Source organism: Myxocyprinus asiaticus, chromosome 48, assembly GCF_019703515.2.
Source record: "Myxocyprinus asiaticus isolate MX2 ecotype Aquarium Trade chromosome 48, UBuf_Myxa_2, whole genome shotgun sequence".
NCBI lineage: Eukaryota > Metazoa > Chordata > Actinopteri > Cypriniformes > Catostomidae > Myxocyprinus > Myxocyprinus asiaticus.
Window position 1 is genome coordinate 1,467,809 of NC_059391.1, and position 60,564 is coordinate 1,528,372.

The 60,564-nt window shown below is 39.8% G+C and overlaps 2 protein-coding genes across 2 annotated transcripts; both read left to right on the forward strand.

The window, feature by feature from the left end:
- The first annotated feature begins 4,490 nt into the window (after positions 1–4,490).
- Positions 4,491–46,182, forward strand: sntb2 (syntrophin, beta 2). The gene is made up of 7 exons (XM_051692059.1): positions 4,491–5,248; positions 24,393–24,597; positions 30,396–30,597; positions 32,608–32,750; positions 39,669–39,865; positions 41,016–41,194; positions 43,716–46,182. Exons 1-7 carry the CDS (start codon positions 4,720–4,722, stop codon positions 43,806–43,808), a joined length of 1,548 nt encoding a protein of 515 aa, XP_051548019.1. The 5' UTR covers positions 4,491–4,719; the 3' UTR covers positions 43,809–46,182.
- On the forward strand, positions 34,098–39,589 carry LOC127437253 (zinc finger BED domain-containing protein 4-like). The gene is made up of 2 exons (XM_051692074.1): positions 34,098–36,947; positions 37,211–39,589. Exons 1-2 carry the CDS (start codon positions 36,364–36,366, stop codon positions 37,401–37,403), a joined length of 777 nt encoding a protein of 258 aa, XP_051548034.1. The 5' UTR covers positions 34,098–36,363; the 3' UTR covers positions 37,404–39,589.
- Positions 46,183–60,564: the final 14,382 nt, after the last annotated feature.

Genomic DNA, 60,564 nt, shown 5'->3' on the forward strand with positions numbered 1-60,564 from the left:
AATCCCCTCTCTTCCACCACCGAGGCCAATGCATGCTGGAAAAGCATGAGTAATCTGTTTAATGGGAGCGAGATGCGACTGTAGCATCTTCCCATCATACAAATCCCTTTTGGTGCCCTGTTCCATCTGTTGAAATGGCCAGTCAATAGACAGTTTGGCTGCTGCCCAATGGTACATCTCGATCAGGCAGAAAATCACTTTCTCTTATTTATTGTAACTAAATATGATAAACAACACCTCAATGGAGTAGTAATAATACCAACTATGACCGTCGGTAACGTGGAGAGAGACGGGAAAGAGAATACCTACCATAACGTGCTAGTAAATTCTCTGACAGTTACAGTTCTTGAAAAATATAACCTCGACGGCTCGTCATTGCAAACAGTTAAACGTCAATAATCACAAAAACTCTGCTGAAGGATAGCTTCCAACTCGATCTTCACAGGGATGAGCTCAGGTGCATCCTTTTATCAGGCAAGTGACAGTGGCTTTTATCAGGAAGGCGGGGCTTCCTGGTCACTGCTGTGACTTGTCTGTCATTTGACAGATGTGGTGCTATAAAATTGCTTCCATGATTTCACGCACGAGGCGTTTCCCTTAGTGAGATACCGAACAAATGTTTGAAAGAGAACCACATTTTCCATGCTTATTAAAAGAGCATATCATAGAAATATATCTGACATTCAGCAAGGATGCAGTTATTGCACAAAAGAACACAAGTCCATATTTCTATTCTTCTAATTCATGCATACAGTCCATTTACACTACCAACAAGACGCAGATTGTGCTGGAGAAGAACCTCCAAATTAAATTGCACTTGACCCAGCCCATTAGTAGGGGTGGAAAGAGTATTGAAAAATCATACTCAAGTAAAAGTACTGTTACCTCCCAAACAATGTAGTGTAAGTAAAAGTCCCTGTCCTAAAAACTACTCAAGTAAGCGTAAAAGAGTAGCTCATTTAAAAGTACTCATGAGTCTTGAGTACTGGGTTACGAATGCAATAATCCCTTATAATAAACACTGTATGCTGCAATTTCAAAATGTAGCATACAGTACATACCGTAATGTAGCATACTGTACATACAATATGTACCGTTTGTCAGAAAGAATGAAAAATATAGGTATTTTATAGGTATTTTTGACTGCCAACTTAAATATAATAAACACTACATGAATCTGATTCCAAAAAATAAAAGGGAGACATGATTACAGAGATGAAAAGATGAAAATGTTATTTTCAATACACTGATCACCATTTTAATTCAATGTAATGTATGAAAAATTACATTAAAATCAGTTTGTGTTGGGTCTATATTTAGACTGATGCCGACAGAGCGAGTTATTGTTGCACATAAAACATCACATTCAAAACAATGCAAAGAATGCAAAAACAACTAAAACAGCAGAAAAAGACTGTCACTTAGCAGTTGGCATGTCACGTCCTGCACAATACAGGGGGGTATAGAGCAGGGGTGGGCAAAGGTTTTTGGTAACTTTGCCAGAAATAGTTGTTTTCTCATCAGGGCCATAGCAAGAAATTCTGGGCCCCCTGACAAGATATTGCTCTGGGGCCCATACCTATTAAGAAATACAGTTTCGTATTTGTTGTGGGCCCCCCTGGACCTTTGGGCCCATAGAATAGTTACCACATTTCACCCCACTAGCTACGGCCCTGGTTCTCATTCTAATGCATGTTGCACAGTTTCCTGAAGTGTATTTGTGACGATGGGACTATTCTGCATTAAGTATTTCTCTACAAAGGGTTATACTTTTCTATCAGGCATTAGAAAAACTTGATAAAGGCTGAGTATAATTATAAATTATTTCATCATCTCTACTTCCCTGGTAATTTATTATTCATATTAACACTCTCATCCATATGACTCCAGTGGTTACATCTATGTCTTCAGAAGCAACATGATAGGTGTGGGTGAGAAACAGATCAAATTGTAAGTCCTTTTTGGAGTCTTGTGGATTACTTTTATGCTGCCTTTATGTTTTCTGGAGCTTCAGCGTTCTGGTCACTATTCACTTTCATTGGGTTTGGGCGTTAAGTGGGGGCGTCACGTCGAATCTCGCCTACAACAAGCATATCCGCTTAGCACTCTCGGAACACACACACATATTTAAAGCACACATACATAAACCGCCTGTTAGTCAAACAGCGTGCGGCTACAGAAGCGATGAAAAAAAGATTTTATCAAGATCAACCAGTGGTTGTCTTGCTTTAGCGATCGATGTAATGAGCACCCCTGGTCTAAATATAGAAAATTACTCAAAAGTTTATCATCGATAGAGGATTATTTTTTCCAGATATATATCGAGATTGATTTATCCCTCAGCCCTATAACTAGCTAACATTGTATAAATCTCTCACAGCAGCGCAATAATCTCAGATAGCTAACGCAGAAGAAATATTTACCTCAATATATTTCTTCAAATTATACGTAGAATTAATGCTGATATCTCGACTGACTTGAGCAAGCTCAACTCAGATGACACGATCAAGCAATCGGCCTTCATTGAAAAAAGATGTTTCGGGTTCGGCCGCTTATGTTCAGTTGTCGATTTAACTGCAGTTTGAGGCATCTCTACTCTACATCCATGATTAATAGCAGTTGGCGCCACTCAACCGGTCTACAGCTGCCGTTCAAGTTTTCTAAGCATAATTTGATTTGACGGGAGTCATGAGACCCTCTGTGGCAAACGGGCTGGCGCGTATGGTCGTGTCGAAGTATTATGGCATATAGAACCCTGGTTGCAAGTAGGCCTAATTCGTGAAGGAAGGATGTCTGGATGGGAAGGCAAGGATGAGAGGCATTGGAGGGGATCCGGTGAACAGCTGCGGGGGGTGGCAGGGATACTCCCTGATTAATGGGGCGAAACATTGAAGATAGGTGTCTCCCGGCTGATGACCCCGCAGCTGGCTGAAGGCACTGGTGGAGGCAATAATGCACGGTAGGTTATTACAGCTACCTGTGCATCTGTTTATAGGACAAGTATAGGCTTTACTTATTACAAAAGTAAGGTGACCCATCTAGAGTGTAAGTAACACTTTTAAAGAATGAGAACAGTAAACATATTTGTGAATCAACATTATTTAGAGTCAGTACATTTGACAGAGATAACACTGCTACCATGAGACTGAAACAAGCATTCCACTAAGCTTTATTCGCTTAAACATTAATAATAATAATAATAATAATAATAATAATAATAATAATAATAACGTTTTAATGCTACATCTTCAATTCATTATATCGTTAATTCAACCTGATTATATGATAATGATAATAAAAGATAGTGACCATCATTTGGTTTCATAAGTAGGCTTAAGTGTCTCTATCCTTTGGCTTAAGTGTGGGGAGAAAAGACACTTTGAATTCACTGCCTCCCTCATGATTTATTAATTTCATCTAATGTAAAGAAAAAATATAATGTCTAAAATCTAAATCTAATGGCACATTTTTTCGATCTACCTCTACTTATAAAACAGCTCCAGTGATAAAATCTAAATGGATGAACCGCATTTGAAGACGTCAAAATCTGATATTATCTTAGTCCTCATTTTTATGGTTATGCTACTTATAACCATATTGTTATGCATACTTATAACTTATTAGATTTAGGCTACTTATGAATAATCTTATTATTGAACATTGGTGTCTCTTTTCATATGCTGTTGTCGCCATATTATCAAAACAATAAGCCACGAGAAAATAAGACCCCTTAATCACTACTGTAACGAGGGTCGATAGGCTTTCAGTCTTTTCCGTTGGCTTTAGAGAAGGAGGGTGACTTCTAGTAAATCCCCGCCTCTCTCATTAATAATTGGATGATAATAATCAGATACGAACGTTATAGTTATCACTGCCGTTTTTAAGTTCTTAACCTGCTCACATGTTCACAAAGGAAACATATGAGATTAGGCCAATATTTATTTTAATGGAAATAAAATCAGTTTTTCTTACTTTGGGGAAAAATGCGTGTAAGTGGGTGTGACTGTGTAAAGTGAGTTTATTGCAAGGTGTCTTTTTCCATTGGCATTCCACAGACCTTTTTCACACTCCAGGATTTGGAACACGGAAGTAAACGATTGCAGGGTAAATTTCGACAACGGTGAATGGGAGACTACAGCAAATATTATTTTCACTTACCCATTTGCTCCAAAGAAAAAGTAAACTATTACATTTGAATGAACTTCCAGAAGATAAAAAATAGAAACAGATGGGAGAAGATGCCAAATTTACGGTCACTCTCTCAGCAGCTGTAATCGAAACCCCCTTGCAGCCATGATAATTTATTTTTTTAAACTAATTCCAGGGTAATATAACACAAAGCATAAAGTTATAAACTTACACTCAATATAAAAAAAAAAAATGCTAATATAAAAAAAGTCTATTGTGGGAGAAATGTGTTTTCCCCCGCCTCTCTCGTGAATATTAATGTCGATACTCAAGAACCAGCCTCTTCATGAATAATGAATTAGATACAAAACTAGTGGTTATTTCCGCCGTCCGATCTAAAGATGTTTTATATTTTTTAGTTTCTCCATGACGTGTTCACGTATTCACGCAGCGGCAGTAGAAAGAGGATGATATTTTTCTTTTATTGAATGTAATAAATAAACTCTGCTGCTCTTCCTTCCTCTGGGGAAAAGTGCGTGTAAGTGGGTGTGTCGAGTGAGTTTAAACTTTATGATGAGTTAAAGTTTGATAATGGCCGTGTGGACCCGCGCGGAGAAACAGGGTCATCTGGACCTGCTGCTAAGCGACCGATGGGTTCGGGTCTCCGCCGAACTCACCCGGGACACCCTCACACTAACGGTGGAGAGCGAAGCGAGCGGGCCCGCGGTCTATCCGGAGCACAAATCGCACTTGAGAAATGGCCTTTCCAATGGCAATGAACAGAACCGAGAGCTTTATCAGAGCCCGAGTCGGGTCAACGGGACCGGCTCAGACTCTGAGTCCAGCGTGTACTGTGACCCGGTGGGACCGGAGGGCGTCCGGAGGGTTCGGATTGTCAAACAGGAGTCCGGCGGGCTTGGGATCAGTATTAAAGGTGGACGGGAGAACCGCATGCCCATCCTCATCTCGAAGATCTTCCCCGGTTTAGCGGCCGATCAGAGTCGAGCTCTGCGTGTCGGCGACGCGATCCTGTCCGTCAACGGCAGTGACCTCCGCGACGCCACGCACGACGCGGCGGTGCAGGCGCTGAAGAAGGCCGGGAAGGAGGTGACTCTGGAGGGTAAGACGATCACTCGATCCGCGGGGATTCACTCAGGCCCGCACTGCGCTCTGAACTTGTGCGACTTTATTATTTATTCAAAGTGAACGATTCTCAGTGTTTTTAATAATTAATCATAACATAAAGATCATCAAGTTTGCATGTCGAGCATAATACAGCTAGATGAAGTTTTAAAATGTAGCTTGAGTCTGTTTCATGTTTACTGCATGAACTTCATTTGGCATTTACACTACTGATTTTATGCTCAGATTCACGACAGTAGTGAATTATATTAACATAAACAATGCACAAGATGAAGTTTACAGTAGTTTTAATTGTATCATGAGGTCATCTGTTTTGCTCTTATACTGGTAAAAGTTAAATGCATTCAGCACTGCTAGAGTTTACACACTGCAGCTGACTACAAACTTTCATAGGCTCGATGTCTTTAGTTGGGCTCCCAAAATTTGAGAGTTAGTTTCAGAGAAATCTATTTCTTGTCTCTCAAAAGTAGGTTGTCACAGTTCTTGATATTTTTGTTCTTTTGAGTGTGCTTTTTATCTAATTCACGATAGTTCAACACACTGTTCTCAGCTCAGAGGAAGATGAAAACAAGCATACATGCATTCATCACTAGTAGGTGTGTGTTGTGTGTATTTTTGCAACGCACTGGGCACTTTACATGAATAGGACACAAAACAGGATTGAAACTTTTAAGAAGTTTTTTTTTTTTTTTTTTTTTTCTTTTTTCTCAAGTGGTCAGTGAAAGGAGGTGCTTAAACTTAAGAAAAACCTTAAAGGGATAGTTCACCCAAAAATGAAAATTTTCTAATAAGGGCCTTTCCCACTGACGGTACTGAAGCCCGAATTAGGTACTTTCCCCGGGTCTAGTGCTTTTCATCGCTTTCACACCTAAGGACATTTTTAGCTCCTACTCAGTGGTATTTACTTTTAAGGCATATAGGGTCTGTGGGAGGTGCTGCAGACAAAACCACCATTGGTCAAAAACCTGCATTGAGAAAGAAGAGCTCCATAGCCATTGTTAGTAAATAGACTGCTAGCCAGCTACTCAGAGGATTGTGCTAATTTTACAGTTCGTTTAACAGAAATAACATATAACAAACAAATTATCTAAAGAGAATCACCTGTTTCACATGTGTGTGTGACTTCATCGGGAGAGTTTTCATTGCATCTGTACTGTGTGACTGTAACAAAAATAAAGTGATTTCTGGATTACTACATCAAATTTTTCCTGGGATGACGGATATAAATAAACGGATGTTTATCGAGAGTGGGTAATTGAACTTTACTAGTGTTGTCAAAAGTACCGGTACTTCGGTACTGAAGTCGATACTAAAATATAAAAGATGTAATGATACCAGTGTATCTGCAATACTGGTAGTACTGAGCACTGAGGCTTATTTTGAACATGTGCTCTGTTACTCCATGTACACTGAAATGGACAATTAATCAAATTAAAATCGTGACATGTCCTAGTGTGATTTATTAAACTGCTAAAGGCTGCAATCTTACTGTGGAAGAGCTGCGTACTTTAAATCCGACCGCTCAAACACTAGAAACTCCACAGACATTGAGAATCATTCACGTTGTATGATTTGACAAAGCAGAGCACTTATCCGTTGTGAACCACGCAGCACATGTAAACTATATAAATCATTAAATAACAGCATTTGCACTTTAATCTCAACTCAACTTTATATCGCATTTAAAACAACAGTGTTGACCAAAACGCTTCACAGTAATAGCATTTAAAACATAACATTTCAAAATTTCCACATACACAAACACCAGTAATCTAAATATCTAAAATACAAACACTCCAAAATTGTGTCCTACATTTCATTTGTCAGACTCACAGGCCAGTGTAAAGATATGAGATTTCAGACGTGACTTAAAAGTCTACACTGGACCATGAAGCGAACTGTTTATCAGAAAAAGTGAAGCTTCTGGCAAAAAACACTCATCATAAGAAAAGCATGATTAAAAAAAAAAAATCTAGATTTCTGAAATTGAAGAAATGGAATAAAAATATATTACAACTGTATAGTAAAATGTAATATTCACTGTAGTAATAATAATAATAATAATAGTAATATAATAATGTTGCAGTTCGGGAAAAGATACGGGAACCGGAGTAACAAACAACAAAACTTTAATCAAACAGAACATCAAACTGAAAACACAACAACATAAACGCACAGACAGAGAGTCCGCGTGTCACGCTCTCTCTCTCTCTCTCTCTTTCTCTCTCTGGTGTCCCCGGCTCTTCCATTATCTCCCTCCCACTGATTAGGCAACTAAGTGCCGGGCATGTATCCTCACGGCCCGGCCACACCCTCCTCCTCGTCACACTCCTCCACCGCTCGATTCAGGCTGGGGCGCCATCCGGACTGGCTTACTCCACCCCCATCTCTTGAGGGGAGGCTGTTCCGCCACCTGATGGTCCTCCCCACCTCCTGAGAATCTGAGAGAGACTAGGGGAGGGAGGGGGAGAGAGAAAGAGCAAACAGAGTGACAGAGAGAGAAGAGACGCTCTTCTTCAGCTCCCACGGGCACGCAGCCCACCTGCTCCTCAGCCACTTCTCCGGCTGCTGGCGGACGGCAGCGGTTCCTCCGGCTGCTGGCGGACGGCAGCGACTGCTCCGTCCCCTGGTGGACGGCAATGGCTCCTCCTCCTCCTGGCGGATGGCAGCGGCTCCTCTGCTTCCTGGTGGACGGCAGTGGCAAGTTCTCACGGACAGCGTGCCCTTCCTCCTTTCCCAGGTTTCGGCACCAGTGTAACAGTCGGGAAAGGAGGATGCGGGAACCGGAGTGACAAACAACAAACTTCAATCAAACAGAACATCAAACTGAAAACACAACAACATAAACGCACAGACAGAGCGGAGCACGCCTCGTGAGCCCAGTTTAAATTAACCTGAATAAATCTGGTAAAGCTGCCTTCGGAGGCTGTATAAGGATGGATGAAGGTAGGATGAAATAAAGTGCTTTTTAAACTGTTCAGATAGTTCCATTCATCCAAAAACACTGTTGTTTAAACTATTAACTGATAAGGCAGCTGCCTACGTTTTCCAGTGCTGCCAAAGTTCGTATATACAGCCCTAAATAAACAAAAGCGTAGCTCTGATCCTGGCGTCCTCCGTCGGTATTATTGATTTGTTGTTGTTGCTATTGAAACGCGCGTGCAAATAACGTCAGAAAAAATGGTAGATACTAGATATTTTTAATCCAGTTAATTAAAGAAAGAATCAAAGATTAGTCGATCATCAAAAGAATCGTCAGTTGCAGCCCTACTATGATGGTATTGTAGAGCATAACAACTGAATATGCAGCTAGCAGCAAAAATAATAAATGCACACAAATATACAGTACATTTAAGGTATGAAACTTGAGATATGGCTAATTTGAGTTTAATGGAAGACCCTTAATTAATTTTAGATTAAAATTTTCTGGTTGGCGCTTCTTGGAACATGCAATAATAAATTTGTATTCTTTCTGATTCTCATATTAATGAGGAAAAACCAGCGTAACAGACGTGACAGTTGAAGCGGCACTTTGCTATAGACTTCATTATGAGGGGAAACCATCCAAAATGCTTTGAAACCAGTAGACTTTGAAATAGCAATATGGCTTTGCATGATTACTCAACCTTAAAAGGCTGCATCTAAAAATCTGCATTCAGACCAGTGACCTATGTAACAAAGCAGGATTAAGCAGCTAGCTAGGTAAGTTAAAACTTAGTTTGAGTGAACTATGAATTCAAGTGAGGTGGATAGGTTTTCATTGAGGTTCATCACCATAGTAACATACACTTAACAGCTAACCTGCTCCAGGACAGGTAATGTTCCCGATCAGAGATTTCATACAGATACTGGACCAATCAACTTTGATCAAAGTGACACTCCTCCCGTATCTCTCACTCCAATTTAAAGCACACTTCAAAGAAACAATTTTAGAAATCCACCAAATCAGCTCTTTATAATAATTATTTGTTTGCAAGAAATATTTTTTTGGCAGTCTTGCATTTTAGCTAAAGACACTTTTTTTCCAGATCATTTTCCCACACTGGCCACAAAAAAACCTAAAAAATGACATAATTTCAAGTAAAATGTATAAATACAGTGCATATCTATAATGATTGATCAGTTTTAAAATATAAAAAAAGCTTAATCACTCCCCAATATAGATATATCAGATATATAAGTGTGAATGCCACCCAGACCCCTTCCTTTCATGGATTTGCTGGCAGAGATGCCATGAACACACAGGATTTTACTTAGTTAAAAAAAAAAAAAAAAAAAAAAAGCACACTGGCACATCAAATACATCTTTATTGTGTGTCATGTTGCTAGAAAGAAAGAACAAATAAGTCTTATTAGTGCATATCATTTACTTATTTTTCAATTGCTTAAGTTTTATTATTCAATATTGAATTCATTTCTAATAGTATTAAATTATGTGTATATTTTAAATTGATACTAAAGCTCTTTGGGTCAGTCCATCTGAAGTGGTCCAATAATTGTAAAGTTGGTTGCTTGACCATTTTTAATTTTCCTAATTTTTTTTTTGTGATTACCTCTATGTATTGGTATTGCAAAACCACCAGTTTTTTATTTTTATTTTACTTGGTTTAACCTCGGCGGCCATCTTTGTGTTATGACGCACTACAAATTTTGGTTATACAGATGTTTACGGAAACCTCAATATCTCGGCTCAGAATGGTCCAAGCTCCTTGGAACAAAAACTGATCTCTAGAGCACATTACTAGGTACATGTACATAGCACATTCTTGATCCCAAGACTTAGACCTTAAGTCCTAATGTAATGATCAAGATCGCTGAAACTTCCACTTTTAGGGTCAATTTATAACGGGAAGGGTTTGAGTCTCAGTCCTAAATTGTACCTAGGTAAAAATAGTGTGCATGCAGTACATTTCAAGTTTGAGACTTCTCTTTTTTTGAACATTTCCCCTCACTTTTGGGTTGATTATCTCTGGTGGGGGACTAGATAGGAACCTGAAATTTTCACAGATATAAGTCCTCCTGCTGGAACTTCTAGTCTGTGGCATAAACTGTTATGACTGCATGCTCAACAAGTGTGACCAGTGTCCAGGTATAGAGGCCTTACTGCAGATGCTTGAATAGTCAGACAAAGATGTCACACTTCCTGATAACATCACCTTTAAGCAGTAGGTTATGACTGACAGAGCAGATATGATTATTGTCATTCTCCCTAGGGTTGAATTCTCTGCTCTGGCTGAGAAACTCAATGCGTTAAAGACACACCATTTCATTGCTAAGGCTCAGTCTCCATTCCTTAAAGACAGAAAGGCAAACCTTACTCAGTCTGAGTGTATTGTTCTCTGTGACTTTTTTGAAAATGATTCAATCATCACTCAGGATGAAGTCCAGAGTCATCACTGGGTGAACCAACAGTCCACACTTGGAACTTCTTCGCAACGTCCCATGGCAAAAATGCGTGTGAGGGGGTTGGAAAAAACAAAAGCCTGTTTGCAGAGGACAACAGAGGGTCAAATCCTCACCTGTGAAGATATGTTCCTCTTTTGCAATGAGAAGATTAAGGGAGTTACATACATCTACATCAAAAGCAAGGAAGTAACTGAACTCCATGAACTGAAACTCAAGGGCAGGTTCGATAAGTGTGAGAGAATTCTGGGTACAAGAAATTTTCACAATTTTGAGGCGGTATCAGAGTACATCTGCATTGCAAGAGTTTGAAAAACATGCAGCTATGAAATCTGTCCCCCTGATCCTACGGAATAATGACTGTGTTGCTTGCGTTTATGATGACCAGTGTTGGTTAGGCTTAGTTGATATCAGCATGGAATACTGAGATGTTTTTGTAAAATTCTTCCACCCACCTGGACCAAGAACATCATTCAAGATATCTGCTGAGGACAAAGCATGGGTTCCCATAAACAGTGTTCTCAGAAAACTGACACCTGCCGAGTTGACTATTGCCACCGGATGCTCCCACAACTTTAATGAGAGACTGAGTGAGGAAATCTCATAGCTTCAAATCAAACATGTAGCTTGAAATTGTGGTATGTCAATCATAAATATAATTACTGTAAAATACTGTTCATTTTTTTTTATTTGTAATACTTATTACATCTGTTCATTTCTCAATGCATGAATAAAGTAGGCTTTTCCCCAGATTTCTACTAGCACTAGCTCAACCAGTGGAATCTCAAACTCAATGTTTACAGCAGAATGCTGCCATAGAGGACTTATGTCTGTGAAAATTTCAGATTCCTATCTAGTCCCCCACCAGAGATAATAAACCCGAACGTGAGGAGAAATGCTCAAAAATTGCACTTACTCGCCCTCATAAAAAGAAAAAAAAGAGAAATCTCAAATCTGAAATGTTCTGCATGCACACTACACTTACCTAGGTACCCCTTAAAAAAATAAGGACTGAGACTCGAACCCTTCCCATTATAAATTGACCCTAAAAGTGGAAGTTTCAGAAATCTTGATCTTGATCATTACATTAGGACTAGAGCCCGACCGATATGGGATTTTTGAGACTGATACCTATTTTAGAGAAGGAAAATTCACCGATTACCGATATGGTGGCCGATGTAGTTAATTTTTGAGCTGGAATGAAAACAGACCTTTTCTATTTGGATTGTTCACTGATTTTGCACAGATATGACTATGCAAAGGTACTCAGAAGGCTGCTTTCTTAAATATTTTTATCATGAATATTTTACATTATTATTATACATTGTCAACAAATTCTAGAAATGAACACTGAGGAAAATAAAGAATAAATAAAAATACAATAAATAGCTCAAACATCAGTACTGTATGTTCAGTATCAGTCAGTTGCTGACCATTTAAAGAATAAATAAAAATAAAATAAATTGCTAAATAAACATCATTACTGTTTAGTATCAGTCAAATGCTGACCATTAAAATAAAGAATAAATAAAATAAATAGCTAAATAAACATCAGTACTGTTTAGTATCAGTCAAATGCTGACTATTTTAATACTGCCAGTCAATTATTGTCAGGTTGTAAAACAAGAAGCATTTACACCTGCCGAGACAGTTTGGTGAATACATGTTTACTCATTAGCTTCTGCTCAGCTGACAAGCAATGAAAGTAGCTACATGGTTAGCTAGTTAGCTATAAGCACGTTGTCACGGAGAGTAAAAGATGGACCAGCATTGCGCCTCGCCAACTAGGTAACAGCGTAGCGTGAAATCAACACTCATCATACACAATCCACCACTGCAACATTGTCTGCTGAGCTGCAAAAAGATGCTCTGATGTTTACCTTTCAATCTGCTACATTACTGACTGCACTGACAAACTATAGCTGGCTAACAGCAAACAGACATGAGTGACATGGTTGTCAGGGACAGGGTTAACGTTATATTAGTTATATTGAAAAGGGAAAATGATGGGGTCATTGTTTATTAACTTTCCAGTATGTATTTCACAAACTAGTTAGCAACTTACGCTTAACACCGCACTGCTTAACTCCGCCCTTTCTGCAGAGCCACCGTCAGTTCAGAGTCAGCTCTGTAAACAATGGAGTCGGAGTGCGCTCTGTAGGACATACTGATATATCGGTCGGGCACTAATTAGGACTAGGTTTAAGTCTTGGGAACAAGAATGTGCTAAATGTTTACATATGTACATGTACCTAGTAATGTGCTCGAGATCAGTTTTTGTTCCAAGGAGCTAGGACCATCCTGAGCCGAGATATTGAGGTTTCCGTAAACATCTGTGTAACCAAAATTTGTCGTGCACCATGACACAAAGATGGCCACCGAGGTTAAACCAAGTAAAATAAAAAGAAAAAAATGGTGTTTTTGCAATACCAATACATAGAGGTAATCACCACTTGAGATCAACCCCTTTTTTTATTATTTCAAATCAAGATATTAAACTTTTAAAATTGATAAGCCTGAATGTTCTTGTTGTGGACCTATATAAAGTAACTTTCACATCGAAATATCAGCTATTTTTATTAGTGGTCAACCAATATATTGCAGAGGCCGATAAATCTGCGATAATTAGAATTTTTTTAATTATCTGCCGATAAATTATCCTGCTTGGCTGATTTTGTTTCTTGAGGGCGCCGAGAATCGCCTGCTTGCATGTGACGTGTGTGAAACATGTAAACGACCAGTCACAGTTTGTTTTGTTACGTGCATCGTGTTCCTACAGTAGTAGGCCGGTGTGCAACACAGTGTCATTTAAACAGTCCGCATATCAGAGCCACGGCAGACGTATTTGAGCTCATAATGTTAAAGTGCTTGCCTGTTTCATTCTCCCTCTCTCCTCAACAGTTCCCTGTAACTTTTAACTGTCTTGTCTAATGATAAAAAGGCAAATATCAAAACTAATATCATACACCGTCTGCAAATATGCAGATATCTCGTTTAAACAAATGTAATTCACGAACTTCATGAAAATCCAGCGTTTTCTTCCCGTCGAGTGCTTATCTAATGTCTTCCTCTGACGCGTGTATTCTATCAGCCAGAATCAAAACTTCAGGAACAGGATCAAAAGTTGCTCTCATTCACAAATCATGACGGTCACTCTGTGACAATCCAAGCAAGCGATCCAGGCCGTTCAAACAGTCAGGCGATTGCTGCTCGCGCTGGATCCGCACAAGCACGTGAGTGCAACTTAAAAGTGCTTCACGTGTGCTATAAGTAAACGTCTTATTCACTGTGAACTGTATGTACAATTAGTTTGATTTGCTGTTTTTGAGAAAATGCGATTGCTAACATGGAGATGACATCCATGGTTGCTGGACTACTGTGTGTACTGTTATTTCCTTCCTAATATATTAACAATTTCTTCATGTGCAAATTAATTAAATTTGATGACTAAACTGCTATCTACCATTTAAAATACAATATAATGTGACTTGAGTGACTACCTTTCCTAGTCGGACAGATATTTAGAGAGCATGTTGGTCGATTTACTGCTGTTACAAATGTATGATGTAATTCAATTTAATAATGATTCAAAGTAAAAGAGAAACAAAATTGCTGAAATTTAACAAACACGTAATTTTACAATATTTACTCACCTTCACATTATAATATTATAATGCTTGTTTATAAAATCTTATGTGCTTCAATGAAAGGTAATCTATGTTCACTTTTTCACATTTCAACATTATGCCACAAATGCTTTTGATTGCGCTTAACTTGTATTGTACCCAGAATATTCATTTAATTTGTTTAGAATTATTGGTAGACTAATACGGTTTGGCCTAAAAAAATCTATATAACATCAGAGTCGATAAATGTCTCCAACCAATTTCTAGTTCAATAAGTACACTGTCCAGGGAGTCAGTTGTTTCTAGGGCTGTGTCCTTTTGTCAAAACCATTGCAGTGCACTAAAACACTTTCTCCTAGAAATTCCCAGAATGCACCAGTGAGCATGGACTGCTCACTAGGGATGTGTATGAGTAGGGACTATAACTAACTGAATGTATTGGTGGTGCTGTAGATATGTGACTGTGGGGTGCTGAGAGATGATATCTTTTACTTTCAGATGCATCCATACAGCATGTTAAATATGCATAATATTAACGTGTACTTTTCTATCATATTATGTAAAATGTGAGTATTATTGTGTAGAACTGCAAAAAAAGTGCAGTCATATCGGTCATATCGGTGCATCCCAATTCTTTTTTTTTATTTTATTTTATTTTTTTATTAACTTTTTTTTTTATTGATTCAACCATTAAATATATACATAGCAGAACACACATATACAGAATCAATATACAACACCCCAGTGGTCACACAACCATAGACACACAACAAAAATAAATAAATTAATTAATATAAAAATAAAATAAATAAAACAAATCACACACATAAAACCCCTACACCTCTCTCTCCACTGTCCCTCCCCGAGAGCCCTCCAAGAAAGACAGATATCTGCCCCACTTCTTCTCAAACATGTCCAGACTCCCCAGTCTTCTGGATACCCCCTCCTCAAGAGCTGCCACTCTGGCCATCTCTGAACACCACTCCTGGAAAGGGGGTGCTCCAGCCGACTTCCAACTCCTCAAAGTGATCTGTCTGGCGATCGTAACACTAGACAGGACCCAGTTTTTCAAGTGCTTATTCTCCAAATTAATGACTGCCCCATCTCCAAAGATACAGAGTCTGCGGCAAAATAAAATTTGAGAGGCCAAAACCTCGCATATAAAACTCTGAATCCTCATCCAAAATTCCTGCATCTTAACACATCCCCAAAAGACATGGGTTGTGTCTCCATCTTCTATTTGACATCGCCAGCAGGTGGGTGTGTCTTTAAGACCAAGCCTATGCAATCTAGAGGGGGTCCAGTAGACTCTATGTAAAATCTTAAATTGCATGAGGCGAACCCTTGCGTCTCTGGATGCAGATTTGACATTTTTTAGAATCCCAGCCCACTGTCCCTCCTCCAATACCAAATTTAGATCTTTCTCCCATAATCTCTTAAGAGAAGTTAAAGTTCCGTCTCCCATACTCTGAATTAGTAGGGAGTAATACACGGATGCCTCGTGACCTTTTCCAAAAGCAGTAATCACCTCTCCCAGAGTATCTGCCGCTTTAGGAGGGTGTAAACCACTCCCAAAAACAGTACAGAGCAGGTGACGCAGCTGTAAATACTTATAGAACTGAGATCTAGGAATCCCGAAAAGTTGAACCAAATTTTGAAAGGATCTCAACACCCCATTCTCATACAGGTCACCGAGTGTAGTAACCCCCCTCCCAATCCACTCTGACCAGCAAAAAAGGGGACTAGTTGATGCATAGTTTGGGGTTCAGCCATATGCTCGAGGCAACATTTAAAAAAATGTCAGAATTAAACAGTCTGGACACTTTAGTCCATACCGAGTTTAAGTGCGAGATAACGGGATGTACTTTAGCTTCTCCGATTAATTTGATAGGCTCTGCAGTGGCGAAATAGGGGCAAGAACTTCCTGTTCTATACAGAACCAGGGAGGGGCTCTCTCAGGTGGAAGCGACCAATGTGCCAAATGTCTGAGACCGAATGCATAATAATAAAATAAAATCTTGGGTAGGCCTAGCCCACCTTTGTCAATCGGCCTATGTAACTTATTGAAATGAAATTTGGGACGCTTGCCATTCCAAATGAAAGACTTTGCTATGCTATCAAATTGCTTGAAATAAGAGAGGGGACATCTACAGGGAGAGACTGCAGTAAGTAATTGAATTTTGGAATACAATTCATTTTAATAACATTAACCTTCCCAATCATAGATAAATGTAATGAAGCCCACCTTTCCACATCACTCGAAAACCGTTTTATTAATTAAAAATTAACTCTAACTAAATCACACAAATTTGCTGGAAATAAGATACCCAAATACTTGATGCTCTGTTTGGGCCACTGGAAAGCGCCCAGCTGGAAAGCCGTTTCTGGGCAGTACGCTGTCAGAGCCAAAGCTTCGGATTTAGACCAATTGACTCTATATCCTGAAAACTTAGAAAAGGAATTAATAATTCTGTGGAGGCAAGGCATAGATCTACTGGGGTCAGATACAATTAATAGAATATCATCTGTGTAAAGCAAGAGTTTATGCGCTATACCTCCCGCCACCACCCCTGGAAAATCATCCTCCTCTCTTATCGCGGCTGCTAATGGTTCCAGGGCAAGACAGAACAATAATGGGGAAAGAGGGCAACCCTGCTGGGTGCCCCTATCCAAAGTAAAATAATCTGAAATTAGTCCATTTGTTTGTACCGCCGCTACTGGGTGTCTATAAAGTAACTTAATCCATCCAATAAATATACTCCCAAACCCGTTTATTTCCAAAACCGTAAAAAGATAATCCCATTCTACCATGTCAAACGCCTTTTTGGCGTCAAGTGAGATGCCAGCGACCGGAGATTGATCATTCGCTACTGACCACCATGATATTGATGAGACGCCTGATGTTATCAGAAGAGCTACGGCCCCGAATAAACCCCACCTGATCTATATGTATAAGTGAAGTCATAACTTTACTTAATCGATTAACCAAAATTTTTGACAAAATGTTTACATCTAACTGGATCAGGGAAATTGGACGGTAACTTTTACACTTGCTTGGATCTTTGTCCTTTTTAAGAATCAGACTGATCCAGGCTTGTGTCATGGTTGGAGGAAGCTTTCCATTCTTTAATGATTCAGTATAAACTTCTAACAAAAGTGGAGTCAGTTCTGTAGCATAGGATCTAAAAAATTCAGCAGCAAAACCATCTGGCCCCAGAGCTTTGCCAGTAGGTAAAGCCTTAATTACCTCGTCAAGCTCCTCCAAGGTTATCTCAGAATCAAGAGAATTTCTTTGCTCAGTCGTCAGTTTAGGAAGTTTTAATGGTTCCACAAAGTTTCTAATATCTTCATCAGTAGACGAAGACGTGGAACTATAAAGGTCAATATAGAATTCTTTAAAAGCATTATTAATATCAGTGGCCAAGGTAAATATTTCACCACCAGCAGATTTCACTGAGGGAATCGTAGAAAAAGACTCTCTCTGCTTTATATATCTAGCCAAAAGTTTTCCTGCTTTGTCCCCTGACTCAAAGTATGACTGTCTTGCCCTGAATAACCACAACTTCACTTTCCGTGACAAAATAGCATTATATCTGTATTTCAATCTAGTCAATTCTCTGAGGCCATCAGATGACATTCTGCGCTTCAGCTCTGCCACTGCACTTTTAATATTCTCTTCCAACTCCACGAGTTCTCGTGCTTTGGATTTTTTGGTGAATGAGGCATACTGTATGATCCGACCCCTAAGAACTGCCTTAAGTGCCTCCCAAGCCACGCCCACAGAGGATACTGAGGAGCAGTTGGTCTCTATATAAACATTGATTTTGGTCTTTAACATTTCAAATCAAATCAAATCACTTTTTTGGACTCAAGATGGCGCCGAGTATGGCTGCTGCGTTGCGAGCTCCGACACAACATAGCAATGTTTTGTTTGTTTTGTTTACAATTCTTATGTTTTTTGTCTTGGATGTTGTCTGCCTTATTGTCTACGACAGACAAACACTTTTGGACATTGGTTCAGCGATCTCACACCGAAAACCGGACTTCACATTCCTCAATGCCGACCCGCTGTTTACAAACACGCAAGCGGAGCCCTTTGTCTGGGCAGCACGGCCGCGGAAACGCAGAAGGAAAAGGGGAAACAGAGCCGGCGTTCTCATCAGAGTAAGACGCCGTGCAAATCGACCCCCGCTACCCACTATTCTACTGGCAAATATTCAGTCTCTGGATAACAAGCTCTGCGAGCTGAAAGCACGGATCTCTTTCCAACGAGAGACGAGGGACTGCTGCATTATCTGCCTAACAGAAACTTGGATGTCTGCGGAGATTCCAGACTCAGCCATTGAACCCGCGGGGTTCTCCATGCTCCGAGCGGACGGAGCGAAAGACCTCTCAGGTAAAACTAGAGGAGGTGGTGTATGTTTTATGATCAACAAATCCTGGTGTGATCAGAGGAACGTACATTCCATCAAGTCTTTCTGTTCTCCTGATCTGGAATTTCTTATGCTTCTGTGTCGACCATTCTGGCTACCGAGGGAATTCACAGCGGTCATTATCACTGCTGTGTACATTCCCCCACAAGCCGACACAGACCGGGCACTCAAGGAACTGTATGGGAGTATAAGTGAGCAGGAAACCGCGCACCCTGAGGCCGCGTTCATTGTGACCGGGGACTTTAATAAAGCCAGTTTAAAATCAGTCGCACCAAAATATCACCAGCACATTAGTTTCAACACACGAGGGGACCGGGTTTTGGACCATTGCTACTCTCCGTTCCGGGATGGCTACAAATCCCTCCCCCGCCCACCATTTGGCAAATCGGACCACTCTTCCATTCTGCTTCTGCCCGCTTACAGGCAGAAATTGAAACAGGAAGCACCCACCCTCAGAACGATCCAGTGCTGGTCGGACCAATCAGACTCTACGCTACAGGACTGTTTTGATCACACGGACTGGGAGATGTTCCGGTCCGCCTCTGATGACGACATCGAGCTTTACGCTGATAGCGTAATGTGTTTCATTAGAACGTGCGTAGAGGAAGTGATTCCGACCAGAACTGTACGAATCTATCCGAATCAGAAGCCGTGGATCAATAGCGATGTTCGCACGGCACTTAATGTGCGGACCTCCGCTTTTAATTCTGGGAACGCGGAGGAGCATAAACAAGCCAGTTATGCCCTCCGAAAAACTATCAAAACAGCAAAACGCCAGTACAGGAGCAAGATTGAAGGACAGCTTAACACCACCAACTCTAGAAGCATGTGGCAGGGAATTAACATCATCACGGACTTTAAAGGGAATAAAAACTCCGCCATGAACACCGCTGCCTCTCTACCGGATGAGCTAAATACTTTTTATGCTCGTTTCGAGGGAAATAACACCGCCCTCGCGGAGAGAGCTCTCACGGCCGAAGCTACAGAGGTTAGTTCACTCTCCGACTCTGTAGCGGATGTAACCCGATCCTTCCGACGGGTGAATATCCGCAAAGCCGCGGGTCCAGATGGCATTCCAGGCCGCGTCATCAAAGCGTGCGCGAACCAGCTGGCTGGTGTTTTTACGGACATTTTCAACCTTTCCCTCTCTTTGTCTGTAGTCCCCACATGCTTTAAAACATCCACCATTGTGCCTGTTCCAAAACAATCAAAAATAACTTGTTTAAATGACTGGCGTCCTGTTGCTCTGACCCCTATGATCAGCAAATGCTTTGAGAGACTAATCAGAGATTACATCTGCTCTGTCTTGCCACTCAATCTTGACCCGCTGCAGTTTGCTTACCGCAACAACCGCTCCACTGATGATGCCATTGCATCTACAATACACACTGCTCTCTCCCACCTGGAAAAAAAGAACACTTATGTGAGAATGTTGTTTGTAGACTACAGCTCAGCATTCAACACCATAGTGCCCTCCAAGCTAGATGAGAAACTCCAGGCTCTGGGCTTAAACAGCTCGCTGTGCAGCTGGATCCTGGACTTCCTGTCAAGCAGACGCCAGGTGGTTAGAATAGGCAGCAACATCTCCTCATCACTAACCCTCAACACTGGAGCCCCGCAGGGCTGTGTTCTCAGCCCACTACTGTATTCCCTGTACACACATGACTGTTGTGGCAACACATTGCTCCAATGCCATCATTAAGTTTGCTGATGACACGACGGTGGTAGGTCTGATCACTGACAATGATGAAACAGCCTACAGAGAGGAGGTGCACACTCTGACACACTGGTGTCAGGAGCACAACCTCTCCCTCAACGTCAGTAAGACAAAGGAGCTTGTGGTGGACTTCAGAAGAAAAGACAGAGAACACAGTCCCATCACCATCAATGGAGCACCAGTGGAGAGAGTCAGCAGCTTCAAGTTCCTGGGTGTCCACATCACTGAGGAACTCACATGGTCCGTCCACACTGAAGTCGTTGTGAAGAAGGCTCATCAGCGCCTCTTCTTCGTGAGACGGCTGAGGAAGTTTGGAATGAACCGCCACATCCTCACACGGTTCTACACCTGCACTGTGGAGAGCATCCTGACTGGCTGTATCTCCGCCTGGTACGGCAATAGCACCGCCCACAACCGCAAAGCACTGCAAAGGGTGGTGCGAACTGCCAGACACATCATCGGAGGTGAGCTTCCCTCCCTCCAGGAAATATATACAAGGCGATGTGTGAAAAAAGCTCGGAGGATCATCAGAGACTCCAGCCACCCGAGCCATGGGCTGTTCTCACTGCTACCATCAGGTAGGCGGTATCGCAGCATCAGGACCCGCACCAGCCGACTCCATGATAGCTTCTTCCCCCAAGCAATCAGACTTTTGAACTTTTGATCTCCCACGATCAAAATACATCAGCCCTGCACTTTATTACTCTTTTATCTCACACCGGACTGTCATAAATTATATTACTATTTTTATATTATGTCTCTCTTAACAACTGACTATCAACCGACAGCCTGAATGTCAATACAGTACAATACTGTACATTCTATATATATATATATATATATATATATATATATATTAATTTTTAATTTTTACTGAATAATGTGTATCTATATAGTAAAAAAACAAAAACAGCATATTGTATACTGTACAGTGTATGTTATTATTTGTATATTGTTGAGTGTAATTATGTGTATAACAGATGTTTAAATTGTGTTGTGTTAATTTGATGTTTTAAGTTGAGTGTAATTATGTATAACAGATGTTTAAATTGTGTTGTGTTAATTTGATGTTATTGTAAATTGGTATATGTCTCATCACTGTCACGACTGCTGTGTTGATCGGAACTGCACCCATTTGTTGGAATTCAGGATTTTGCAACAGGGACACATTAAAGCGCCAACTATATGATTTCTTTTTCTCTGTATATGGCAACATCTCCAAACTCACCAGGGCGTGATCTGAGACTAAGATGTTTCCAATTGAGCAATCAACAACAGATGAAATGAGGGACTTATATATAAAAAATAAATCTATTCTAGAATAAATCTTATTGACTGATGAAAAAAAATGTATATTCCCTACCAGATGGGTTCAAAAGTTGCCAAATATCCGGAAAACCAAGATTTTTACACATCCTGTGAAGCGTCATTGTTGCTCTAGGGGGCTTACACACTTTTGCTTCACTGTGATCAAGGACTGAGTCCATCAAAAGATTAAAGTCTCCTCCCAATATTATATCATGAGGGGTGCCAGCAGCTTGCAACATCCCTTCAAGATCTATAAAAAGCCTTGATCATCAGCGTTAGGCGCATAAATATTAGCCAAAAGCAACCTTTGCCCCTGAATTTCAGCTAAAACAATAATGACTCTTCCTAATTTATCTTTAATCTGTTTGAGGCATTTGAATTGTAGATGTTTATTTACCAATATAATGACTCCTCTGCTCTTACTTGAGCCAGCACTAAAAAAAAACATGTCCACCCCATATCTTCCCAAATTTTTCAGCTTCCTGCGGGGAAAAATGTGTTTCTTGAAGAAACACTATATCATATTTCTTACGTTTAAGAAAAGAAATAACCTTCCTTCTTTTTATGGGGTGCCCCAACCCATTCACATTCCATGTGGAGAGAGAGTACACTCATTAACATTTGACATATTGATATAATAAAAATAAATAAATTGTGTGTCAAAAACATTATACAGACCACATTCCCCATTAATGCAACAATCAAACCCTGAACTTCCCCCTGAACAAAACAAACAGAAAAAAGAAAAACGTGCGCATTAACCCCGCGCACGACAGCGCCAACCGGCGTCAATCCCTTAAAACTCAGAGTCCACGTATGCCTACGAGAGCCCCCGCGACAACTTTGCCATCAGATTGCTCAAGTCCGGTGCTTCTATACAAATTTTGTAAGGCAAAATTACATAACAGAAAATACTTTGTATAACAGACCCCAGCCAACAGGCAGAATAACAGAAAAAACATGTAGATTCATTCACAGAACCATCTCGAAGGTGTGTTCCTCCACAAAATAAACTCCAGCTGATATTAAGCCATTCAGTTTTCTCGGACAGACAAACAACTGTTCAGTGAGCCAGCTGTTATGAGTTCAGCGGATGACATAATCATTCCAATGTCACACAAAAATATTCAACAAAACAGACTCCAGCCAGCAGGAGGAATAAGCACAAAGAACAAACAGATTTATCCACAGCTGTTCCAAAGGAGTGATATTGAACAGAACAAGCTCCAGCCGCTAGGCGGAGCCAGCACGAAAAACAAAACCGGCATCCCGGTTCCTCGGATGATCAAGAGCCATACTAACTGGGATGCCGCAAAAAAAATAAAAAATAAAATACACCATAACTTACTCAGCCCATCAACTTTATAAAAGACATCCTTTATGTGAGCATGTCGATATTTTGCGGTCATCCATAGTGTCCACTCTCAATCTGGCCAGAAACTTCAGTGTAGAAAAGATCTTCCGTCAATGCAAAAGTTTCTTGGAGTCATGCCATAAAACAAACTCCAGCCGCTAGGCGGAGCCAGCGCAAAAAAAAACAAAAATGGCACCCAGCTTCCTCAGATAATAGAGTCCCTGAACCGCGAGTCAGTCCACTAATATAAGAAACATCAAATGGCTTACTCCAATGTATTTATGAAGGAGAGTGCCAGATTTGGACAAGTAAATACTTTGCGACCATTCTTCTTTTCTATTCTCAGTTTGGCCGGAAACATCAGAGCAAACGAGATCTTTTTCTGATGTAAAAGTCTGGGAACAAGAAAATATTGTGATTCTTCCAAGAAAGCTTCCCTTTGCTCCTCGCCTGGCGCAACACGAGATCTTTATCGGATGATCTCAGAAATTTGGCCAGAATGCATCTCCCTGTTTTGGACGCGGGCGGATTAGTGGTTAATTCCCTTTCCGATGACTCAAGATAATCGATTCGTTTTTCAACTTCTGTCACTCTTGTAAACAACTCGGAGAATTTTGTTTCCATCGCCGTAATCGATCGACGTATTACAGCGAGATCCTCCAAGTCAGCAAGAACCTTCGTCAGCATCACCGACATGTTGGACAACTGATGCTGAATATCTGCTCCCGACGTGCCGTCCAAATCGAGTCTCTGGTCCGCAGTCCCGTCAGAAGCCTCAGCTTGAACACACAAGTGTCTTTTAATGTCTCCAGAGTCTGAGGATTTTGACTTTCTTGCCATATTTACCTCAAAGAGCAAGTATGTAATTGGGTGTATCGAATCTCACCGGATCACAACATGAAAATAATTAAAAAAACTAGCAAAGTTCGCAGAGCTCGTGTCTCACGCGTCTGCTTCTCGCATGGCGTCCCCGGAAACCCACCGGTGCATCCCAATTCTTATTATCAAAGTGTTTATAAATGCATATTCCTCATTTATTTTTTCAAAGGATTGACACCATACAGTGATTTTCTAATTCGGAACTTCATCGCACTATTGTATCTCAAAACAGCAATCGCAACAAAAAACACAAAAGCGCATGATCACGATACATGGACAATTAATCTTAGACATTGTGAATAAAACACAATATCAATTTCACACTGGGGTCATTTTAATTTAATTTTAATGAAAAAATAAATTGAGGAATCATTTAGTGTGTGTGCATGTTTTGTGTGCAGTGAAGTACATCAGGGAGGTGTCTCCTCTCTTTAAGAAGTCCTCCATGAGTGCAGAGCTGTCGTGGGATGGCCGTCTTCAGTCTCCAAATGTCAGCTGCAGCAGCGACGAGTCGCACAAGAGCTGCACGACCCGCGACAGGAAGATCATCCCGCTGAAAATGAGCTTCATCAGCCGCAACCTCACTATGCCTGACCTCGAGAACAGGTGTGTGATTTCAGAAATTAACTTTAGAAACTTTAGGTCATACTTTGAGTTTGTCATTTTGTTTTGTTTTCACTGATCACATGATGACAGCAGCTGTATTTGGGTGAATGTCATGAAACCATGTATGAATCAAATTTAAATGAAGCCTACTTTTAGGATCATTAAGGCATTTTGGATTAGTTTCATGGTAATTAGGCTTATTTTCCCCCAAATTCAAATTACTGTAATGACGTTTACTTTTGAGATTTTGGAAACACTTTACAATAAGGTTCTCATCCTGAACATTAGTTAATGATGGACTAATGAACAATTTTCTTTTTCACAACATTTATTAATCTTGTTTCATGTTAAATGATCAAGTTACATTTGTTCATTATAGTTCATGTTAGTTCATAATGTATTAAATAATGTTAACATACAACTTTTAATGTAAAACATGTACAAGTTTTGATCACAATATTGAAATTAACATTAACCAAGATTAAGTGCTGTAAAAATTGTTATTGTTAGTTTAACTATTGTAGTTAACAAATGTTAATGAATACAACCTTATTGTACACTGTTAAAGTGTTTGTAATACTCCGTATTCTCAGTGGTGATTCTCATTTGATTCTTATTACTGTATTACCTTTTTTGTTTTAGAGGAAATCATTTCTGCAATATTATTATTATTATTATTATTATTTATTTATTTTTTTTATTATTTTTTTTTTTTTTTTAAAGTTTAGTAGTTGCCATATATTATTTTAGATGGTACATGGTAGATGCTAAAAAAAAGGCTTCCATGATGTAGATCCTTTACAATTGAAGTTAACTTCTTTCCCCATGACAGAAACAAGAGTGAAATTTGAAATTAATGTAGGGAATTTGCTTAATTGTCAGAAAAATAACCATGGTTGTGAATCGATACAGATTTCCCAATTCAGTTGTGATTTATATGCTTTCAAAACAGTTTCAATTAGATTTCAGTTTCAATTAATTTTTTATTAATTTCAGTTATAATGTCCATTTTGCTTACACATAAAAGCAATTTTACAGTTCTCAATACCAATTTTGATTCCACAACAAAATACAAACTAATTTGAGTAAACATCGTTTCAAATTATCAAGTATGCTGAATTATTCAAGACAAGTGAACCATTAGTAATGTTTTTTTCTTATTATGCAACAACACTGAGGCAAAAAAGTATATATCTCAGTTGAATGTGTTAGTTGACACTAGGGGTTTATTTTTTTATGTACAGTAATTTCAAATCAGATGATTGCAATATGCTCAAAGTTGAGACAGGGGCAATTTAAGACTAATAACAATTTGAAGAGTTAAAATAAGGTGATGTTAAACAGGTGAGGCAGTCGTTTCATAGTATATAAGGAGCCTCCAAAAACAGCCTAGTCCTTCAAGAGCAAGGATCCTTCAAGACTTGTCAATTTGCCAACAGATGCTTCAGCAAATAATCCAGCACTTTAAAAGATTCAAGGAATATGGTAAAATATCTGTGCATAAAGGGCAACGTGAAAACCACTTCTGAATGCATGTGATCACTGATCCCTCAGACATCACTGTCTTAAAAAACATTATTCATCTGTAATGGATTTCATAAACATGGGCTTGGGATTACTTCAGTAAACATTTAGTAGTCATTAGTCAACACCACTCGCCGCTGCATCCACAGATGCTAGTTAAGGCTTTACTATGCAAAGCAGAAGCCATACATCAACACTGTCCAGAAGTGCTGCCAAGTTCTCTGGTCTTGGTCTCATCTTAGTTGGAAAGTAGAACAGTGGAACCGTGTGTTTTGGTCTGATGAGTCCACATTTCACAGCCATTGTGTTCTCCAGGCCAAAGAGGAAAAGGACCATCCAAGATGTTATCAGCATCAGGTCCAAAAGCCAGTGTCTGTATGGGCCAGGGGTGTGTCAGTGCCCATGGCATGGGTAACTCATACATCTGTGAGGGCACCATTAATGCAGACAGATATGTACAAATTTTGAAGCAGCATATACTGCCATCCAGCACCGTCTTTTCCAGGGACATCCCGGCATTTTCAGCAGGGCAACTTCAAACCACATACTGGCAGAATAAGCAGAGAGTGCTGGTGCTAGATTGGCCTACCTGCAGTCCTGACCATCTCCAATTGAGAATTTGTGGTGCATTATGAAGCGCAAAAATACAGCAACGAAGACCCCATACAATTGTGCAGCTGAAGACCTGCGTAAAGGATGAATGGGGAAAATTCCACTTTTTAAACTTAACAAACTTGTGTCTTCAGTGTGTGGCAGGGTGAGCAAGAGACAGACACAGTGGGTGTGGCGTCAAGCCTCGGAGAGGCATTTATTGGAAATAATAATCAAAATAAGTCCATAAAGGGGGATAATAAAGTGTCCAAGGGGAATAGTGTTCATAACAAAGGGGGGATCTGGCATCCTCGCGGTGAGACGGGGCTCCGTGAAAGGCAGGGTAGTGTCTTTGGAATGGCCCAGGCATGAGCTGGGTCCGTCGGCCACACACGCTCCCCTCCAGGGTCCACGGCGCGAGGGGCGGCGGCGTCCTTGGCGGCCTGTCTTCCCAGGCCCGTGGCAGGTGAGAGGGGAAGGCGGCCCGGCCTCTAGCCCATCGGCCGCGACGTGTGCAGTTCTCCCCCGGCGACTCATCTAGTGTGTGCACACATGGAGATTTGAAGCTGGCTTCCCGAGAAGAGGTGCGCTCTGCGTTTTAAAGACAGCGGTGATGAAGCATTATTCACATCAGGTGTGCTTCATTCACCACTGTCACTACGAGGCTTATTAATTTTCCACCTCTTCTCGCTCTCCTGCCCAACTCCTGTCGTGAGTATGGCTGAAGGGCAGCCCTAAGAGGCGGGGCGACGATGACGAGCTGGAGGGACAGATCATTCCGCCACAAGTGCCTAAATACATGAGTGTTATTAGAAGAAATGGTGATGTTTCACAGTGGTAAACACTTTTTTGGAGTGTTGCAATCATCTGATTTGAAATTACTGTACGTAAAACAAAAACAATGAAATTCACAAGGTAAAACATCATATAATGTTTCGTTGTAGTGCTTTCAATATAGCAAAGGTTGAATATAATTTACAAATCACTCCTTTTTGTTTTTATTAGCATTTTTCATACTGTCCCAACTTTTTCGGAATTGGGGTTGTATTATTTATAATTAAATCACAGCAGTTGCGCTTTAATGATCACACTGGCCATGTAGTGAACAGTGAAGCTTCCATCAAAACTACACGTCAAAATAAAAGCATGATTCAAAATAAAAGCTAGACGCCTGAAATTGAAGACACTGCAACAGAAATACTGTATATTACAACTGTATAGTAAAATGTTATATTCCCTGTAGTAATTTGAATAATAAATTATGTAATAATAAGCAATATATCACAAGCAAGAGTGCTGTTGTGTTGAATAAAAGTTTAAACAAAATGCAGTGGTAGGTTGAAAAGTAATTTTTCTATTTTTTACTTGTTAAAAGTTTTAAGAATTAATTTGATTAGACTCCATTTTAGATGACATTTAAATTAAACTTTAAAACATAAAATTCTGGAAAAAAGAAGGAAAACAGGATTTGGGAAAAAATAAAACAGATTTCAGTAGGGCCCTATTTAAAAACACTTCAGAAATGCATATTTAATTGAGAAACACATGCATTTCTTTTTATTTATTATTTATATTGAAATTTAACTTTAAATAGGCTAAAGGAGTGTGTTCAGTAGACCATTTCAAGGATTATTCGTCAGTTTAAGTAATTGATGTCTTTGTTCCTTGAACACTTACTACTAGTTGTCGAACTCATTCAAAACAACAGTGGGAGGCACTTCATTCATAGTGACTTTAACACGATTATTGTTATTAACGTTAACACGATGCCACCATCCTGATTTCTTCTGTTTTTGTGTATTTTTCATACTAAATTGTTTCAAAAAACAAAATCTAACACAAAACAAAGACAATTTGAGTAAACACAAAATACAGTTTTTAAATGATAAAGTTATTTATTGAAGCAAAAAAGTTATCCAATACCAACTGGGCCTGTGTGAAAAAGTATTTGCCCCCTTAGTTACTAAATTCCCAAATCTATGAAACTGCATTCATAATGGGGTTCAGCTGGAATAGATACACCCAGACCTGAATACTGCCAGCCCTGCTCAATCAAATTAACTCCTAAATAGAACTTTTTCAGCAGCATGAAGTTGGCTAAAAGGTCTCACCCAGTAGCACACTATGCCAAGGTAGAAATCATGAGGAAAAAGGTGATTGAAATACAACAGTCTGGGAAGGGTTTCAAATCTATTTCAAAGGCTCTGGAACTCCAAAGAACCACAGTGAGAGCCATTATTTCCAAATGGAGAAAACTTGGCACAGTAGTGAACCTTCCCAGAAGTGGCCGACCTTCCAAAATTCCTCATAGAGCACAGCAAAGACACATCCAGGAAGTCACAAAATAGCCAAGGACAACATCCAAGCAACTTCCGGCCTCTCTCTCATCAATAAAGGTCACTGTTCATGACTCCACTATCAGAAAGACACTGGTCAAAAATGCCATCCATGGAAGAGTGGCGAGACAAAAACCACTGTTAACCCAGAAGAACATTAAGGCCCATCTGAATTTTTCCAAAACACACCTTGATGATCCTCAAATCTTTTGGGAGAATGTACTATGGACTGATGAATCGAAAGTGGAACTGTTTGGAAGACAGGGGTCCTGTTACATCTGGCGTAAATCAAACACTGAATTCCACAAAAAGAACATCATACCTACGGTCAAGCATGGTGGTGGTAGTGTGATGGTGTGGGGATGCTTTGCTGCTTCAGGGTCAGGGCGACTTGCCACTAACATGTCATGAGGTAAACATGAATTCTGCTCTCTACTAAAAAATCCTAAAGGAGAACGTCCGGTCATCAGTCCGTGAGTTGAAGCTCAAGCGCAACCGGATTATGGAATAAGGCAGTGATCCAAAGCATAGGAGTAAGTCCACCTCTGAATGGCTCAAAAGAAGCAAAATTAAAGCCCTAGTCAAAGTCCTGACTTGAAACTGATTGAGATGCTGTGGCAGGACCTTAAACGGGCAGTTCATTTAAAAATATTTTTATTTTAAGATTATATTCAACATTCTCATATAACAATTTGTTCTTCCGCAGTGTAACTGGTAAAGAAAATGTACGTTGTTTTAAAGGAGTTTTAGATACTTATTGTAAAACAAGCCAAAACAAAAACAAATCTAAAACGTATTTTGTTGCAGTGTGTAATGGGGTGAAGACTACCCTCTCTCACCTTTCTGTTCATTTTAATCCATCTTTAACTCACAAAAAACTCTCTCTTATTAATAAAGCTGCATATTGCCAATTTTCTTCATAATAAGAAATACACAGTGACACATATATTATGATTCAATAAGTCGCGAGCCATCACGTTATAATCTAGCTGCGGCAAGCGCGCTCAAGGGATGAGCATCCCCGCGACAGAGTGTGCCTCAGCCGGGTGCAGTTTCAATCTCTCCTCCTTAGATCAGGACATTCGCGCAGCTAATTGAAGAGGTGCTGACCACATAGAGAAATTACAGTTTCGGAGTTTGTATTTATTTACATGATCTGCTTTCTTATTATTTGAACTTAAATAAAGCTTTTTTAAATAAAAGTTTTTGTCGAAATTGTTTGTCTACGTTGTCGAGAACGTCGACTAATCGTTTCAGCCCTAATTTAATGCGCTTTTTTTTTTGTGGGTGGAAATGAGTCTGGTAGGTTGAATGCCTGTGTAGTAATATAGTCATGTTGTGGTTCAGGTTGTTGGAGCTTCACTCTCCGGATGGTCAGCACACTGTGGTGTTGCGATGTAGAGACGGAGCGAACGCTCACTCCTGGTTCACAGCCATTCACACCAACATCACCGCCTTGCTGCCTCAAACACTCAGCCACATCAACACCTACCTGAACAACACCAACACACACTGCACGCTGAAACACATCGGCTGGCTGGCAGAGCAGGTAACAGACACTCACACTTACACACACACACACACACACATACACATACAAAATGTACTCTTGTTTGTGTGTACTGTTGAGTGGGCACTAGAATGGGGGGTTTGACAGGAAGTGCTTTCAAACAGGAAATCATTGTACAAAGACTTCTTGTAATGAGTCACATCACACACAACCAAAACAGCAAGTAAACAACCCATTTCACAAAACAGGGACAAAGATGTCAACTTCTACTCTTTGTTATTGAACTCCAGTGACACATTTACTCGTAGGTTGACAAAGTGTTATTAAAAATGTATTATTAATGTATTATTAAGAAGACTTGAAGTTGTGTCTCCAGGTTATGCGTCAACCCTGTTACCATCATATTATTTATTTTATAAAGTGCTAATCTAACCCATAAATCAATCTGACCATTTTTTAAGTAAACATTTCAAGGACAAGCAAATGACTCTTCTTAACCACTTTATCTCATGTTTTGCTCATCAGTCGAGAGCACTCTTCAAGTGTCAACCCTGTTATGATAATTTTGTATAGGCTAAACTCTGCATAATCTTTTTTTTCTTTTAACTTTTGCACATAACTTCTATGTTGATACTACAGATGTTGAGAGAATTTAGTTCGGAAACACTTTTTGTCTTGAAAAATGGCATCGATGCAAAAAATAAAGTGTCATGACAGAATTGACAAAATTTAGTTAGGCTTACCTGTACAGATCTGACGCTGCAAACACGGTTGCATCATGGGCACTTCCAGGAGTGCCAACACAAATATATCTGGTATCATGCACTTGTCATCAAAAAGTGCCTGGAGAACAATGGATGGGCCACCTTTTGCGAGTAATGTAATTGCGGTAGCCGTCTGTTGGAGCTCTGTGTGCCACCCAGAGCACCGTACCTGTGGCACAAGGTGCGCCAAGGAATTATGGTGTGCAATTTCATTGGTCTCTGCTACATTTGGCAGCCTGATATAATGTTGCATCAGTGTTTCTAGAATTGCTGTACACACAGCATATACATATCAGTTGACGGTTGTTTTACTAACCCCGAAGGTTTCTCCCACTACTCTGTACTTGGCACAGGTTGCCAGCCTTAACATGACATTGGTGATCCGCTTCTGGGTCGGAACAGGTGGCAACCTGTGATGGGCATAACATCAGGACCAATGAATTGGCATAGCACCTGAAACGTCGGCCATGACATTTTAAAATGTTGCAGCCAGAGACTTTCTGTGAAGTGTCTCCCTACCACAACCTCCCAGAACTTTCTACTGCATGGTCTCTCCCAGACCCATGGGCTTCACGGCATATCAGTCGAGCAACTACTGCATTTCGACATCATCATCTGATATTTCCTTCTATTGCAATTCATTATGAAATTAAAATGACAGTAAGCTGGTCCATTTTACAAAGATTTGGGGACAAAATTTGGGCACATCTGGGATGCGAAAGGTACACAATTTGCAACATACACAATTCTGTATGGAAACCAAAAACCAAAACTTATGCGACAATGTGTCTTTTATTTCTTTTATTTTTTAAGGATGACGTCATCATGCACATAATTTTATTGGTAAAAGGCCAGTTGGTTGGAAATGAGCAGCAGACAGCAAATTTCTTAAACATACTTTTACGCATTTTCACTTTGTCGAAAACGGAACAGTACAAAAAGTTAATGGAACATGGCACTCAAGATGCTCTTCACAAATCAACAGGTTTTGTTCATTCCAGCTCCAGTGCATGCTTCCATTAAAGCCAAACGGGGCATACCAACTACTAAGACATTCTGAAATGTATTATTTGTCAAAGTTTAGTCATTCATTCATTTTTATAATTCATTATTTTTTTCAAATCAACTTTAAATCAAATTAAGGTGATGACATAATTGGTAATGTTAAAATTAAAATCAAGCTAAATTAATGCAATTTATTAAGAGACAGCAGTTGTTTCATAGATTGACCCAAACAAACATTGCATATGTACACTCGTTATGTGTTTTGTGTGTTCATGTTTAGCTGGAGTTGGACGGCGGGCGACATCAATACAGACGTGTCGTCATGGCGCTAACAGAGAAAGACATCCTGCTCTTCCAGTCAGTGCCGTGGATGTATGAGAGCTGGACATCCCCTCTCCTCACACATCCCATACTTGCTACACGGTAAAACTCATTGTACACTTTTTTGTAATATATTTTTTTACTTATACTTTAAACTCTGAACTCCACTAATATTGTTGGTCAAGGTTACTCGCAACAAAATAAGTCAAGACCATTTTCTGGACCTTATTCCGCCCTCTCTCTGACTATTACAATTAGGCCTGTCACGATAACTACTTTATCGGCATACTGGCTTGTTCACGTTAATGGACTCTCCTCTCTCATTTGGCTTAAAGCTAAGATGTTCCCACACCGGAGCTGTGGAATGCGGCTTTGAAACCAAGTCCATTTGGACTTATTCTTCCAAACTTTCTGGCTGGAATTATGCAGTCGTCGGGAAAATACCTATTACAGGGCTCGACATTAAGCATCGTCATGTGCTTGTCCTTTGGACAAGTAAATTGGTCATTCACTTGTCCGAGTAAAAAAATTAAAGGACGTAAGAGAATAAAAGAAAAGCCTCCATCATCATCATATACACCTGATAGGGATTAAGAACATAGTGCAGAAAGACGGTAAATCATTACTAACCCTCAAGCCTGTATGAATATCTCTTCTGAGGAACACAGAATTAGATTTGTGGCAGATTGTAAGTCACAGTCACTGTTCACTGTTACTGCATCTTTTTTTTTTTTTTTTTTTTGCTTCCATAAAATAAAAGTGGATTGAGACTGAAACTAACATTCTCCCTAACATCTCCTTTTGAGTTCCACGGAAGATAGAAAGTCAGACCGGTTTGGAACAACATGAAGGCGAGTAATGATTACATAATTTTTGCTAACACTTTACAATAAGGTTCATTAACATTAGATAATGCATTAGATATCATGAACTAATAATGAGCAATATTTTACAGCATTTATCAATCTTAGTTAATTTAGTTACAAAAAATAAATAAATACAACTGTTCATTGTTAATTCATAGTGCATGAACTAATTTGAACATATACAACTTTTTTATTTTAATGTAAGAAAATGTATTAATATACTGTATGTTGGAATTAACATTAACCAAGACGAATAAATCATATAAAAGTGGTGTTTATTGTTAGTTCATGTTAACTGATGTAGTTAACTAACATTAATAAATGGAACATTTTGTAAAGTGTTACCCAATTTTCATTTTTGGGTAAATCATCTCTTTGAGAGTACAAGTCAGTACTCACCAGTTGCATAAAAACGGCTGTTTAATATTGACAAAAAGCATTTAAAATGTTAGATAAAATCCTGAGAGAACCTTGCTGCTAAAACAGATATGCATATTAAAGATAGATATGTTTTCATTGTGTGTAATTTATTAATGATACAGTGTTATTATTATTATAATATATATTGTTATATACTTGATTCACATGGCAGAGAAAATACCTTGGATACATTAGATGGAGTTCTAGAAAGATGAGAGATGTAACGGTGCATAAGTCTGTTTTAAGCGTTTCTCTTCACTCTATAGATGATATTATTACACAAAGCATTTTTGCATTTTCTGCCTTTCTTGCTGTTTTATGAGGGAGCGCCACGATGTGACGAGGAAATTCGATTTCTCCAACGTTGCACGCTTGCGATGAAGACCGCTTTGTTGATATAAACAGGAGCAATAGTTTTATCACATCGCTCGCTAATAGAGACATGGTATAACACAATTCGCATGTTCAATTAACAGGTTTATGGACATGACCACGATAATTTTTCTGACCTCGATATTGCCCATTGTGTTTACATGTGTGTTTGTTTACATAAGAATTAATGTAAACAAATGAACCCATTTATAAATGTAAAATCTAAAGTTCAGTAAATATGCGCTCTGCTCGCACTCACAAGCTGCTGAACGCTGCACCAAGAGTGAGGGGAGAGGGCGACGCAGTGGAGGGAATTCCCTGCATTTTGAAAGTGAAATATGCGGGAATGATTAAAACTGTGCTCAATCCCCACTATCCCACACTATTGAGCTAACATTCGTTATTCAGATTTAATTAGGCTACTTGTCTGGTCGGGCAAGTCAATTTCTCTTTAACTTGCCCATTCAAAATTACCACTTGTCCCGGACAAACTTTAATGTCGAGCCCTGTATTAAAACACCTATTAGCCTCGAGTAACACGTAATCTTCACCTGTCGCTGACCGCTCTGTGTGTGTGTGGAGGAGCTGCCTGAGCCCCACCTCTGACAAAAAAAAAAGCAGATGAGAGCACAGAAGCTGCGCCACTGGCTAAAATGTTGGTGACATTCATTCTTATGTAAACAAACATGCATGTAAACACAATGGGCAATATCGAGGTCAGCAAAAATGATCGCAGTCATGTCCATATATTGTACGATAAGTCGATAACGTAATTACTGTGACAGGCCTAATTACAATTCAAAAGGCTCTTTTTGCAACTGTACCTGTAAGACTTCTATATGTAAATGACCATTATGATTCACAGACCATTTTTTTGCATGTGTAAACTACTGGTGTTGTGTGTCAGGGCATGTCAAGTTACTAAATACTGAATAGGTGTCGATATATGGGCAATCATCTTGATGAGCTCTTGATTTATGAATGAGTCATATATTTTTATAAATGGTCTGGGTTAATTGGGGAGGAAGTTTGAGGTTTGAAAGTATGTTCTCACTAGGGATGTCCCTCTCCGATCCACGTCATCAATATCGGGCTGATACTGGCCCAGAACGCTAGATCGGAGGGGAGAAAAAAATATGATCCGATACCTATCCAACACAAATCATGGGAAAATCTTGCTTAAACCATCACCTAAATGCTTGTATATTAGCATTTGCCGTGCTGCGACATCCAGTCAAGCGGCACAGCCTGTCACGTGATAACAGTAGTAGCCAATTATAGTCGCATGAGTATAATAGTTAGCTAACTTACAGAATAGTCATGTCAGCGGTGTGGAAGTATTATAACCTTAAAGAGGAAAAAAGTCCAACGGTCGAAAGCAAAATTTGCAACGCAAATGTTTCGAGGTGTGGCAGTGCTGTTGGTCGGTTTAACACCACAAACTTAATTGAGCATTTGGAAAAACACCACATGGAAAAACACCTGGAATTTCTGCAAGCAACAGCTGCAAAGAAGAGTAAAACGCCCCAACAGCAGACATTGCTGGAATCAATAAAAAGTCGAGAGAAACTCCCCCCATGCAGCAACAAGGCGAAATTGATAATGGAGAAACTAGTTCAGTTTATTTTCCTGGAGGACCAACCCCTTTCGGTGGTAGAAAATTTGGGGTTTCGACGCTTAATTGAGCATCTCGAGCCTCGCTATACTTTGCCCAGTCGCCATTATATAACGGAAAAGGTCATCCCTCATATGCACAATGAAGTTTGCGATTTCCTCTCCAAACTCTTGGAGAATGTAGGTGCGGTTAGTCTCACAACAGACATCTGGAGCTCAGACGTGAGTCCAATGTCCTTGTTGAGTCTGACCGTGCAAGGGATAGACTCTGATTTTACCTTGAAAAAAGCTGTGTTGCATGCCCGAGAGTTTCGTGGCTCGCACACAGGGGATTCTATTATGGCAGCCATTGAGGAGATGCTGCGTGAATGGAAGATTAATAAAAACATGTTTACAAACTACATGTAGTTTTAAGGGACAATGCAAAAAACACGAAGGCGGCCATGGATCAACTTGGCGTGGCGAGTTTAGGATGCTTCGCTCGCACACTGCAGCTAATTGTACACGAGGGACTGTTGTCGCAGCACAGTGTAAGTGATGCATTGGCCAATGCGAGAAAAATTGTAGGCCACTTTAAACACTTACCCCTTGCCTATTCACGGTTAGAAGACATCCAAGTAGAGCTAAATATGCAGCCTAAGCATCTGCAGCAGGATGTCCAAACTAGATGGAACAGCTCCCAGTACATGATTGAAAGCCTCATTGCGCAAAAACGGACACTATCTGCATATACAGCTGAATACGACCTGAGAGCCACACTGACAGCAAACCAGTGGGGGCTGTTGGAGAAGGCTTCCACGGTTCTGGCCCCTTTTGAGATGACGACAAGGGAGGTGAGTGCCTCCTCCGCATCTGTAGCTGATGTCATCCCCATTGTGTTCTCAGTCGGGAAAACGAGGCTGATCAGGGGATTAAGACAAGACATGAAATGTACCCTCCTTGACGCAGTCAACAGACGTTTTAATGACGTGGAATCTGAGCCATTATACTCGGTTGCTACTCTGCTGGATCCACGTTACAAAGACAGGTAAGGGAATTTCTGTTAACTTTATTTAGCCCTATCTGATTCAACTGTGTGTGTGTGTGTGTGTGTGTGTTTGTGAGAGAGAGAGAGAGCGAGAGAGAGAGAGCGAGTGAGTAACAAATCCCTCATACCTCTGTATGGAATTTGCACTACCATTTCATTATTTTCACAAATCACATGTCAAGTATAAGTCTTCCGAGCAGACAAATAACTTGATATGAAGGAAATACTAGACTATTAATATTTGATATATTTTATCATACCAGGTACTTTACAAATGCAGACACTTTGAGACTTGGAAAAGAAGCATTAATGGCAGAGGTAGGAAAGATGGAGGAAGTGTTGAAGACTACATCTGAAACTACAGCCTCCGAGCCAGCAGACAAAACTCCACGGACGGAGGCTTTAGGCACAAGTACCAGCAGCCTTGGCAGTATCTTTGATGAAATCCTGGAGTAGAGCCAAGTATTACCTGTTCCTAAGATAACCACAAGTGCACAAATTCAAGTGGAGACCTACCTAAGTGATGCAAATATTCCACGGTCAGACAATCCCTTGCTTTACTGGAAAGTAAACCAACCTCGACTGCCCTCCCTGGCAGCCACGGCAGCTAAGTTTATCTGTGCTCCCTGCACAAGTGTAGAGAGTGAGAGGCTCTTTAGCACCGTCTCAAATGTTATTGATGAAAGAAGGAGCAGGCTGACGTCAGAGACCGCTGAAAAACTAATCTTCCTAAAGAAGAATCTGCCCCTCATGGTTATGTGAGCAAACGTAAAACATGTTCAAGAGCTTTGTTGCAGAGAAACGGCACCTGTGAAAGTGATTTTTTTATTTTATTTTTTATAATTGTTAAAAATAAAGCAACTAGGTCAGTAAGGTTAAGGTTTAAACTGTTTGTTAATGTTATGTTATTTATTTGGAAAGTTATACATATTTATGGCTTACAGTGTCATTTTGTTATTACTACTGTGATTTGCACATAGCTGCACTGTAAGGGATAGTTTTGTATTTATTTATTTGTTTATTTACAATGCTGAATGCTGCTGTTTAAATAGTTTTAACTTTAAACCTGTTGGTAGCTTTAAGTACTGCAGTACCTGTTTTTTTGTGTGTGTGTTTTTGTATTGTTTGAATAAAAGGTGGCAATCTTTCATAATGAACTGTTGTTGTGGACTATATACTGGAGAAGTATTTGTTCTCCATTTGAGTGAGATGTTTTAAGGTGGCTAATAAAACAAAATATCGGATTGATATCGGTAAATAGCCAAAGCTGCGGCATCGGTATCGGAAGTGAAAAAGTGGTATCGGACATCCCTAGTTCACACCGTACACCAAACATTTATTTCAACAAGAAAAGAAGCAAGAAAAATCTTTTTTTCATTGAAATGATCACTTTAAAGGTGCAAGCAGTCACTATGCATGTTGTCTTGGACATACACGGACACCAAGTGGCATGAATGCAGCATCATTCAAATGCTAAAGTTTTCAGTTACCAATGCCATTGTAGAAATGTACTATCACAGTCAGCCATGATTACTTAATTCATGAGTGAAAGTGTCCAATAACAGGCCGGTAACTGAGATGTAGTAATTGGCTGGTCATGTGATCATATCATGGCAGCCTCCATAAGGGGACCCTCTCCATGTAGAATAAAACAGCTTTTATAAGGTTTATAAAAGACTGGAGTCTTCATCTCATGTGAGCATCCCATGATTTTATACATTTCACAATTACCATTCATTTCTTACTGAGTACAGATTTTTTTAATGAGGAAAATATTGAGTGCATCTTTAAAGACAACATAAAACCAAAATGGTCCTTATTTTCTTTTTCTTGTTGAATGTCCTGTTTCCCTTGGAAATGCCACAATATGGAAGTACAATGGGTTGCAAGTGGCATTTCATGTTGACTTAAAAGACAAAATTGAAACCTGAAAATGTGAACTATTCCCTTAAACCCTTTAAGCTTTGCTGCATATTTTGGCTGCTGTCTGCAATTTTTAACACCTAAATTTAAAAGCTCACCTTATACACATACAGTGGACTAACTGCAAAATATTGGTCTCATTTTACAGAAAAACACCCAAATTTGAAAAAAGGTTTCAATAATTCATAAATAACATTTTATTTGTTTACAATCTTATGATGAACATACATTATTATTATCCTGTCTTTGAAAGCCTGTGATTCAGGCTCTGTCCCTGCAAAAAGTGTTCGTTCATTCCACTAGGAAGTACTAGGAAAAAGAAATCTAGCGAAATCACATTCCAACACAATATACAGATCTGAAGTGCTGGTGGGGCTCTGACACAGCGACTAATGAATATCTCGGCCCGAGTGGACTAGAAGCTTAATTTAGGTAAAAGCTGAGATCATTAGAACACATTCGTAAGAATAAGAGCTTTCAGTTAACGTATGTCTTTAGTATGTAAGTGCTATTTAAAAACTATTCATATTTAAGCGTCATTGCCACAGGGAGGCATTCATTTGTTACACCAAAGAATTCAGTCATGTTATTTTATGTGACATAAATGCAAATGTGATTGAGTTCTGTGAAAACTTCAGATTCTACGTATTTAAATGGTAGCACAGTGGACTTTTTCATCTGTAAACGTCTTACATACTCCTGTCTCTGCCCATGGAGTTAAGCCCTTTGTTTGTGCTGATTCAGATTGTGTGCTGTGTGACAGATGAAGTTTGATGAGCAGTATCTGGTTGTGTTTAGGTTGGTTCACTCAGGCAGCATCCACAGCTCCCTGGCTCTCGGTGGCGATCTGGTATTTGCCACACGTACAGGCACAGGTCGAGGAATCGAGTCTCACATGTTTCGAGTGGAAACGCACTGGGATCTTTCTACATGGACACGAGCGCTGGTGCAGGGAGGACATTCAGCCGCGGAGCTCATCAAAGAAGTTTCCATAGGTGTGTTTGAATACAGAGCGCAACTGCGACTGTCCACTTTTTGAGCGGCTTTGGCTCTGGAAGATTTTATCCCACTCATTTTCTCATTAGGGATTTCAAGACATTCTATATGGCAAATCAAACCGCTTTAGGATAAATCACAACAAACTTTGATTTGAAGCAGAAATGTTTTTGTTAGGAAAAATTCTTAGGAAAGTTAATAAAAACAAGTAAAAGACATAGTTCACCCAAAAATGAAAATTCTACCATCAATCCTCTCGTTCCAATCTCGTATTACTTTCTTTCTAATGCAAGGAAAAAAATCATGGTCCGTCTTTTCAGTACAATGGCAGGTGATAGTGCTTCACTAAAGCCACCACTATAATAAAAGTAGACCATGTGGCTCGTGCATCATATTCCAGGACTTCTGAAGGCATATGATAGGTTTTGATAAAAATAAAAACAACTTGAAATTAAAGTAGTTTCCCAGTGAAAATTTCATGAGTTCACATGAGAACTCGTGCTTAATGCAAATTCTCATTTGAACAAGGTGTTTTCTAGATTTTGCCTATATCTTTGAAATGAAAAACCAACATTCAAAACATAATTTCTATTTTGTTCAATTTCGAAATGAAAAAACGACTGAATGCAATGTACACAAACTGAAAAACAATGTACTCTCAAGTTTTTGTAAATATTACGATATAAACATGTACTGTAAGTAGTTAAAGAGTGGGCAGTCGCTGCTGAGCTCTTTTTATATCTTATTGTTTCCATTGTAACAGCATCTTCTCTGATTGGTGGATTTCTGTTTGGGATTATGAGTAGTGTAGTTCTTTGGGTATTCATAAATAAAATGGAAATCACACTGATTTGTGGCTTTACCAGAATCATATATCATCTCTTAATCTCCAAGTCTTGAAAGGTTTATGGAGGGTTTATTAAAGGTTTAAATTTCTTTATGGAGAAAATAAATGGGGATTTTACTTCTGAACTGGACTATTGCAATTGACAAAGATTTGTGTTTTCCCTGTAAAACAATAGTTGGCTGGAGTGAATGTTGGAAATGTTCAGTGTTTTCCTTCCTGAGGAGATCTAGTTCCAGTCAACACAGGAAACAGAAACACATTTAGTCTCTTATGGTATATGTGTGTGTGTGTGTACTCCTCAGGCTGTGTGTTAAACAGACAGGAAGTGCGTCTGGTCCTGCATTACGACAGGGGTTTCACTGTCACTCGGGAGTCTGGTGAATCTGTGCTCTTTCACCTCCCATACGAGCGGCTCAAAATGTCTGCAGATGATGGAGTCAGAAACCTCTACCTGGACTTTGGAGCTCCAGAGGGCAAGATGGTAAGACTTGACTGAACACATCATATTTACCTGTCATGAAAACATGTATCCATTGTTTTCTATGTAATCAAAAACTAGACAGATGTCTTTGTCATCTTACTGTTTTTTTTTTTTTTTAGCATCTCACACAGAAATGCTGTGTTTTTCAGATGCTGTCAGGTTAAAAATAAGCATCAGCTTTTAAAAGCGGGTGTTGAGACACCTGTGCTCTGTTCTATTCGTTACAATGCTGCTTGCTTTTTTTTTTTTTTACAGCAAGAACACATTTGGTCTGAATGGCTCCTAAAATGTGAGGGTCATGTCCGGATCATATTTCACCCCAAAAATACAAAATTTTATTTTTCATTTTTCATGTAGAATTTAATGCACAGTATATTGCAAAATATTAATTGGGTTATTCCATGTCAAATCAACCAAATTTCAGAAATTTCCCCAGCTGAAGTTTTTTATTTTGCTAGTACTTTTTCTGATGAAAAGAAAGATAAACATAAATTATATTAAAAGCCAACATTTATGGAGTAATCCATTATTTTGTAGAGGGGAGTCTTAATGACAATTTTTGCCTTTAATTTTGGAGCAAAAATACAGGTAAAAAAGAAAAAAAAACTTAGAAAGGTGGCAACATTATTTTTACAAAAATCATTGTGACTTCAACACCCCTAGTTGCATTATGTGCCAGTGGTGTGTCCAACTAGTGTTGTTTTTGCACAGTTGGAATGCCTATAACTTGAAGTATAAAAGATACAGGGATGTCCTGATACATTTTTATGAGAACAAGTACGAGTACCTGTACTTCCTTTTTGGTAATCACTGATACCTGTTTTTTTTTTTTGTTTTGTTTTTTTGTTCTTCTTCTTTTCTGAATTCCATATGAGCAGTTTATTTAAATGTTATCATCAGAATGGTGTCTAAATAAGTTAAATCATTAAAACTTTAATGAAATGAATATAGAACAATGATTTTCAACATAAAATTGTGTTGTTGTTTTTTGTGTGTCAAATAAAGTGCTGCATAACTCCACAGATGTGAAATATTGCTTAAATATAATACAATATATTTTATTATTAGTAGTAGTAGTATAACAGTAAATATTACATAACTATACAGTAATGAGTTATTTCTTTTTTCCATTATATTGAGCTTTTATTTTTGCAAAGCTTTTTCCGTTCCTGTGTGTTTTAAACTGAAGTTTCTCAGCTACAGTAAAGCAGGTCGCTACGTGATTCAAAGAGATTATTAAACCACAAAATGCTGCTATTTAATTAAATAAATATGTAGTCTGCTCACTGTCAACTGCTACAAACAGTGTGCGAGTATGAGTCAAGGATCTCTAAAAGGTATGAGCAGGCGTGTCAGTACAACACCGGCTCCACATATTCACAAGTACTCGCATTTGAAGCGCACAGCACATGCAAACTACATATTTATCTCATTAAAGGTGCACTCAGTCATTTTTCCCCATTAGAAAAGTTTTACTCCTAAAGAAATTAATTGTAATTTTGAAACATACTCTATGTATAAAATCATGAGCACTCACATGAGATGAGGACTCTAGTCACATCAGTAACTTTATAAAAGCTGTTTTATTCAACATGGGGGAGGGGTGCCTCATGGGGGCTGCCATTTTAGAATCACATGACCAGCTAAAAACTACTCTATTAATCTCAGTAACCATCTTGTTATTGGACACTTTCACTCTTGAATTAATCATGGCTGACTGTGAATAGTGAATTTCTACAATGGCATCTGTAATTGAAAACGTTTGATTTTGAATGATGCAGCATCCACACCACTAGGTGTCACTGTAAGTCCAAGATGACACGAACAAAAAGTTACTGAGTGCACCTTTAAATTACAGCCTTTGTGGTTTAATAGTCACACTAGGATATAACGTAATTTTAATTTGTGAGCTGAATGTTTACGTACATTTGTATGTCAGATGGTATCGTTTTTTTGGTATTGGAGCATTTTTACGAGTACAAGTACATGTGAGCGCGGTATCTGACCAAATTCTGATACCAGTATCGTATCGGGACATCCCTATAAAAATATATTGTTAATGTTTTAGATTCTGGTTCAGAAAAAACCTTACTATTTGTATCTACATTTTAAGGACCTATATGGTTCAATCCAACATGGCTCATCTATGTGGCTCCATTTGTAAATTGTTAAATTGTACCCATTTTAAATGGTCAAAAACCGAATGTGCGTCATATATTTGGAGTTAAAGCACTGGCATATAGTTCAACAAGGGGTGCTGAAATCAACTGATTACTAAACTGAATGCTAAAATCAGTTTGTCCATTATGAAAATATTGAAATTGCCACAGTGCAAAAACTTGAATAAACTTCATTTCTTCGTTTATAGTAAAAGTTGTATATTTTTCTTTTGATTTTGAGGTGAAATATTTAAAAAAAAAAAAAAAAAAAAAAAGGATTTACATGTGATTGACACTTGCTGACAAAAACTGTTTTGTGAAATGTTTTCACAGTAATCTTATCTATTTTTTTCTCACTGTAGGTGTTTGAGCTTCACTCGGGGCCGAAGCCGGTGGTGTTTGTGCTTCATTCATTTCTTTCTGCCAAACTGGCACGTTTGGGACTGCTAACGTAAAACCAAAAGAAAATAATGCCGGTTAATTTACTGATTTATAGCATGTTATATTACTTTACTCGAGCAGTATTTTCATAGTTCTACTTCTTTGTTAGCTGAGTAGTCAAACATATTGCTGAATGATTATGTGTGTGCGTGCATGTGCTTGCGTGCGGTTGTGTGTATGTGTGTGGGTGTGTGGCATTTCTAATGCATGATGCATTCCCATTTTCCTCAGATCAAGTGCCTTCTCATCTAGTTAACAAGCTTTTACAAAAAAATGTCAGGCTTTAAGGTCACAGGACCAAAGGCTTTGCAGGATAACCCAAATCAGTATATTTTTCTTGTATTTTCTTTTATGTTTGTTTTACATGTAATTCATCTGTGTGTGTGTGTGTGTGTGTGTGTGTATACCTGTATGTTTTTATGTATTGCATGGTAAAGACTGTTATGTTTAAAAGTATGTTTTATAAATGTAATACAACTTTATGAATATGCATCATTGGAATGTACACCTGCTGTTTATGCAGATATGGAGGGAGTGAAACTTTAATAATATTCCTTTGTGGCTGACCAAAATTGGTATCCTCCTTAAAGATTCCATTTTATAAGGATTTTGTTTTTTTAATAGGAATGATTAATTTCTCAGTGTATTTAGTAATAATGTATTTTATATCTGTTACTAGACTTCATAAGTGTTTGGCTCATTTATGACCAAACTGGCACTAGGCCTCGAGTTAATTCATTGTTCATTAAACGTGCACTCCTTGAAGGCATTTATGTTTGTTGCCACTTAGCGGCATAAATGCAGCATCATGCAAAAACATAAGTTCTCTGTTACTGATGTCATTGTAGAAGTGTACAGAGCCCCCTAGAGGACAGGGATTTATTTTCAGAAATAGTTCTTTTTTTTTTTTGTTCCCTCACAAAAAGTTTTATTTTCCTTCAAAATAGTTTGCATTCCTTCGCAATAGTTTTGCGTTGCTCGCAATAGCTTGCCTTCCTTTACTAAATAGTTTGCGTTCCCTTGCGAAATAGTATGCACTTCTGTACTAAATAGTTTGTGCCCTCGCAAAGGTTTTGAATTCCTTCGCAAAATGTTGCGTTCCCTTGGCAGCACTCGTGAATTTGCACCCAGCACCACATATAGAATAAAGCAGCTTTTCTGTAAGACTTATATGACTGGAGTTTCCATCTCATTTTAAACATATTTTTCGAAAAACACTAATCTAACATTTTGATTTCATTCTGTTTAAAAGTTGAGCAATTTGCAAACAAAATTGATGAGTGAACCTTCAATGTATAGCTTGTGCTTTAGATGAGCATTCTGCCTGTACTAGCACTGATATCTAGTCTGTTGAGGTAAATTCACTGGCTTGAGTTAAATATACAGCAATTATAGCATCATTATAAATCCTTTAAGATTATGGCGTTTTATTTAGTGCATGCAATGCAGATACAATCCTTTGAAAAAATGTAATGAAGTTTGAGCACGATATCTCTTACAGTAGCCTATCACTTCATTATTTTCATCAGGTTATAGTTAGTAATGTTTTGAAAGAAGTTATTACTGTACTATTACTGTATCTTCCTCCTCCCTCCTTCCTCTTTAATTAAAGTGTTTGGGCATAAAGGAAGTTTTTTTTCTTGTAAGATTAATTACATAAGGCAACTTGCACAATATTCCTATGTCTGTCTTATTTTAGTATAAGGACCATTACACAAGTGAGTTGGTTGGGTCCATTCAAATTCTTGAGTAAAAATGCACTGTGTGTACAAGGACCACACGTGCAACTTCTGTGATGACTTTTAAGTGCCCTTAAACTTTTATGGTCTATTGTACATATTAATCCCACAGACATTTCACAGAGGGACAAAGAGTTTTTTTTACCCACATGGAGGCCTTCAGTGACTCTTCTGAAGTCTCTTTTAAATAAAATGTATTATGTTTTAGACTGGCATGCTATAGATTCTTCTTTCACTGATCTGGCATAGTTTTGGTCATATGAAGTGCTGTTACAAGATTTCCATGTTTGTTATGAGGTCACGCCTCTTACTAAAGACACATTGTATTGTAGATTCTCTTATCTATGAAATTGTTAACAAATGAACGCTTGCCCAGGTTAATAAATTGCACTTGTATCAGTGAGATGTTTGAACTTGTCAGTTGGATATTTGTCATGACCAATTTTTCAGACTATGAATGTACTTGATAAACCCATAAAGCTTACTTTTGAAGACCAAAGTTCCCTTGTGGCAGCTTGCAGTATACAATCAATTACAAAAATACAAATCTGTACATGTATGATACGCTTACAGCCTGTAACCCAAAGCTATGCAATATGTCTGTATGTAAATGTCTCATATAAATAAACATGTTCATTAAATGCCTTAATGAGTCTGCTTTGGCTGGTTCAGTTTTTCTAGGTCTATATTATTTTATATTATTCTACCCAGTGGTTGTTGATGGATGCCTGATGCTGACTGTTCAATAGACATGATTTATGGTGCGTTCACGTCATGTCGGAATTACCGTAATTATGTAATTCAGACTTGTTAAAATCATTCATGTCTTCATTAAACGTCTCCGTTACTCTTGTAACCGTGGTTACCTGAAAGGAGGAAATGAGACACTGCGTCAGAAGCTGATGCTATGGTAGCACTTCCCAGGGGGCATTGACTTTGAAACACTATACCTTCATGGCAATTTGATTGGCTAGTGATGCTTGGCACTCTGCATAAGCCGGAGTCCAGTGCCACACCATCAAGATTTTGTAACTGTAGGGAAGGAGAGTGTACCTCTCATCTTAGAACAGTGAAAAATCTGTAGCTGCAGCACAGCAACGCAGCATCTCGTTCCCTTCTTTTAGGGAACTAAGGTTGTGAGAGTAACTGAAACGTTCCCTTTCAAAAATTGTAATAAACTTAAAAGTGGGGAACAAGAAACCTATGGCTCGATGCGAAGACAGAGACACTAGCCATGCATTGTGGTGTAGCAATGTCTTAACACATCTTCCCAGGTAGCAGGAAGAAGGGGAGCAGAGCGATCTCCCAATAGGGCAGTGAAACATTGCACACATGCTCTCATTCACAGTAGTGGGAATGGAGAAATCATAGTTTTTGCTGTAACACCAATACTAACCAATTGGTCAGTGATCAACATTCCTCTGTAAAGATCTGGGAAGAGAGGAAAGATACATGCAGGTTATAAAACCTGGCAAAGGTGTGAGGGGAAGCCCAACCTGCAGCCAAACAAATGTCTTCTAGTGACACACCCATGCCCAGGTGGAGGCCATAGTCCTGGTAGAATAAGCTTTAATGCCTGTGGGATTAGGCATTATATGCCTTGCAGATCATAAGCAAGCACACTAGCATTCACATCTACCAAAGCACTAATTGTAATTGTATTACAGATCATTGTTTGGATGTGCTCTGTTTGACTGAAACCTGGTTTAAACCGGAATAATATATTAGTTTAAATGAATCTTCTCCCCCAGGTTATAGTTATAAACATGAGCCTCATCTGAAGGGTTGAGGAGGAGGTGTTGCTACAATTTACAGTGAAGTTTTTGGTGTTACTCAGAGGACAGGATATAAATTTAAGTCTTTTGAACTAATAATGCTTAATGTGACACCGTCAGATATAAATAAAAAAACTCTGTTGTCTTTTAGCCTTGTTACAGTATATAGATCACCCGGGCCTTATTCTGATTTCCTTGGTTAATTTGCTAATTTTTTATCAGATATTGAAGTTACTGTAGATAGAGCTTTAATTGTTGGTGACTTCAACATTCACATAGATAATGAAAATGACACATTGTGATTAGCATTTATTGATATTCTCAACTCCCTTGGAGTCAGACAAAATGTAACAGGACCAACTCATCGCCATAATCATACGCTAGATTTAGTTCTGTCATATGGAGTTGATGTTGATAATATAGAAATTCTGCCGCAGAGCGATGACATCTCGGATCATTACCTCATCTCTTGTATGCTGCGATCAGCTAATGTCACTCAATCTACACCACACTATCGTTCAGGTAGAACTATTATTTTGACCACTAAAGATAGCTTCACTAATAATCTTCCAGATCTAACTCATACACTCCGTGAACCCCAAAGCCTAGAAGAACTTGATGAAATAACAGGAAATATAAATACAGTCATCTCTAGCACTCTTGATAGTGTCGCCCCCCTTCAGTTAAAGAAAATGAAAGAATAAAGCCCTGCACCCTGGTACAATGATCACACTCATGTTCTCAAGAGAGCAGCTCGGAAAATGGACCGCAAGTGGAAGAATACAAAATTAGAGGTATTTCGCGGTGCATGGAAGGATAGTGTCTGTAGCTACAGACAGGCACTAAAAGCTGCCAGGTCAGCATATTTTAGCAAACTCATAGAAAATAACCACAAAAATCAGTACTTTATTCAGTACTGTGGCTAAATTGGTTAGGAATAAAACCTCAACTGAACCAGATATTCCATTACAGCACAACAGAAATGACTTCATGAATTTCTTTTCTGATAAAATTGAAATAATCAGAAATAAAATTGGAATTATGCAATCATCTGTCACACTACCTCAGAAAACAGTGTCTCTTAATTTTCCTCACGTGCAACTTCAATCGTTCACTGTCATAGGTCATGAAGAGCTAACAAAACTTATTGAAACATCAAAAGCCACAACATGTTTATTAGATCCAATTCCAACCAAGCTCTTAAAAGAAGTATTCCCAGTAATCTCAGAACCTCTTCTTAATATTATTAACTCCTCGCTATCCTTAGGACTTGTCCCAAGAAACTTTAAAATGGCAGTTATCAAACCGCTTATTAAGAAGCCACAACTTGATCCTGGAGATCTGGCTAATTACAGACCGATTTCAAATCTCCCATTTATGTCAAAAATACTAGAGAAGGTAGTGCCCTCCCAAATATGTTCATTTCTACAGAGAAATAGTATATATGAACAATTTCAGTTGGATTTAGGCCCCATCACAGTACAGAGACTGCACTTATAAGAGTTACAAATGACTTGCTCTTATCATCTGATCGCAGCTGCATTTCACTTCAGGTGCTTTTAGATCTTAGTGCTGCATTTGACATGATAGATCACAACATTCTCTTGAATAGGGTGGAGAATTATGTTGGCATTTGTGGAGTTGCATTAGCGTGGTTTAGGTCCTATTTAGCAGACAGCTACCACTTTGTCTGTGTAAATGAGCAATTGTCAAACCAAACAAAAGTAAAGTATGGAGTGTCACAGGGATCAGTTTTAGGGCCTCTGCTTTTCTCCTTGTATATGCTTCCCCTGGGAGATATTATCAGGAATCGTGGAATAAGTTTCCACTGTTATGCCGATGATACCCAACTTTATATTTTTTCAAAACCTGATGAGATTTCACAATTCTCCAAATTAGCAGTGTATCAATAAAATAAAAGATTGGATGGCCAGATCATATTAACCCCATTTAATCATCGTTACATTGGCTACCTGTTAAATTTCATATTAATTTTACAATTCTGTTACAAAACTACGTACAAAAATGGTCTAGCTCCACAGTACTTAAGTGACCTTCTACCACACTATATTCCATCACGTTCATTACGATCGCAAAGTTCTGGCCTGTTAATAGTTCCTAAAATATCAAAATACACAAAAGGATGTAGATCCTTTTAGTAATTGGCTCCTAAACTATGGAATAGTCTCCTTAACACTGTTCGAGATGCAGACACACTCACTCAGTTTAAGTCTAGACTAAAGACTCATCTATTTAGCCAGGCATACACCTAATTTATCCTTCAACTCACAATTAGGCTGCTTTAGTTAGGTCTGCCGGAACCAGAAACAGTGATCATGATCTATAACTTTGCAATAAATTGAATCACATCTATGCTAATATTATTTTATTTGTTTCCCTGTCTCAACCTCGGGACTCCTATCCTTATGTCACCAGAACCGGCCAGATACAGCTCTGTTCCTGCTTGGTGTTGGACTCCACTGCTACGCTGTGTGATGATAACTAATAGCAGCCGGTGCCAGTCAAACATCACTTCAGTCTATTATGATGGACTTCAGAGGATGAACTGATGCCAACTCCAACCATAAGACATGGAATACTTCAAATGCCATTGCCTGAACCTCACCGAAATTACCAGCAAGGTTGAACTGCGATGCACCTCACTGATCTCTGCCTGCATCATCTCGGTCTAATGATGGACTACACTCTTGAAATGGAATACATAGACTATCAATTAATTGCCAACAAAACCCTTCATCAGCCAACTAACAAATGACAATTGCATCTATGTGAACTTCTGCAGTTAATCCAGGATGGACTTCAAAGACATTAGTCATTAATCTTACAGTTCATACAAAATCTTTGTTTTAAACACAGATCCTTAACACTTACTTAAATAATTATAAATCATGACTTGCACTATACACAAGTAATATTTGCATTATATTCAAGATGTTAGCCAGAGGGGAACTGGCCCCCACAGTGAGTCTGGTTTCTCCCAAGGTTATTTTTCTCCATTAACCAACATCTTATGGAGTTTTGTGTTCCTTGTCACAGTCGCCTTCGGCTTGCTGACTGGGGTTATAAATACAATTATTATTTAATCACTTATTTGAAACAATTCACAATCGTATTTTATCAAACTACACAATGATGACTCTAAGACATTATAGATATTACAGTTTTATCTTCTGTTAATGCCTGATCTTCTGTAAAGTGAAACGATGTGTGTTGTGAAAGGTGTTATACAAATAAAAATGACTTGACTTGACATCCCAGTGGGAGATCCTTTGCTTGGAGATGGTCAAACCCTTTGAGCTGCCTCCAATGCAAACAAATATTTGTTAAGATACCCTAAATGGATTCTTTTGGTCAATATACATGCATAATGCCCTACAGGGCAGAGCATGTGCAGTCTCTTAGCCTTGTCCAACTCCAAGGGAGGAGGAGAGAACACCTGCAGGGGTACAGTCTGAGCTCTAAATGGGGTTGCCAGCACTATGAGCACATAACTTTCCCTGGGCTTGAGAATATCTTTTGACAGGTCCAATCCGAACGATATGCTGACCGAAAGGGCCTAAAGTTTCCCAACACGTTTTACTGATGCCAAAGCAAGTAGCAGCACAGTTTTCAGTAAGAGAATGCGTAAGCTAGCAGCCTCTAGTGGCTCAAACAGGGAACCCATAAGCGTGTCTAATACCAGTGCTACGTCCCAGACTGGGATGGTAGCAGGTCGAGAAGGTCTTAGAAGTCTTGCACAATGCAGGAATCTACTGACCAGATGGTGTTTGCCTACAGACAAACCCCCAAGGAGGTCATGAGTAGCCCCTATGGCAGCAACGAATACTTGAGTGAGTCCTGTATCCAAATGCTCTTGTAAAAAGAAAGTAAAACAAAAAACTGATCGTTCACCAGTAGCACCTGAATAGATTAACCCTGTTCAGATTCCAGACATGCAGTCTCCACAGCTCTTGCTGAGGATGCCAGATCGTGCCTCAAGCTTGCGAGAGCAGATCTCTTCTCAAGGGAATTTCCCAGGTGGGAGCATCCACAGCTCTATCATCTCCGGGACCCAGTGGCTGTTGGGCCATTTCGGCGCAACAAGTATAACTGTTTCCTTGTCCTCCCTTAAGTTTATAATACTTGATGTAGCAAGTGGATGGGGTGAAATGCATATTTACTTTCCGCAGGCCATCTGTGAGCTAAGGCATCCAAGCTTGCGCTGTCCTGAAGTACCAGAGGTGACAATGAGTGGTCACCGGGGAGGCAAAAAGATGCACCGTGGCTTCCCAGAATACCTCCTAATTCCTCTGAACTGATTGAGGGTGGAGTCTCCAGACCCCTGTCCTGGCACCCTGAGACTAGAGCAGTGTTTCCCAACCTTTTTCTGCCACAGTACACTTTATACGACTAAAAAATTATACGGCACACCACTATCCCACATAGGCTAACCATCATCAATATTTTTCCTTTTCAAGAACCTGTCCATGTTTTCTGACCATCTTAGTAGTGTGTTTACTTGTAATGTTTGAAATTCGGCTATGTAAAGAACAAAAAAAAACAAAAAACAAGTCACATAGGTAGGCTACGCTGTGTGAGGTCACAGGTGGCAAGAGCGCTAAATGGGTACTGAGAAAACAACAAATTTGCTTCTTTTCTAATTTGTAGATTTGTTCTTGCAATGCCACAACAAATTAAAGGATGCAAACTCATGAGGGGCGAAAAAGGTAAGGCAATCACTGGTCCACGAACATTTTTTCTGGGGATATTTTGTTTAAAGAATAAGCTAAAAGCACCAATTCCAGCTATTTTAGTGATTCAAGTTTATTCAAGTTTACAATTGTGCAGAATTAACTGCAAAATAAAGAGTACTTTGGTGAGGCTTGCTTCTGTTTCACAAACGTTTTCAATTTTATTAACTGATTAGTTGAGTGACCCCTTCTGGAAATGTCACTAGGTGGCGACAAATGAGCTTCTTATGTGCTATGAGTGAGTCAGTGAATCATTTTGAGTTGTTCATGACTGAAATCTACCCAGAGACTTTATAGTGTTTAAGCATTAAAAGAACAAAGCAGATCTATAGTCTTCCTTCAGTCTGAGCATTATTTTTCATCCAAAAAGACAACAATGATAGTCTAATAATAGTGAGTTTCAATAATGTCCTTACCTTGTCCTTTATTAAAACTTGCATGGCTACAAATCTACTGACTTCCTTATAAGAATTATAAACACAAAGCAGATCTACAGTATAATTTTCCGACAGTAGCTTATTTAAACTGCTGAACATGGCTTTTATCAGAAAAGACCACAATAATAGACAAATAATAATAATTTTGAGTTTCAATAATGTCTTTCTTCATTGTAAAGCGCATTTCACATGTTGAGTCGAGGCGTCAACGCTCCGTTCAACGCTAGCATCAAGCGGCGCATTGCCCTCAAGAGTTGCAGAAAGTGTCACAGAGGGGCGATTTTACGAGTTTGCCATGTAAAAAAGTGGGAGGTGTGCACAATAAACATTGAAAACGTATTTGGAAGAGAGAAAAAAAGCTTGCAGTTGCTTTGATAGCAGAAAGTAATAAAAGGACTCGTTTATGTTTAGGTCTAAGCGTTTTCTTGGTGAATTTACATTAGTTCAATAACTGGGGTCTCTGATATTCGTAAATGATAAGGTAATATTTAAATAAAAGAAATTATGAGACATTCAATGTGTCTTCACAAATTTGGACAGTTTTTAAATATTTCTTGTTGCTTAGTACTCTCAAAGACATTATTGATGAAGCAAAAACGTGTGTGTGAAAAACACTTTGGTGTAAAGTGGCGTCACTTCATATACTTCAATGTATTCTGCAGCGCTGGTGCGAGTCATTTGAAAGACCCTTAACGCGTATAAATATCAGTCACTTTTGCATATTAATCATTGCTCTTCACAATCACAAAAGTGACCGATTATGGTTTCAAAATGGCGAATTTCTCCAAAAGGTGAGGAGTTTGGATCCTTGAATTTTTTTTCATGCATGTATTTATTTTGTGGAATTTGATAATTTTCCATGGCACACCTGACAATCTTTCGCGGCACACTACAATGGTTGGGAAACACTGCACTAGAGTAAACCTGCTCCACTGTTAAGGTGGCTGGGGATGTGCATTTCACATATTATTAGAAGACATGACTCTCTTTCCAGGTGCCAAACACCAGATGTCCATTGCACAGGGCTCTCCAGCCTGTGTTGGACGCATCCATGGTGACAACTTTGCGTCTGATTATCCAATAAGCTCTGCTCTCCTTCACTAGCTAGCATGGCCTAAACAGCAACATATCACTAGGAGGCGAAGGTGACCATGATGCCAATCATGATCAGGGACCCTCGGGATGAGCCAGTACTGGGGAGGTTTCATCTGATGGAGGGAGTGTGCGTTCCTGGTATAACTCGGGCAGTTGTTGTTGCCATCCTGTACCTGTCCTGCAGGTGTGATATTTGGATGTACCGATCCTGTGGAGGTGTTGTTACACGTGGTCTGCCACTGTGAGGACTATCAGCTGTCCTTTTTGTCTCCCTGTAGCGCTGTCTTAGGCGTCTCACTGTATGGACATTGCAATTTATTGCCCTGGCCACATCTGCAGTCCTCATGCCTCCATGCAGCATGCCTAAGGCATGTTTACGCAGATGAGCAGGGACCCTGGTCAGTAGAAAGGTCTCTTTAGTGTCCTAAGTTTTTATAACTCTGACCTTAATTGCCTACCATCTGTAAGCTCTTAGTGTCTTAACGTCCATTCCACAGGTGAATGTTCATTAATTGTTTATGGTACATTGAACAAGCATGGAAAACATTGTTTAAACCCTTTACAATAAAGATCTGTAAAGTTATTTGGATTTTTAAAATACATTTTCCTGAAAAAGGGACGTTATATATATAATGTATATGTATATGGATATATTAATGTGTTAATATATCACAAAAAGAGCTGCTTAGGTGCATTGCATCTTTTTCAAGATGTCGTTTCCGCAAGTGTTCCGTATGCGAGTGGCACGTCCTGCCATCAGATGAACATGAGAGCTGCGTTCGCTACCTGGGCAGCGGCCACTCCGAGTCTAAGGGACGATCCCGCCTCCTGCACCCTTCCATCCGCTTCTTCTGTGTTAGATCCCGAGGGACCACAAGAGGAGGCATGGCAGGGCCGTGAGGTTGAGATGGATGAAGTCGAGGAAGAACTGGCACCAGCACAAGCCCTGCTAGCCCCTGCCAATGCAGATTACAAGTGATGAGCTCCGGCCCTCTATCGGAGTGCACGGCCTTATCACGTTTGGTGGTTCTGATGATGGGGATGATGATGTATCCCTCGCAGCATCAAATACAAGCGAGTGGTCCACGGAGGATGCTGCTGTCCCTTCCCCCAGTGAGGGTGAGGAGCATGCACATGCCACTGATAAAGAGCTGATTTGAGTCCTCTCACAGGAAGTTGAGGAGCTTGGTTTACAGTGGTCCCCTCCAGTAAACCCGGAAAAACCTCGCCTGGATGAATGGTACCTGCAGTCCAGCAGCCATCAAAGACTGCGTCTCAGATGGCAGCACCATTCTCCCCAGAGTTCCGGCTTGCATTTTAACTAGCCTCATAAAGTGTTGGCCTTGGAGTCAGAGAACCGTGGTTCAAAACCAGCCATTGACTCAAGCTGACCCGTGCCATGACAGATTCATGAAAGTGATACGAAATTTCGTGGTTGCTTCAGAATGGCATAGCGGGTCACAAAAAAGTCACTGGTGACTCAGTCTGATGACTCACAGCTCTACTTCGAGTCAGTGCCCGGTGGAGAACACCGCCCCGCTACTCTGGCTCCACCAAAGACAGTCGAGCCATCGGTGAATCTATGCAAACCGTGGCCCATACAGTTATGGTGTGTTGTGTTCAAATAACAATGTTCTCACAAAAAACAAAATTGTGCTTGCTGCACTTGCTTGAGACACACATTCACATGCTGCTCATCCCTGCCGGAGTTCACCGGGATGGTAGACAAATGTGTTTCTCTGTGTTGTGTTCACATAAACAGTGTTCTCACACAAAAGAGAAAGCACTCATTGTGCCTGCACAAGAAACAGAAATGCACTTACAGCACCTGCTTGGGACGCACGCATATTTACACACCGTTCACTCCACCTCCCCGCCGGAGTTTGCTGGGAGATTGTGCATATGTTGTTTCTGTGTGACTGTGTTCACATAAACAATGTTTTCATAAAAATCATAAATGTGCTTGTTGCCTGTTTGAGATGCACACATTCACGCGCTGCTCATTCACTGCCGTAGGTCACCGGGATGGTGCACAAATGTGTTTCTGTGCGCTCTGTTCATATAAACAATGTTCTCACACAAAAGAGAAGGTGCTCGAGGAGCATTCCGATTTGATGGGACAACATGATAGTGGTAGCTTACATAAATCACACGCCCCGCTGGGGGCGAATGCCATTCTGCAGGCTACAGCACTGTCCACAAGACGCCTCTATGCATGTAGTGGCTTGTGTTTACAAATTGGTGCCCTTCACGTGGCGAAAACTCAGTGAATTGCTCCATAGCTGAGATCCTCACATTCCTCCAGCAGGTGAGCCAAGGTCCTTTTATTACAGGCAGGCTACCTGATATATATATATTTAAAAAAATTTGATACAGCCACCTGTATGTAGGCTGTTGCTGAAACTGGAACACACGCAACCCTTAATCACTTGGAGCATGTTGAAGGCTGATGTCAATTTGTGGAATTATTTAGTGATTTTTGCACCTGAGAAAACAATGTTTTCGGAAAGCACATAACTGGTAATCTGGTTCAATCCCCACAGCCATCACCATTGTGTCCTTGAGCAAGGCACTTAACTCCAGGTTGCTCCAGGGGGATTGTCCCTGTAATAAGTGCACTGTAAGTCGCATTGGATAAAAGCATCTGCCAAATGCGTAAATGTAAATGTAAATATATAGAAATAAAAATCAAACAGACACACATATATACAGTACATATATATATATATATATATATATATATATATATATACATACATATACACATATATATACACATACATGCATACATACACATAATAATCATACTAACTATATTACACTACTCTCTCCACAACCCCACCCGAGAGCCCTCCAAAAACTCCAAATACCTGCCCCATATAAATATATCCAAGCCACCCCGTCTTCCTGATGACACCTTCTCATAAACTGCCACCATCCCCACCTCAGTGCACCACTCCAGATATGGGGGCGCACCAGCTGACCTCCAACCCCTCAAAATAACCTGCCTGGTGATCATCACACAGGTCAGAACCCAGTTCTCTATATGGCCATCCCCCACATCGATGACCGCCCCATCGCCCAGAACACAAAGTCTGGGGCAAAACGAAACCTGAGTGCCCACCACGTTGCACACAAAATTCTGAACCTTCGACCAGAATTTCTGGATCTCAACACACCACCAAAAAACATGGGCCATGTCTCCATCCTCCAATTGGCATCTCCAGCAGGTGGGTGTGTCTTTAAGACCAAGCCTATACAGTCTAGAGGGGGTCCAATAAAATCTATGCAAAATTTTTAATTGTATAAGACACACCCTTGCATCTCTAGATGCAGACTTAATGTTTTTAAGAATCTCAGCCCACACTCCTTCCTCCAATGCCAAGTTGAAATCTTTCTCCCACACTCTCTTGAGAGGAGTTCAGGCTCCATCCCCCAGACTCTGAATTAACAGGGAGTAGTACACTGATGCCTCATGACCTTTTCCAAAAGCCGTAATAACCTCTCCCAAAGCATCTGCCTCCTTAGGGGAGTGTGTGCTACTCGCAGAAATAGTACAAAGCAGGTGGCGCAGTTGTAAATACCTATAAAACTGAGGTCTGGGGATCCTGAAATGTTGGACCAAGTTTTCAAACGATCTCAGCACTCCACTCTCATATAGATCACCGAGCATAGCAACCCCCCTCACAATCCATTCCAGCCAGCAGAAAGGGGACTTGCCAATACACAGTCTTGGGTTCTGCCATATGCTCGAGGCAATATTTAAATAAGTGTCTGATTTAAACAATCTGGACACTTTAGACAATACCGAGTGTAAATGCGAAATAACAGGGTGTAACTTAACTTTTCTGATTAGTTTGATAGAGAGGCTTTGTAATGGTGAAATAGGGGCAAGAACTGCCTGTGCAATAAAAAACCAGGGAGGGGCTCTCTCAGGTGGAAGTGACCAATGAGCCAAATGTCTGAGATTGAACGCATAGTAATAAAACAAAATCTTGGGTAGGCCTAGCCCACCTTTGTCAATCGGCCTATGTAACTTATTAAAATGCAATCTGGGACGTTTATCATTCCAAATGAAGGACTTTGCTATGCTATCAAATTGCTTGAAATAAGAGAGGGGGACATCTACAGGGAGAGACTGTAGCAGGTAGTTGAATTTTGGAATACAATTCATTTTAATAACATTAACCTTCCCAATCATCGATAAATGTAATGAAGCCCACCTGTCCACATCGCTCGAAAACCTGAACTAAATCAGACAAATTTGCTGGGAATAAAATCCCAAAATACTTAATGCCCTGTTTGGGCCACTGGAAGGTGCCCGGCTGGAAAGCCGTTACTGGACAGTACACTGTCAGAGCCAAAGCTTCGGATTTAGACCAATTGACTTTGTATCCTGAGAACTTGGAAAAGGAATTAATAATTCTGTGGAGGCAAGGCATAGATATAGTAGATTCAGAAACAAATAATAAAATATCATCTGCGTAAAGCAGAAGCTTATGTGCCACACCTCCCGCCACCACCCCTGGAAAGTCATCCTCCTTTCTTATCGCGGCTGCTAATGGTTTCAGGGCAAGAATGGGGAAAGAGGGCAACCCTGCTGAGTGCCCCTATTCAGAGTAAAATAATCTGAAATTAATCCATTTGTTTGTACCGCTGCTACAGGGTGTCTATAAAGTAACTTAATCCAACCAATAAATGTACTCTTGAACCCATACATTTCCAAAATCTTAAAAAGATAATCCCATTCTACCATATCAAACGCCTTTTCGGCGTCAAGTGAGATGACAGCGACCGGAGACTGTTTCATTCGCTACTGACCACATGATATTGATAAGACGCCTAATGTTATCAAAAGAGCTGCGGCCCCAAATAAACCCCACCTGATCTATATGTATATATTTTTTTGGTGGGGGGGGGGGATTTTTCCCCTTTTTCTCGCAATTTGGAATGCCCAATTCCCAATGCGCTCTAAGTCCTTGTGGTCGCATAGTGATTTGCCTCAGTCCAGGTGGCGGAGGACGAATCCCAGTTGCCTCCGCGTCTGAGACAGTCAACCCGCGCATCTTATCATGTGGCTTGTTGAGCGCATTGCCACGGAGACATAGCGCGTGTAGAGGCTTCACACCATCCACCGCGGCAACCACGCTCAATTCACCATGCGCCCCACCGAGAACAAACCACATTATAGCGACCACGAGGAGGTTACCCCATGTGACTCCACCCTCCCTAGCAACCGGGCCAATTTGGTTGCTTAGGAGACCTGGCTGGAGTCACTCAGCACGCCTTGGATGCGAACTAGCAAACTCCAGGGGTGGTAGCCAGCGTATTTTACCACTGAGCTACCCATGCCCCGCCTGATCTATATGTATAAGAGATGTCATAACCTTACTTAATTGGTTAGCCAAAAGTTTTGACAACATTTTTACATCTAGTTGGATCAGGGAGATTGGACGGTAACTTTTACACTTGCTAGTGTTATTTAACAAAACAAGCTCCAACTGCTAGGCGGAACCAGCACAAAAGGAATCAAAACACACATCCCTGTTCCTCAGATGGTCAAGAGTCAATTCACTTGGAGGCCGTACAAAAGCATATCCCATGACTTACACAGTCTGTCAACTTTATAAAAGACATCCTTTGTGTGGGCATGTAGATATTTTGCGGTCATCCATAGTGTCTATTCTCTGGACGGGAACTTCATTGTAAAAGTGATCTTCTGTCAATGCAAAAGTTTCTTTAAGGAAAAGTGGTTAATTCACAAAACAAAACAAATTCCAGCCGCTCGGCGGAGCCAACGCAAAAAGAAACAAAAATGGCGCCCAGCTTCCTCCGAAAGCCAGAGGAGTATGTACAATGAGTCAATCCACTCACAAGAGAAACACCCAATGGTTACTCACCCATTGTTTCTATAAAAGACATCGCCTGATTGGGACATGTCAATACTTTGCAGCCGTCCTTGGTGTTTATTCTCAGTTTGGCAGGGAACATCAGAGCAAAAGTTATCTTCCGCTGATGTAAGAGTTTCTTGTATTCCTTGAACCGATCACGTTTTACTCTTGTCGAGTTCGCAAAGTCCGAAAACAAGAAAATATTGTGATTCTTCCAAGAAAGCTTTCCTTTACTCCTCGCCTGGCGCAACACGAGATCTTTATTGGATGATCTCAAAAATCTGGCCAGAATCGATTGGGGCCTTTCTCTCTCAGCGGATCTGTGAGCCGGGACTCTGTGAGCTCGCTTAACCTCCAGTTTATGGCCTGTTATGTCAAGCAGACTCTGGAAAAGCTTGTCTAGGAATTTCACCATATCTCTGCCCTCCTCATGCTCAGGAATTCCCACAATTCGAACGTTATTCCTGCGGCTTCTAATCTCAAATTCTTCAAGCTTTTCAAGAACACGTTCCAAATCAACTTTGGTCGTGGGCGGATTAGCAGCTAATTCCCTCTCTGATGACTCCAAATAATTGATTTGTCTCTCAACATCTGTCATTCTTGTGACTAACTCAGATAATTTTTTTTTTCCATTGCCGTAATCGATCGACGTATTACAGCAAGATCCTCCAAGTCTGCAAGTACCTTCGTCAACATCACCGACATGTTGGACAGTTGATGCTGGATTTCTTCCCCCGCCGCGCCATCCAAATCGAGTCCCCGGTCCACAGGCCCATCTGGGCTTTCATCTTGGACCCATAAGTGTCTTTTAATGTCTCCAGAGCCTGATGATTTTGACATCTTTGCCATGTTTATCTCAAACAGCAAATGTGTAACTGGGTGTATTGAATTTCACCGGATTATATCATGAAAATAATTAAAAAAATTAGCAAAGTGCGCAGAGCTGTCCCTCACACGTCTGCCCTTCACATGGCGTCACGTGGGACCCCCCATGTTTTCGGAGATTGATTTCAGAGGCTTATGTATAAATCTCGTATGTTTCATTTTTTTTCATTAGAATAAATCGTTAGAAAGGTTTAATC

Bases quoted from the DNA above. Each gene is read 5' to 3' on its own strand.
- sntb2 (XM_051692059.1), top strand. From the start codon at position 4,720: ATGGCCGTGTGGACCCGCGCGGAGAAACAGGGTCATCTGGACCTGCTG. The intron at 30,598-32,607 runs GTAACAGACACT...GTTCATGTTTAG, and splicing joins TCGGCTGGCTGGCAGAGCAG to CTGGAGTTGGACGGCGGGCG. The intron at 39,866-41,015 runs GTGTGTTTGAAT...TGTACTCCTCAG, and splicing joins CATCAAAGAAGTTTCCATAG to GCTGTGTGTTAAACAGACAG.
- LOC127437253 (XM_051692074.1), top strand. From the start codon at position 36,364: ATGGATCAACTTGGCGTGGCGAGTTTAGGATGCTTCGCTCGCACACTG. The intron at 36,948-37,210 runs GTAAGGGAATTT...TTATCATACCAG, and splicing joins GATCCACGTTACAAAGACAG to GTACTTTACAAATGCAGACA.